This window comes from Phyllobates terribilis, unplaced genomic scaffold (assembly GCF_046119375.1).
Source record: "Phyllobates terribilis strain yellow unplaced genomic scaffold, ASM4611937v1 Scaffold_280__1_contigs__length_2496652, whole genome shotgun sequence".
NCBI lineage: Eukaryota > Metazoa > Chordata > Amphibia > Anura > Dendrobatidae > Phyllobates > Phyllobates terribilis.
The window spans coordinates 1,612,723-1,675,000 of NW_027363040.1; the positions used below are offsets into that span (position 1 = coordinate 1,612,723).

At 46.1% G+C, this 62,278-nt stretch overlaps 1 protein-coding gene across 1 annotated transcript; it reads right to left on the minus strand.

Annotated features, from left to right (window-relative positions):
• Positions 1-3,958: 3,958 nt before the first annotated feature.
• Positions 3,959-25,724, minus strand: LOC141220321 (uncharacterized). The gene is made up of 7 exons (XM_073666270.1): positions 25,649-25,724; positions 16,838-16,988; positions 16,529-16,708; positions 16,322-16,445; positions 16,141-16,238; positions 15,865-15,955; positions 3,959-9,320 (listed from the first exon to the last, which is right to left on the minus strand). Exons 1-7 carry the CDS (start codon positions 25,672-25,674, stop codon positions 8,290-8,292), a joined length of 1,701 nt encoding a protein of 566 aa, XP_073522371.1. The 5' UTR covers positions 25,675-25,724; the 3' UTR covers positions 3,959-8,289.
• Between the last annotated feature and the right edge of the window lie 36,554 nt (positions 25,725-62,278).

Consider the following 62,278-nt stretch of genomic DNA (forward strand, 5'->3'; position numbering starts at 1 on the left):
CAGTATTATAAAATTCCTCTGAGCGCGCAGAGAAGCGGTTAGATTCCTCAGTAATTTGTATATGTGCCTCATTGCCGGTCTAGGCTTCCGAGCCTGGAACTCGAGCAAAGCCAGCCTAAGTGCTGTGCCTGCAGCCACCGACTTTTCCACTCTTGTACCTGCTGAAGAAGCGCCAGCACCATCTTGGATGACTCCATCCGTTACTTATCCCCGGAGTTCTTCTGCCGCACATCCGCTCACATGTCCGGCCAGGCCATGCCCCTGAGCCACAGGGAAATTAAACCCCTTTTGGATGCAAATCATAGACTTTTAAGGGAAAATTGAAGGGTAAATAGAGAATCTTGTGATTAAAAAAAAATACAACTTCTATTTTATATGTATGGGAAGCCATGAAGGCCGACCTTAGAGGAATATTTCCAAAATAAATCTCAGCAGCTAAATCCCATACTAAGCAGCAGGAGCAATTGGTGTTTCAGGAGTTGGGAGATGCAGAGAATGCGATAATTAGAGATCCAATGCCGGCTGTACAAAACAGGCTGAAAGCAGCTCCGGACATGCTGAATCAGGTAACATTGCAGATGCAGGAAGGAAGAAGCAGTTTCTAAAGCTTCCGGTCCTTTCCTTAGACTCTCAGAATTTATTAGATGAATCACTTGATATACAAGATCTAGAATGGGCACTGAGCTCAATGTCCAACGATAAAGCACTGGGAACAGATGGTCTTCCAGTGGAAGTATATAAGAGATATAAGGAAGTATTACTACCACTGCTATTCGAGATATACAATTCATGTTTTGAGGGGATCATTGTCCATGTCCATGCAGAAAGCCATAATTATGGTATGACCTAAACAAGGCTGTTCTTTTTTACAGTAGCGACCAAAATGATTAAGGCCAACTAATAGGCCGAAACGTCTTGTATTGTCGCCATCCACGATTGATTTGATACTTTTATTTCTTAATTTCTTATGTTAATAATGAATTTTTGCATCTTCACCTCCCGAGTGTGGGATGAATCATATTTGAACTATTGCAGCCCATGCCCATTACATCTGCACCTCAGCTGTGACAGAGTGCTCGCCAATCATATCCTCTCTATTATTCCATCCATAGACCATACTAAGGACTAAGGGGCACTTACTGCAGGTGGAAGAATGGCCATTTCGGCAAACAGGAAAGGGTTCTTTACAGTTAGAACAGTCATACTGTGGAACACTCTACCATAAGAGGTAGTAATGGTAAACACTACCAAATTTAAAAAAAAGGGCTGGATGACTTCCTCAGTACATATAACATTGTGGGTTATAGATAATTTAGAGACAAAAATTTATAATTGGTGGAAAAAGGGTGAACTTGATGGACCTAGGTTTTTTTTCAACCCAAGTAACATCCCCATGTTTCTATATGGCGACCTCCACCCCAGGAGATTCAGAACTTATCTTAGAAAACTCACCAAAATGGGGATGAAAACCATAACAACATAAAAACCTTCCCTGGATCCATCTTAAACCCATCAGCCGATAAAATGAAACCCATGAATGAAATTTCCTGAACAGAAAAAACACATTTCTCAAGTTTAGCAAAAATTTTAGGAAAAATATATATCACTGTATCGTGTTAGCCAGTAGATAGAAAAATATTAAGATTTGAGAGTCCTCAGTGGTTGATACCTTTTAATGGCTAACTGAAAAGATGGTAACAAATTGCAAGCTTTCAAGACTACTCAGGTATCTTCATCAGGCATACTATAACACAATTTGAATAGCCACATAGTCATACACAGCAGGGCACAGGAATAATGCAATAGATAAGACGCGTGACATGAAGCAGAACTATCAGTATTGGAGAGGGAGAAGCAGTTGTGGCCGTAAATATTGGCACAGTTCATAGATAAGGAGTGTGAAAGTTTAATTGTCCTGTGATTGTGGTCTGGTCCATGATTGTGATGGTCCCAAAATGTTCTGAGGAGCACATTCCTTAGTTGATGTAGAAAGACATAAATCCATGCGATATACATACATTTATTGCTGCTCTGAGTATGTGTCACGCCAGATGTGGGAAAGACTAAGTGAACACAGAGGGAAGAGGGAAACGGAGCCCAGACACTAGGGAAAGTGGAGACCTCCTAGTCTGGTCTAGGGTCACCCTGTCTCAACTACCGTCACAATATTGGCTCCTCGCCAATCGCCGCATGCGTGCCTCACCCTGGCTTTCCCTGCCGTATGGCAAAGGCTAGGGAAGGGAGGAGATGAGCACTAGTCGATCTCACTAAACTCTATAGAAAACAAGGATAGACAAACATGGGGGAGATTGCTTAGCTTTAGACGAACTCCAGACAAATGGGCACTCGGCCTCAAGCTCCAGAGATGACGCAGTACTGCTCTTGCTAAGCCTTCACAAGTAGAAATGAATATAGCCGGCACCTCCCGCTCAGACACACCAGATATTTATACACCCAGGCCAGAAAGCTAATTAGCCAGAGGGAGGTAGCCGCTAGGTCCTAGAGACAGCCTCTCCTCTAAGAAGATGTCTGCAAGGCCAAACAGAGATCTCCTGCAACCAACTGCAGGGCGACTGTCTGTCACTTCTGATACACCCGTGACAGTACCCCCCTTGTACTAGTAGCCTATGAACACTCCGGACCGGGTATCTCAGGAAAAGAGGTGTGGAATGAGCGAACCAATCTCATCTATGACCACCGAAGTAAATGTTTTGGCATTTACAAGTGCAGGCAATGCAACAAAGTGAATCATTATGCTAAACCTATCTACCACCACCAAAAACACCATTTTGCCTGCAGAAACTGGTAGGTCAGTAATAAAATCCATGGACAAATGTGTCCATGGCCTACTAGGATAGGTAGCGGAGGAAGAGTACTAGACGGACGGGTATGCGAAACCTTGGAACACGCACAAATACTACAAGTATCTACGTGTTCAAACACATCCCGATTCAACCCCGGCCACCAAAAACGAAGAGTGAGGAGGTCCACGGTTGCCTTACCACCTGGATGCCCAGCAAGCAAAGAGTTATGATGTTCCTTAATTACTTTGCGGCGCAGATCAGATGGTACAAATAACTTCTCTGAAGGGCAGGAGGCAGCGGCGTCCCCCTTTGCCTCCAACACCTCACCCTCCAGTTCAGGATAAAGTGCCGAAATGACTACCCCTTTTGGTAATATCAGGGCAGGGTTCTCATGGTCACCACCACCAGGGAAGCTCAGACACACCAGATATTTATACACCCAGGCCAGAAAGCTAATTAGCCAGAGGGAGGTAGCCGCTAGGTCCTAGAGACAGCCTCTCCTCTAAGAAGATGTCTGCAAGGCCAAACAGAGATCTCCTGCAACCAACTGCAGGGCGACTGTCTGTCACTTCTGATACACCCGTGACAGTACCCCCCTTGTACTAGTAGCCTATGAACACTCCGGACCGGGTATCTCAGGAAAAGAGGTGTGGAATGAGCGAACCAATCTCATCTATGACCACCGAAGTAAATGTTTTGGCATTTACAAGTGCAGGCAATGCAACAAAGTGAATCATTATGCTAAACCTATCTACCACCACCAAAAACACCATTTTGCCTGCAGAAACTGGTAGGTCAGTAATAAAATCCATGGACAAATGTGTCCATGGCCTACTAGGATAGGTAGCGGAGGAAGAGTACTAGACGGACGGGTATGCGAAACCTTGGAACACGCACAAATACTACAAGTATCTACGTGTTCAAACACATCCCGATTCAACCCCGGCCACCAAAAACGAAGAGTGAGGAGGTCCACGGTTGCCTTACCACCTGGATGCCCAGCAAGCAAAGAGTTATGATGTTCCTTAATTACTTTGCGGCGCAGATCAGATGGTACAAATAACTTCTCTGAAGGGCAGGAGGCAGCGGCGTCCCCCTTTGCCTCCAACACCTCACCCTCCAGTTCAGGATAAAGTGCCGAAAGGACTACCCCTTTTGGTAATATCAGGGCAGGGTTCTCATGGTCACCACCACCAGGGAAGCTCCTAGACAAAGCATCAGCCTTGACATTTTTGACAAAAAGTGACAACAAAATTGAACCTAGTAAAAAACAGGGACCAACCAATGTCGCCATTCCTCGAATGCTAATTTTATTGTCTAAAGTTCCCTATTACCCACGTCGTAACTTTTCTCAGCCAAAGACAATTTTTTAGAAAAGAAGGCGCATGGACACCAGTTACCAGGGGACAAACCCTGAGACAACACAGCTCCAACCCCGACATCCGACGCATAAACCTCCACACAGCTCCCACAACCTGGCTGAACAAATCAGGAATCAGAGGAAGATGGTATGGATCACGGATGGTAATTTGATTTAATTCCTGAAAATTAAAAAACAGGGACGTAGACCGCCATCTTTTTTCTTCACAAAGAACCCTGCCACCACAGGCGAAGATGAGGGTCTGATAAGTCCCTTCTCCAGACTTTCCGTAATGAATTCCTTCATGGCTTGTCTCTCAGAGCCAGAAAGATTATAGAGACTGGACTTCGGTAGTTTAGCTTCCGGGGTCAGGTTAATAGGACAGTCATAAGCAAGATGAGGAGGCAAATCCTGAAACTCAGAAAAAACGTCCTCAAAACCAGACAGAAAAGCAGGTTATATTTCCGTAGAGACAGTAGCAAGGGAAATATCTAAACAGTTCTCATGGCAGTAATCTCCCCATTCAATAATCTCTCTGGTTTGCCAATCCACCAACGGGTTTAACAAGCCAAGGGATACCCAAGAGAAATCGGTGTGGGAAGATTGTCCAGGACATAGCACAGGATTATTTCACAATGAACTGACCCCACCCTCAGTTTTACATTATGTACAATCTGAGTAAATGCTTTCTGTGCAAGTGGCGCCGAGTCAATTGCGGAAATGGAATAGATTTATCTAAAGTACAGCAAGCAAGACCATGAGTTTTCACAAACTCAGCATCCAACATGCTGACTCCGGCTCCACTGTCAACAAACACAGAAATTTTCTCGGCTTTGCTCTCTAGCACCACCTCTGCTGTCAGGACAAAGCGGGAACTGCAGTTTGACCATAAATGCACCCTTTGTTTATCCAACTCCAGACTACCAAGAGTTAATCGAGTCTCCTTTTGTTTAGGAATTGAAGGACAGGTCCCGACAAAATGTCTTTGTCCCACACAAAAAAAACCATATGCCTTTTTGCTTGCGAATCTGCAGGGAGATGTATGATGCAGAGACACCCCCTAACTGCATGGGTTCCTCAACTTCCCCCAGTACTGGATCACCCCCAGACCGATCCCCAAGGAGGTACACAACCCCAACAAGACCCCAGAGAAGGTGGTCTCACCCGTCTATCCCGAAGGCGTCTTTCAAGAAGTATAGACAAAGACATGGCAGCCTCCAAGGACTGAGGGGTTTCATATACTGCCAAGGCATCTTTCAACCTTTCAGTAAGCCCCTCACAAAATTGACTTTTAAGGGCTAAGTCATTCCATTTGGAATCCATCGCTCATCTACGGAATTCTGAACTGTACGTCTCCACTGACTGATTCCCCTGCTGAATGCGACATTCCCTAGACTCAGGGTCATCATAGATAAGGGCCAGAGCCCCGAAAAAACCCTCCACAGACAGGAGACAAAAAGTCCTGCGAAAAAGAAAACGCTCAGGAATGAGGATCGCCCAGCAGTAGAGAGATCACAATTCCAACCTGTTGTTCCTCATTTCCGGAGGAATAGGGACGAAGTTTAAAATACAGTTTGCAGGCCCCCTTGAATACAAAAAACTTGTCCCTACCTCCAGAAAACCTGTTAGGGAGGGCAACCTTGGGTTCAGGCTGGACAAGCCTACCATTGGCAACTTGTAACCGCTGATGCTGCTGCTGTACCTCACCGCGGAGGTCATTCACTTCCAGAAACAGCCTGAGTAGCCGCTCTGCAACTGACCCCATACCAAGGGAGAAAAGAAAAAAAAAAGTGCACATTCAAAAACACAGAAAAAAACAAAAAAGCAAAATATCAGTTTTCTGTCTTTTTTTTTTCTTTGCAAAACGTGCTCGGCCATCTATAATGTCACACCAGGTGTGGGAAAGACTAAGTGAATACAGAGGGAAGAGGGAAAGGGAGCCCAGAAACTAGGGAAAGGGGGAAGTGGAGACCTCCTAGTCTGGTCTAGTGTCAACTTGTCTCAACTACCGTCCCTATATTGGCTCCTCGCCAATCGCCGCACGCGTGCCTCACTCTGGCTTTCGCTGGCATATGGCTAAGGATAGGGAAGGGAGGAGATGAGCACTAGTCGATCTCACTAAACTCTATAGACAACAAGGGTAGACAAACAGGGGGAGATTTCTTAGCTTTAGACCAGTGTTTCCCAAACTCCACCTCATGGTCCCCACAGGTCACGTTTTCAGGATTTCCTTAGTGTTACACAGGTGATGGAAGTATCATCAAGGCATCAGGAATTCTCTCATCTGTGCAACACTATGGAAATCCTGAAAACTTGTGGGGGCCGTGAAGACTGGAGTTTGGGAAACACTGCTTTAGACGAACTCCAGATAAATGCGCACTAGGCCTCAAGCTCCAGAGAGGACGCAGTACTGCTCTTGCTGAGCCTTTACAAGTAGAAATGGATATAGCCGGCACCTCCCTCTTAGACACACCAGTTATTTATACACCCAGGCCAGAGAGCTAATTAGCCAGAGGGAGGTAGGCGCTGGGTCTTAGAGACAGCCTCTCCTCTAAGAAGGAGTCTGTAATGCCAAACATAGAGATCTCCTGCAACCAACTGCAGGGCGACTATCTGTCACCTCTGATACACCCGTAACAGTAGGTCAAAGATTGTCATAAGATTGCACTCCCAAATTTTTTTTCTCTCTCTAAGATTTGAAGCTACATTTTAGTACAAATAATTTCATGTCCACGATGCTGTGATCAGGGATAAAAAATGTTTGGCCACAGGTAGATCTATTCTTTTTTCTTTTATTGGGTGGCGATGAGAATTCATCCTTGTTCTAAGTTTTTGCCCTGTCTTCCCTACACACAAAAACCCAGCTGAACATTTGGTACATATAATTAAGTACACTATATTAGATGTAATGCAGCTGAAAGTACCTGGGATCTTTTGGTCCTGATGCGGGTTGGGAATCTTTATCTCGTCAGTGGTCATTATAAATAGACATGTTTTACATTTTTTCTGGCTGCAGGGAAAAGTTCCTGTAGCTGTTGGAGAGGACTGCCTAAATCACAGAAGAGGGGGGTCTGGAAATATAGATTGTAATCGGGCATCTTTTTGTAATAATGGTTGTAATTTCCATGAAGCTCCCATTAGCACCTCCAGATTTGGATTTTAGGTGACTACGAGAGGCACCCGGTTGCTTTCTTGTTTAGTTTTGAAATGTAGATGATTCCTTGATATTCTGGTGGCTCTTGCAATCTGGTTTTCAATTGTTGTTTGGTGGTAGCCCTGGTTCAAAAAGGTGTTTCTGAGGCCACCAAGGTGTTTGCCTCTGTCCATAGGGTTGGAACATATCCAACATTATCGGATGGCCTGGCTGTAGCCAATAGAGGTTATGCGTTTTATATGGAAACTGACCCATTTAGGGGATGTTGGACGGTCAATTGGCTTCTGGTACATGGACGTCTCTATTTCATTGTTCTGTAACTTAATGATGGTGTCCAAAAAGTTAATTTCAGTACAGAAGTAGTTGAGTGTTAAGTTGATGGTGGGATGAAATTGATTAAAGTGTTCAAGCAACTTCTTTAGATGTTGCTCAGAATATGTCCAGATGATTAAACTATTGTCAATGTAACGGTAGTAGGCCAGAGGCCTGATGTAACCTGAGGACAAAAAGTCACATTCAAGCTTGGTCATGAGAATTTGCATACTGTTAAGCCATTATACTTCCTATTTCTGTACCAGTCTCCTGTAGATATATGTGGTTATCAAATTCAAAGTAATTGTGGGTGAGGATGAATTTTGTAAGTTTCACCAAAAAGGTGAAACTATCCTCTCCGTCTGTTTGCTTTCCCTTCCAGCAGCTTTTCCTTCTTCCACAGTTAGATTTCTGGGAGGTTATACTTGTTCCTTTTATTTTTGATTCTCCTTAGCTTGACTTCTTTGCCCTATATGAATGTGTTTTAGTTTCTCACCCACAGTTTTTGTATCTTACTTCACACTTTCCTTTCCACTTGTTGACAGTGTGTTGCGGCCTCCCCTCTGGTTCCTCAGGAGGTACAAGAAAACCCTCAATGGCTTACTACGAAGTTAGATCTGAGGTGGTGTTTTAAGTTGTGCAGCTAGGGTCTTTTTAGTCTATACAGAGACCAGTTGGGTGTAGTTGCGGCATTTTCCCGTGTGGGTTCTCCGGTGGCTATAAAGATTGGCTTTCTGGTTAAAACATTTTCCACATTCTGAACATGAAAATGGCTTCTCCCCTGTGTGAGTTCTCTGATGTTTGACAAGATTTGATTTCTTTGCAAAACGTTTCCCACATTCTGAACATGAAAAAGGCTTCTCCCCTGTGTGAGTTCTCTGATGTTTGATAAGATTTGATTTCTCTGTAAAACATTTCCCACATTCTGAACATGAAAATGGCTTCTCCCCTGTGTGAGCTCTCTGATGTGAATTATGATGTGATTTACTTGCAAAACATTTCCCACATTCTGAACATGAAAATGGTTTCTCCCCTGTGTGAGTTCTCTGATGTTTGTTCAGATCTGATTTCCCTGTAAAACATTTTCCACATTCTGAACAGGAAAAAGGCTTCTCCCCTGTGTGGGTTCTCTGATGTACGATAATATTTGATTTCCTTGTAAAACATTTTCCACATTCTGAACAGGAATAAGGCTTCTCCCCTGTGTGAGTTCTCCGATGTCTGATAAAACTTGATTTCTCTGTAAAGCATTTTCCACATTCTAAACATGAAAATGGTTTCTCCCCCGTGAGACTTCTCTGGTGACCATCAAGATCTGATTTCTGGTTAAAACATTTCCCCTGCTTGAAACAAAAAAATCTATTCTCTGCTGTGTACGTTTTTTGATGTTTAAGAAAAGACGTTTTGAGAAGACTATTTCCATATTCTGAACGTGAAAATGGTTTTGTTGCTTTAGGAGCAGTTTGTTTTTTAATGCCTCTTTTGTGACAATGAATTTCCTTAGTAGTCGGTAATGAATCAGAAGACAGGACCTGTTTTAAAGAATCACATGACAAATCTTTGCTGTGAAGGGATGATGGTATATCTGGAGTAATGGCATTCACTTCAATTGTATTTTGTGTTATCTCACGATCATCTGATTTAAAAATTGAAGATGTCAGCTGTCCCTCTGATATCCTGGTACAGTCATCTGCAAAGAATAAAACAAATTATTTTTGAATAAAATATCCTTGAATTTTATATTTTTGAACATTTCTACTTAAAGTGTCTGTAGAAATGGCAAGTTATGTAAAACATTGAATGATTTACCAAGACAATGACAGTTCACAGCCTAATATAAAACCTCATAGGATTAACCAGTAGAGCGTGGTGTTCAACTGTTTGTTCATTCCGGATCCCAAATATGGAATCCAAACTCCCCAAACAATGTTATGTAGGTGAAAATAATACCAATAAAAACTTCAACTCATCTTAAAATAAACAAGTCCCCACTCAGGTCCATCATCTGTCAGTGGAAAAACAGAAGTTTCCACATTATTAGTGGCTCAAAGGCTCTTGAGAATCAACATGGCTTCCATAAACCAATCCAGCAATATCCACTCTCCCAAAGTCAGATCGCCCCCCTCGCTTCTGAGCCTTGCAGTGTGCCCAAACCACATTTATCACCCATGTATTTGGCATTACTATAGTGAGAAGAACCCACTTAATTTATGGTGTGTGTCCCCTGGAGCACAATCTGGGCACTATGTGTTGGGCAATAAAATAGTATATTTGCAATTTTCACGCTCCAACATCGAATGTGTGCTAATTTCCGGAAAGTGGCTGTGCAGTCAAAATAGTCACTACTCCTATAGATTAATTCACTGAGGGTTATAATATTCAAAATGGAGTCACTTTATGAGAATTTCTACTGCTCTGGTTTTCTGCCATTTTGTCATATTAGGGCTTCTGCAAATGGTGTGTCCCATCTCCTCTGAGATCTGCTGCTGCGACGTCTGCTTCTTTCACCATACCGGTCTTCATTCATTCTGCAGAGAATCTGACTTTATGGTGTATGTAATCAAATGCCCATGTTGTCTACTATTCGTAGGGGAAACTACTCAACACATCAGGGACCATATTGCCAGCCATAAATCCACGATTCATTGCGGCAAAACCTTGTTACCACTATCCCATCATTTCTCCAGCGCCAGGCATGCAGTATCACAACTCAGGTTCCAGGTGATCGAACAAGTACCCAGACGAGGTGGTAACCATATTAAACTCCTTAAACAACAGGAGTGGTGCTGGATACACACCCAAAAGACACTGACAGAGGGTCTCAACCATGAAATAGATTGGCTAACTTGATTATCTTTTTTTCAGACACACTAGATCAGCTCTACAACCTCTCCTATTCCTCCTCTCCAGGTGAGTTCCAGAAACCCCCTTCCCCTCTCCCATGGCTTCCCCCTCGAATCTCCGTCTCCACCCCTTCCCCTCTCCCTTTCTCCTCACCCTCTTACACACAGCTCCCATATATCATTCTAGCAAACCTAATTACATACAAGGGGCATGGCCTCACACTATTTAGTTTCATACAGGACTCCATACATTCCTTACACCCCCCCCCTCCATTATTCCTTTCATCCACGGCACCAATTGACCCAACCAGCACAAATTTATTCCCCCACCCAGATCAACCTCACTTTTGCCCCTCATCGATACACCATGATGACAACATAACAGAACTGAGTATGTATAATAATTCACTAGCGCAGGAATAAGGCTGGAGATATACTAATGAGATACTAAAACATTTGTATATTTTATCAGTTTAAAATGGATTACACCACGAACGTGCCATAATAAGCACTTTTCTCTCCAAGTCATCCCTGGACTCTTTCCTGAGGTAATTGATTTAATTAAAAGTTACAATTCCTAATAAAATTATATGTTCTTTATTCTAACCTATTTTACCTTACCTATATGGTTTCTTTGATTCTCTAAGTCACCGGATCAAAAAGACCACTTGGACAATAGTAACTCGCTTCCTAAAAAGCTATCTACCAACATCCTCTTTTTCTTCCAGGTAGGTGTGGCACCACCAAACCCTTACCTGTAGACATAATTTTGGAATTAACTAATTTTCAATATTTTAGCTTTCTCTACCACCGAGAAAATACACCAACACCAGCAGGTAAGATCGGTTACTCCTGCTATCTTCACACCACATTCTAAACCATTTGTCTTCTAACTAGGAAAGAAACTACTACCAGGACCTTAACCTCAACCTCAACCGGACAAATTATCTGAAATACAGGAGGAAAATTACTATCCCACCACTCTACCCTCCACATTTGACCGTATCTCCAACAGGCTATATTTTATCCTCTTTACACCCCGGATTTTACTTTTGTAATGTATTTTAAACCAATACTAATAAATTTGTATATTTTATCTCATTAGTATATCTCCAGCCTTATTCCAGCGTAGTGAATCATTATGCATACTTTGTACATTCACTTTCCCTGACAGTGTGAGGATACTGTCCCACTTGCTGCAGGAATAATAAGCCTACCTGCCAGCGTTAATCCTCTCTAAAAAAATTACCATAACAGAACTATCGCATATAGCCTAACGCGCATGCGCAGTCTTCACCAGACGCCATGGATATGCTACACATGTGACACAGCCATACGGGAGGACAGGCCCGCCCCAACAGACCCACTCTCCCTGCCACATCACCTGCCTGTGACGCAAGGGGGGGAGAGTTTGAGCGCACGCACTTACGGTCTGGCGGTAATCACGGAAACATACATAAACCCTCCAACCGCAACAAGAGACAGATGCACAAGATGAAGGTGCGGGAGCGCCTATTCACAGCTCCATTAAAGGTACCCACCCAGCACATTTTGAGCCGTCAGGCAAGCCAACTGGCCACATGCCTCTATACTGATCTGTTTGGGGACCTGTACTCCCTATATGTCTCTGCCCTGTTACTAATAAAGCTTTATTACTTATCTGAGTGGGGACCTATATTCCTCATATGTCTCTACCCCATACCTAACATAACTTTATACGCATCTATTTGGTGACCCATTTTCCTTATGTCTCTGCCCTGATACCCAACTTCTTTACCACCTAAGCTCTATCATTCTTCTCCTTGGCCCTCCTCCGGCTCCTTTGCTCCTCCACTTAATCATTAATCTTTTTGCTTCCATTGTCCCATCTTTTTACCAATGACTTACCATGTGGCCAGAATATCAGCAATACTTACCTGCAGGACGGATGTCCTAGAAGCCGCTGAAGATTGTCGCACAATTACAAGTACATTCATGATGAGCATATGAAAGGCTCATGTATATAATTTCTGTATACATGTAAATATGTATATGTGTCTTCACATTTATGTATTGTTTCTCTTTTTTCACAGCGACATTACGAATAAGACTGACAGGGTCGAAACGTTAAAATTGATATGTGTCGCATATCCCTGCACCTTTTTAGGTCAGCGCTTATGTCTGAATCACCATATGTGAAATAAACTGTTTGCATACCAAAAGGATGGTGTGGTGAATCACTACCTACAGATATTCATTCTGCAGACGGCGCTGGTGATGAAGGAGACGTCAGAACCAGAAGCTCTGGGCGGCGCAGGCTCTGTCCAGCCACTAAGATTAGGGAGCCTGGGACCAGTAGTACCCTCCAGTCTGGCAGTATGGGTGTGTGTGCTGTCCAGCTGGAGTAATCTGCTCCCTGCTTCAGCCAACTGGAAAGCACCACACCCTACTAAAGCTGGAAGCATATTGCCGGAAGCTGCCAGATACAGCCTTGTTCTCCTCTGGGTCAGTCCTCTGATCAGCTCCCGGCTTGTGTATTTGTTTCCTGTTGTGACCCCGGTCCGTTTACTGACTACTCTTGTGTGATTTTGTATTTTCTCTGCTCTCCTGGTTCTGACCCGGCTACCTGACTATTCTTCTTCCCATCTCACTCCACAGAACAGCAGGTAACACCGTGGCCCAAGCCTGGGGGTCTCTGTGTAACTCCAGATCCATGTAGAGGGGTTAAAGAATGTTGAGCCAACCAATCCCTGGGCTCTATAAAACAGAGGAGATAGCGCCAAACCTGTTCGTGGTGGCCATCTTTTGATCTTCCAGGTGACCATGAACAGCTCCCCCAATACATTATGTCTGCAAACTATTCCAGCAAGATCTGCATTCAAATAGCTAAATGGCGCTCCTTTCCTTCTTAACCTGCCATGTGATCAGACAGTAGTGTACAACCGTATATAGGGGATTGTGGGATCAAGAGCCACCATGGGCAGCACGGTGGCTCTGTGGTTAGCACTGCAGCCTTAGAAAAATCCGGAACCCCCGGCGAAACGCGTGTCAGGGACGACTCCTGATAGTTTCATCAGACAGTATTATGCCATATTTGACCGCACTATAGAGTGCTGCATAAAACCAGATTTACCCCGTTTTAGCTGTCAGCTCTGTTAGATCTGACAGACTGTTGACATAGTTGAAATTGTCTCTCACGCTGATCATACCCACAGACGTGTTGACAGCGTGGGAGAGGCCGATAGTGGCATATGCTAGCCGCATCTGATATCTAAATCGGCAGAAAGCGTGTTGGATCTCCTGCACAACCAGGAGATCGTGACTTAGTGGGATCGCTTGCTTCTCCTGCTGACCGTCAATTCTTGTGCAGACAGCGTGTGAGAGACTGTCAGTGGCATAGCTGAGCCGCTTGTGCTCTTAAGCTGGCTAAGTCTGTTATATTGCTGGAGTTATTTCACTGCTGACAGCACTACTGGAGATGCGAGTGGAATTATTAAGGATCCATTACACAGATTGTGTGACAGGTGCAATAGTGTACCCTGATAACCTCTGTACAAGGGCTCATTACACTTATATCTATCAGACCGGCCACACTTTTGAAGTCACTTTATAATATGGGGAGTGTATCCAACGGGCTAGGAGAATTTTTTACTATTGAATTCACACAGGCAAATTGATCCTTTATTTAATAAAATCTCTCCTGGCTGAGGATAATATCATAATTCAGCACACCCTTGATATAATCTATGGCATTCATTTTATAAGCATAAACCCAGCCATCAATTCTAAGGGACATTGGCTAGGGGCTTATTTTATTAATAATTTGATTCACCGTCTGACTATCAGTAATTTAGTGGATCAGGACTCCATTTATATAATCATGATCCATGATACATCCCTAATGGGATGTATGATTTACTAGGTTTTAATATTATTATTTAATAAAGAATTTCACTTTTACTCACACCCTTTTCCCTTTCCTAATTGTTTACTTGTAATTTGGTGGTGTTCACCTTTGTGAGCACTGTCTGATGAGATCAGACAATACTTTGACTATAGAATTGCAGCCTTGCAGCGCTGGGGTCCTGGGTTCAAATCCCACCAATGACAACAAAGGAGTTTATATGTTCTCCCTGTGTTTGTGTGGGTTTCCTCCAGGTTGTCCGGTTTCCTCCCACACTCCAAAGACATCCTGATAGGGAATTTAGATTGTGAGCCCCAATGAGAACAGTGCCGATAATGTCTGTAAAGCGCTGTGGAATTAATGACAGTATATAAGCGAGTAAAATAAATAAATAAGCTGGAAAATAATTAGTAAGGTCCATTTGTTTCCCATTATCCTTTGTGAAGAATTCCAAAGTTATCACCATATAAAGTGACACACGTCAGATTTGAAAAATGGGCCCAGATAGGAACACAAAACTGGCTGCGGAGTGCGAAGGAACCTGTGAAAAAAAATGAATTTTTAATCTATGTTACATCCCCAACAACAACGTATGTATAAGGGGAGAACTCCAACACTAAAACGGAGTTGCACTCATTTATGGTGGAGCCATTGGAGCTACTATGAGTTCTGACGAGAAGAGTAGAGAAAGTATTAGCGCCCCCATTTCAGGAGAGATTGTGCAGTAATCTGAATTCCTTAGGAATGAAAACATAATGGAATTTATGACGTGGAGTGAATCCATGAAACCAGGGCTGGAGCCAACACATCTCCTGCAGGCGGGAATAAATGTATATTACAGCCATCAGCCACGCACAGCTTAGAGATATATCATGGCACAGGTGTAATGTTTTTTGTATAGTTTATCACAATCCTGTTTGAAGTTAGTTGGTTTGAAAAGAAATTGAAAACTCAGGATAAAGGGAAACTCTGCTGTTATTGTACAGATATTCACACTTGGCCCTCACTGCACATTTAATGTTGTCGATCATAAAAGTGAAGTTTGGCCACAAAGACTGGACCTGGTCTTGTAGGGACCATACGAGCACATTCAGCAGCACAGAAGGGAGAGAAGGTAGATTCATCCAATAAGATATCAGGGATCTAGGAAGCCAACACCATCATTACCCTCCGCTTTCTCTTACAGGCCAATCAAAATATTTTTCTTCAAGTGATTTTCTAACTTGTCAGCACATTCTACGTACGCTGTCATCTGGGCAGGTAACGGTCAGCATCTTCTAATCCCAGGGCTTAGGTGGATCGTTCAGATTGTAAGTTCCATAGAAAAGGGCTTTCACAATTTCCCCAAGTAATTAGAACATTTTTCATATGGAGGCAAAATGGCGATCTAGTGGCAAAATGGCGATCACACGATTGTGATACGGCCGGACTGCACCACTGATAAAGCAGCCACAGACAGGGACTGAGAAGAATCTGTGACTTCTCTGCATTTAGTGGTTACTACTCACCTGGGTAGTCATATGTAGGAATCTCCTCTTTACACCGCTCATCACCCCTCACATATGTCTCTGTGGTATTAATATGGGTCTGATCTTCACCCTGAAACAAATATTGTAAAAGTCACAAACAGATGAGAAGTCACATCTATGATCAGCTCTAATCCTGCCATCTCCACCGTTCTCATTACACAAGTATAAAACATATAATACTGGTGGATAAAACAAGACCATCACAGCCGTCTACACATCATAGGGGAGATCTCATGACACATTCTCTCCATCTACCTGATGATCCTGAGGAACCTTGGGATCTTCTTGTTTACAGTCCTGTAGAAGAAGAGGACAGGGACATCTCTCTGGTGTTGTCCTCTTACTGGATAGATCTGGAAGAAACACATACAGGGACGGAATTCATTCTTTACATACAGATAATTATAGGCCGTGTGTATTTAGTCCTGTCTATTACCTGGTGATGCGAGGGGCTGGGGAACCTCCATCATGACGTCCTTGTACAGATCTTTGTGTCCTTCTAAATACTCCCACTCCTCCATGGAGAAATAGACAGCGACATCCTGACACCTTATAGGAACCTGACACATACAATGATACAGTCACCCCCCCGATCCCTTCATAGTGTTACTGTATAATGTCCCAGCATTCCCAGCAGTGTCACCTCTCCAGTCAGCAGCTCAATCATCTTATAGGTGAGTTCTACGATCTTCTGGTCATTGATGTCCTCATGTATCAAGGCTTGAGATGGAGGGCCTGTGATTGGGCTCAGGGGTCTTCCCCATCCCTCAGACACAGGGGCCTGACAGCGCTCTCTAGAGGTCTTCTTCACTACTATGTAATCCTGGTTATGGAAAGACACATTAATAAATCTCACTACATACATTTCCAGAGTCCTCACCTCTCCAGTTCTGTCCATCTGTTATTCCCATAGATAAGAATGATGTAATGTGACGTCATCAGAATCTCTCACCTCTCCAGTAAGCCGGAAGAGGATCTCTAGGGTGAGGTGTAATATCCTCTCCACCATCTTGTCTCTGTCAATATCCATCCTTGATGGGTGATTCACAAAAATTCTGTCAATATAGAAGATGTCCACTGAGAGGATCTGATATTGTAGTGACCTAAATAGGAAGACAATGAGACGATGGAACATCATAAAGAATTCCGTGTAATAATACAATTACTGGACACAATAAGGGAAATATATCAGGAGATAGAAGGTGTAGATGTTGTATTCTCTAGTCTTGTATGGATTTGAACATAAGTTGAATTGCAGAAAAAGACATCTCCTCCATGCTCCCAATCACTGGTTAATTTGACCACTGCTTAGCCAACTGATTAGCTGTAGAAATCTGAAGTACACAGGAAATACAGAGACTGGTGGGGGACCCAAGCAGCAATGGTATTCTTATTAGTTTACAACATTCTGCTTTTACCCTGTCATGTACTAATGAAACCTATATATTTTAGGCCACAGACAACAAGCAGTTTCTTCCTCGGAGTCTGCAGCTGAACACGTTTCTCATAGACTTATCTTCCATAACGCTAATTCTTGTATCATTTACCGACATTGGAATCGGCATTAGCAATACTACAGGAGATATTCATTACACGTGACAGGAGAAATAACTACTTCATGATGAGGATGACATCTTCTACTATAACTCCAGAAACATATTTGGCCAGAGTCCTTCACTGACTACATCACCACTAGTCATCTATATGGAAGTTTTCCATCTTTCCCCGGCTGTAATCTTTTTATCAAATTAGATCTCATGTATAAAAGTTTGCTTGTAAGAACACCAACACAGGAGTGATTTGAAGCTAATGTCTCCATGTACAGTGTTTTTTTTTTTCTGGATATGTCATAGAAAATATAAAAAATCTCTGAAGTTAATCGCCTCCCTCCTTCCCTCTGTCATTTGCAATCTGATCAGACACTCTTAGGTGGAGGATAGTACAAATTACACTGGTCAACAAATTGTAGCTTTTTTTCTGTTTCCTGTTTTAAAACATGTTGTCCATGTATTTTGAGGCGCTGATTTCAGAAATGTAAATCAGAATTTCTGTAGCATATACCATTCCCGAGATCTTTTAATTTTACGATTATGACAGTACATAGTGCATAATAAATTGGCACTTATATTAAACTTTTTATTTCAGAAGTGTATTTTTTGTAGAAATAACCAATGGAATTCATAATATGGACTCTCTTTATTATAATATACAGCACTTAAGTCCTGTCCAATCATGCACTGCATTAGTTGTGCACTCTCAGGCACGTCCAGACACAACTGTCAGACTTTGGTCTATTTCCAAGTAGCATTATATAATAACAGCAGTAACGACGCTGTAATCTTCATGAGTTTCTTCTGTTTTGAGAAAATTTCATAAGGAGCAAAACTGTTTAATAAGTAATGAGTTGTAGAATGTCGCATCAATGTCGCAATAGTAGTGATCTCTTTTGTTATACATGTGGAGATTATACCCTTAAAGCCCAGAAAAGGAGTATAACTGCAGTTGTTAAGAAGGCATAGGAGTTATATTTTGGATGCAAAATTTGTGACCAAGACAGAGCAAGGGCTACTCATATATGCTGCTCATCTTGCGCTACGAGTTTGAGGTCTTGGCTGAAGGGTGTGCGACCATAGATGCCGTTTGTCATTCCAATGATCGGGAGGGAGCAGAAGGACCATATAACCGATTGTTACTTCTTCATGACGAATGTATCTGGTTTTTCCTTCTAAGAACAGGAGGTCTATTGAATATCCCAAGCTTGCTTCTGCAATTAGACCAGTGGCGCACGATGAAAGTCTGCCAGTTCCAAAACCACCGCCGGTGTGGAGAATAGAAGAGGGCGATGAAATGATGGTTGATTCATTAGAGATGGAACCTGCTGCTGATTCAGATTTCGAACCATCAATATCAACTGCTCCACGTTTAATATCTCAAGCAAGACTCAACGATCTGGTCAGAGATTTGGTTTTATCAAAGAGTCAGGCAGAACTTCTTGGATCAAGGTTGCAAGGGTGGAATCTGTTGCAGCCAGGTAAAGAAATTTCAGTATTTTGCAGTCGTCATGAAGATTTAACCAAATATTTCAGTCAACCTGACTGTCTCACTTTTTGCAGTGATATTACTGGATTGTTTTCTGTCCTTGGAGTTGACCATGACCCAAGGGAATGGCGACTGTTCATTGATTCATTGGCCTTAAGTTTTAAGGCTGTCTTGCTACACAATGGCAATGTCTACTCTTCGATACCTATCGGACATGTCGATCAGTATGAAGGAGACCTATGAGAATATGCAGATGCACATTCAATACTCAAGGTACAAATGGAATATATGTGGTGATCTCAAGGTAGTTGCAATTTTATTAGGTTTACAGATGGGATACACTAAGTACTGTTGTTTCCTTTGGGAATGGGACAGTCGCGCAAGAGACTCGCATTATATCAGGAAGGACTGGCCACTACGCAATAAATTTATTCCAGGGCAGAAGAATGTTAAACACGAACCATTGGTAGATGAAAAGATGATATTCCTTCCACCTTTGCACATCAAACTGGGATTAATGAAGAACTTTGTCAAAGCAATGAACAAGCAAACTGAAGTCTTTGCTTACTTGCGACAGAAGTTTCCATGCATCAGTGATGCCAAGATAAAAGAGGGTGTTTTCATTGGCCCACAAATCCAAGAGCTAGTAAATGATAGTAAGGCTAAGTGCCCACGATGCAGAAATGCTGCATATTTTTTCCACATCTCCCTGGCAGGAAAAAAGCATGCGTTTTTTACATGCGATGCTGGGTGACTATTGTTGGAATCTTGCCTGTGAATTATCGGACAGTGATTATAAAGAAAATCAATGGCAAAACATTTCTAAACTTGATTGCTGTTGCTGACTTTTGAATTCGGAATATCACATGCCACCACGAATTTGACAGTATTCAATGCATACATAATTGCATTTTTCTCAAAAATCTTACGTGATAGAGCAATTCTGAAGTTATTTCTCAGCATGACAATTCCGATAAGATTCACCCAATTTCATGCCGGAAACAAAACCCTTGTTGAACAGTGTTACCTATAGTGTGAAGTGAACCAGCCTAATCAACATGCAGGCAGTCCCTTGTGAAGTAAGAAGATTAAAGTAGACACCTCACAAGGTTTTCCAGTAAGACAAACAGCTGACAGTCTCCAAGACTTAGACAAGAAACTAATACCAGTAGGAAATTGAATGTGGCCGAACAGTGAATCAGCTTAATTAACATGCAAGAGCTTCTTGTAGGGAAAAGACTATGAGGATGTGTATTGTGCATAGACAAAGAGTGCAGATTAACCTATCTGTTCAGACAGGAAAAGGTCTATCAAGGATAAAAGGGATATCTTACACTCTTTAGAAATAGCCATGGTCACCCAGCATACACATTCCTTTCATCAGCACAGTTTCAGCAGTCAGGATGTCTCCGAATGAAAATATAGAATATTGGAATATACATAAATCCAATATTAATGAGAAATACATTTCCAGCACATGGGCTAGCCAGAGAAAAGGATACATATTTTCTCATAACTGTAGCCCCTCTGCCAATGAGCCATAAATGCACAGTGGCCACATAACTGACAACAGCTATGCCATTTTTGGTCTCTAAGTAAAAATAAAATCCTGATGGAAAATATGATGTCAATCTACAACTTCTGCGATCATCCAGAGAGGCGTAATCACATAAGTTGGGGATTCCATAAAATCATGAAGTGCTGAGACCAGCCCACAACCTGGCCCATGTATGAGAGATACACATCATGTATGCAGGAACCCCCATTCACAAAATGGCCATTTGAAGTGCTCTCCTTCAGCTAAACTGAATCGTCTCTGCGATCGGTGTAGTAAGTTCTCTTGTTAATCCCTTTTATTTTCTGTAACTGTATATGCTGTAGGTACTGTGGGAGTATTTTATCTAGAGGCTTAATAACCGTGGTCACCGCTACGACCGGGCCTAGCCAATTCTAGCCACTGTTTCAGCTAGATGTGTGTCCTTGGACACACATTCATACCAACATAGTAATGTAGGTTGAATAAAGACCTAGGTGCATCCAGTTCAACCTTCCTTATCTTTTTATACATCCTACAGTCTTGTTTGCTTTTGCGGCTGCTGCTTGACATTAAGTACTGCTGCTCAGCTTACTTGTACCCAGAATACCCAAGTCCTTCTCCTGTTCTGTAGTCCCAAGTATACTCCCATATAATGTATATGCAGCAATAGAATTACTCCGACTTAGTTGCATTACTCTACATTAAACCTCATCCGCCAAGTGTTAATCAATTCAGTCATCTTATCCAGATCGTTCTGCAATATCATAATGTCAAGATCAGATTTTAATATTCTACAGTTTGATGTCGTCAGCAAAAACTGACACTTTACTCTCAATCCCATCCCCAAGGTCATTAATAAAGAGGTTAAAAAGAATCGGTCCTAGTACAGATCACTGCAGCACCTCACTGCTGACTATATCCCAAAATGTAGTATATCCCTCCATGTTTGTCACACAGTCATGGCTTTCATCCAGCTAGGTTTCCGTAATACCCACCATATCGTATTTTGTGACCGATATAAGAGTCTCCAGTTCATTCATTTTGTTTGCGAGACTTCTTGCATTTGCCAGCAGAAATTTAATATTATTAGCACATTTATTACACCTACCCAGCTCCCTACTTTCCTTGAATATCCCAGCCCCTCCCAGATTCTCATTGACCCCTACTACCTCACTCCCATCTTATCCGTGTGCCACAATACACGCTGCCGACCAGAGGCCATCAGATGAAGTCAGCGTACACGTGACTAGAGGCGCATGGAAGTGACATCATATGCTCCCGTCGCTTGCACGCTGAAGCCAGCTCCATAAAAATATGCAGCGCGACAGAGTGAAGGTGAGTATAATGTGTTGGTTTTTTTTTAAATCAGTGAGTACATGGTACCCTAGGCCATAGTACTACATGCACGACTGTGGGCTGTGCATTACGCTACATGCACGACTGTGGGCTGTGCATTACGCTACATGCACGACTGTGGGCTGTGCATTACGCTACATGGAGGACTATGGGCTGTGCATTACACTACATGCACGACTATGGGCTGTGCATTACACTACATGCACAACTATGGGCTGTGCATTACACTACATGCACGACTATGGGCTGTGCATTACACTACATGCACGACTATGGGCTGTGCATTACACTACATGCACGACTATGGGCTGTGCATTACACTATATGGAGGACTATGGGCTGTGCATTATACTATATGGAGGACTATGGGCTGTGCATTATACTATATGGAGGACTATGGGCTGTGCATTATACTATATGGAGGACTATGGGCTGTGCATTATACTATATGGAGGACTATGGGCTGTGCATTATACTATATGGAGGACTATGGGCTGTGCATTATGCTATATGGAGGACTATGGGCTGTGCATTATACTATATGGAGGACTATGGGCTGTGCATTATACTATATGGAGGACTATGGGCTGTGCATTATACTATATGGAGGACTATGGGCTGTGCATTATACTATATGGAGGACTATAGTATAAGGCTATGTGCCCACGATGCAGAAATGCTGCATATTTTTTCCGCTTCTCCCTGGCAGGAAAAAGGCGTGCGGTTTTTACATGCGTTTTTCCCGCCAGGTAGAAGCGTTTCTCAAATGTTTTTGCATGAATTTCTGCATGCAGGTTATCAAGCGCTTTCCAAGCGATTTTAGCATCACTTGGAAAAGTGCTTGACAACTTGTTCACACTATATAAATCCATGCAACCGGCATGGATAGTAGTGTGACCAAGTTAGTTAAAAAAAAAAAAGAATAAGAATGGTAAAAAATAAAAAAGATTATACTTTCCTTCCGATGTCCTCCCGGTGTTTTGTCTGCTCCGTCCGGTGTCTTGGGCGGCTCGCGGTGGTGTGAAGGACCTGCGATGACGTCATTGAGTCATGTGACAGGTCACATGACTCAATAACGTCATGGCAGGTCCTTCACAACAACGCGACCCATACAGCAGACCAGAATGAGGGGAGAAAACACCGGGAGGACATCGGAAGGTAAGTAGAATCTTTTTTTTTTTTTTTATTTTAAATCCTTTTTTTAACAGGTTCTATGGTACCCGGGTCTGGAGGAGAGTCTCCTCTCCTCCAGACCCGGGTACCATCCGCACATTGAACCGTGTGATATCCGCATGTGCAGATGCAGTGATGCGGATGTCAAGCGGTCCAATGCAAGTCAATGGCGGCGATTACGCTGCGTGTTTGCAAAATTAATGGACATGCTGCATACTTTTCCGCAATGATAATCCGCAGCGGAAATTTCCGCAGCATGTGCACAGCAAATCAGGATTATCATGGGAGACCATGGGCACGTATTACCAAGCGTTTTTTAAGTGTTTTGGCTGCGGAAATTCTGCGGCAAAAACGCTTGAAAAATGCATAGTGAGCACGCAGCCTAGGGGTCCGTGCCCACGATGCGTTTTTCAAGCGTTTATGCTGCGGAATTTTTGCAGTGTAAACGCTCGGGAAACGCTTGCTAATCCTCCCATGGTCCCCAATGGAATTCTGCACTTTCAATGCCCATGCTGTGGATTTTTCCGCAGCGTTTTTGATGCGTTCAAAAATCAGCAGCTTGTCCATTATTTGTGCGCTTACGCATGTGGAATTGCCATCTACAATGCATTAGAAAACGCAAGGCAATTCCGCATGTGCAAAACGTGCGAAAAACGTGTCAAATTCCGCATGTGTTTTTCCAGGCAAGGAGATGCAGAAATGAAGCGGAAATTTTCTGCTTCATTTCTGCATCGTGGGCACATAGCCTTATAGGTAATTTTTTTTCTATACATTAAACGGGGGATATATATACCAAGATAGGGGACATATCAGGATGAAGGAGGAGGGGAGGGTCAGTCGAAATCTTTGCACCGGGGCCCATCAGACCCTAGTTACACCACTGATTATACTGTGTGTGGGGGGATTATGGCACTGTGGGAATATTATACTGTTTGAGGGTATCATACATACTCCATAAGGGGCATAATGGGGGCATTATACATCCTGCATAAGGGGCATAATGGGGGCATTACACTGTGTGGGGGTATCATACATCCTGCATAAGGGGCATAATGGGGGCATTACACTGTGGGGGGCATCATACATCCTGCATAAGGGGCATAATGGGGGCATTACACTGTGTGGGGGTATCATACATCCTGCATAAGGGGCATAATGGGGGCATTACACTGTGTGGGGGCATCATACATCCTGCATAAGGGGCATAATGGGGGCATTACACTGTGTGGGGGCATCATACATCCTGCATAAGGGGCATAATGGGGGCATTACACTGTGTGGGGTATCATACATCCTGCATAAGGGGCATAATGGGGGCATTACACTGTGTGGGGGCATCATACATCCTGCATAAGGGGCATAATGGGGGCTTTACACTGTGTGGGGGCATCATACATCCTGCATAAGGGGCATAATGGGGGCATTACACTGTGTGGGGGCATCATACATCCTGCATAAGGGGCATAATGGGGGCATTACACTGTGTGGGGGCATCATACATCCTGCATAAGGGGCATAATGGGGGCATTACACTGTGTGGGGGGATCATACATCCTGCATAAGGGGCATAATGGGGGCATTACACTGTGTGGGGGCATCATACATCCTGCATAAGGGGCATAATGGGGGCTTTACACAGTGTGGGGGCATCATACATCCTGCATAAGGGGCATAATGGGGGCTTTACACAGTGTGGGGGCATCATACATCCTGCATAAGGGGCATAATGGGGGCATTACACTGTGTGGGGGCATCATTCATAATGCATAAGGGGCATAATGGGGGCATTACACTGTGGGGGGGCATCATACATCCTGCATAAGGGGCATAATGGGGGCATTACACTATGGGGGGCATCATACGTCCTGCATAAGGGGCATAATGGGGGCATTACACTGTGTGGGGGTATCATACATCCTGCATAAGGGGCATAATGGGGGCATTACACTGTGGGGGGCATCATACATCCTGCATAAGGGGCATAATGGGGGCATTACACTGTGTGGGGGTATCATACATCCTGCATAAGGGGCATAATGGGGGCATTACACTGTGTGGGGGCATCATACATACTGTATAAGGGGCATAATGGGGGCATTACACTGTGTGGGGACATCACACATACTGCATAAGGGGCATAATGGGGGCATTACACTGTGGGGGGCATCATACATACTGTATAAGGGGCATAATGGGGGCATTACACTGTGTGGGGGCATCATACATCCTGCATAAGGGGCATAATGGGGACATTACACTGTGGGGGCATCATACATCCTGCATAAGGGGCATTACACTGTGTGGGGGCATCATACATACTGTATAAGGGGCATAATGGGGGCATTACACTGTGGGGGGCATCATACATCCTGCATAAGGGGCATAATGGGGGCATTACACTGTGTGGGGGCATCATACATCCTGCATAAGGGGCATAATGGGGGCATTACACTGTGGGGGCAGTAAAGGGGTCCTGTACTATGAGAACAATACGTTTCCTCCCTTCCTGTCTCCATAGTTGGGTCGTATGTATCTATTACAGGAAACAGAACAAAAACCTTATGATTCTTATAAAGGGGCAACACAAGACCCCAAAAGAGTCTCGGTGCTGAAGGGGTTAATGCCCCCTGCGCCCAGTAATGGGGGGTCTCCACATACCTCCACCTGCAGAGCCGCCACCACATATATGGCTGCTCTGTGCGCACAGGAGCTGTGATGAGGTCACAGGAGGGGAGGAGTCAGGGGTCACATGATCAGGGGCCTCAGTGGATGCAGGACTCTGCTGTGCTGGTTGTCATGGTGCTGGATGAGCTGAAGTTTATGTGTGGGGTCAGGAGGGGTTTACAGTGTGGATGTAGCAGAGCCGCGTGTGTACGTGGTGTACGGAGCGGAGCCGCGTGTGTACGAGGTGTACGGAGCGGAGCCGCGTGTGTACGAGGTGTACGGAGCGGAGCCGCGTGTGTACGAGGTGTACGGAGCGGAGCCGCGTGTGTACGAGGTGTACGGAGCGGAGCCGCGTGTACGAGGTGTACGGAGCAGAGCCGTGTGTGTACGAGGTGTACGGAGCAGAGCCGCGTGTGTACGAGGTGTACGGAGCGGAGCCGCGTGTGTACGAGGTGTACGGAGCGGAGCCGCGTGTGTACGAGGTGTACGGAGCGGAGCCGCGCGTGTACGAGGTGTACGGAGCAGAGCCGCGTGTGTACGAGGTGTACGGAGCGGAGCCGCGTGTACGAGGTGTACGGAGCGGAGCCGCGTGTACGAGGTGTACGGAGCAGAGCCGTGTGTGTACGAGGTGTACGGAGCAGAGCCGCGTGTGTACGAGGTGTACGAAGCAGAGCCGCGTGTGTACGAGGTGTACGGAGCGGAGCCGCGTGTGTACGAGGTGTACGGAGCGGAGCCGCGTGTACGAGGTGTACGGAGCAGAGCCGTGTGTGTACGAGGTGTACGGAGCAGAGCCGCGTGTGTACGGAGCAGAGCCGCGTGTGTACGAGGTGTACGGAGCAGAGCCGCGTGTGTACGGAGCGGAGCCGCGTGTGTACGAGGTGTACGGAGCGGAGCCACGTGTGTACGAGGTGTACGGAATGGAGCCGCGTGTGTACGAGGTGTGCGGAGCCGTGTGTGTACGAGGCGTGCGGAGCAAGCTGCGCGTGTACGAGGCGAGCGGAGCCGCGCGTGTACGAGGCGTGCGGAGCGGAGCTGGGCGTGTACGAGGCGTGCGGAGCCGGGCGTGTACGAGGCGTGCGGAGCCGCGCGTGTACGAGGCTTGCGGAGCCGGGCGCGTACGAGGCGTACGGAGCGGAGCCGGGCGTCTACGATGCGTACGGAGCAGAGCCGCGTGTGTACGAGGTGTACGGAGCAGAACCGTGTGTGTACGAGGTGTACGGAGCAGAGCCGCGCGTGTACGAGGTACGGAGCGGAGCCCTGTGTACGAGGTGTACGGAGCAGAGCTGTGTGTGTATGAGGTGTACGGAGCAGAGCCGCATGTGTACGAGGTGTACGGAGCGGAGCCGCATGTGTACGAGGTGTACGGAGCGGAGCCGCGTGTGTACGAGGTGTACGGAGCGGAGCCGCGTGTGTACGAGGTGTACGGAGCGGAGCCGCGTGTGTACGAGGTGTACGGAGCGGAGCCGCGTGTGTACGAGGTGTACGGAGCGGAGCCGCGTGTGTACGAGGTGTACGGAGCGGAGCCGCGTGTGTACGAGGTGTACGGAGCGGAGCCGCGTGTGTACGAGGTGTACGGAGCGGAGCCGCGTGTGTACGAGGTGTACGGAGCAGAGCCGCGTGTGTGCGAGGTGTACGGAGCAGAGCCGCGCGTGTACGATGCTTGCTTAGCAAGCTGCGCGTGTACGAGGCATGCGGAGCGGAGCCGCGCGTGTGCGAGGCGTGCGGAGCGGAGCCGGGCGTGTACGAGGCGTGTGGAGCCGGGCGTGTACGAGGCGTACGGAGCGGAGCCGCGCGTGTACGAGGCGTACGGAGCGGAGCTGGGTGTGTACGATGCGTACGGAGCGGAGCCACGCGTGTACAAGGCGTACGGAGCGGAGCCGGGCGTGTGCGAGGCGTGCGGAGCGGACCCGGGCGTGTGCGAGGCGTACGGAGCGGAGCCGGGCGTGTACGAGGCGTACTGAGCGGAGCCGGGCGTGTACGAGGCGTACTGAGCGGAGCCGGGCGTGTACGAGGCGTACGGAGCGGAGCCGGGCGTGTACGAGGCGCGCGGAGCTGCGTGTGTACGAGGCATACGGAGCGGAGCCGGGCGTGTACGAGGCGTGCGGAGCGGATGCTGCCCCTCTCCAGGAGCGATCACAGCAGCACGGCATGACACATTCTTGTACTACACGGACTGTCCTGACAGAACACAGCTCGACAGGACATAGCCCCAACCTCCAGCGACAGCCGGACAGTCCCATTGGATCGGGGACGGTTGGGGGGTTTCTGTATATCAGTTGTGTGTGATAATTGTAGAATTATTAATGTCACAGCATTAAAGGATGGACCTGGGTGTTTGTGCCGGGGTCCACATGCATGGAGGGGGTTGAGGCGGTGCTGGCTGTATTATGCAGACGGCATCTGCCTGTAACAGTAGTAACCAGAAACTACTAGAAACTCTGCACCAAAATGAAGCAAATCCTTATTCTGGGACCTTCGCCTTGTACGTAACACCCCCGGATCCGGTACAAGCCGGGCAGATGTTCTCATTCCTGTCATTTTCTGCTTAAGGTTCTGCGGTTTTCTGGCCAACTATAAAAAAGAAAAAGCGTAAAACAATATTTGTTTCTGCTGCATTGATATAAGTACAATCTTTCATTACATATAAATCTATTACACGTCGGGTCAATGTTGTAAAGGACAGTAAAGTGCCATGGTTGTGGTTGTGGTTTTTGGGTCTCTACTTCCCTCCCAGAAATGCAATCAGAAACTTGTAACTACTGATCTCTCCACAAGAAGAAGCCGACAACTCCATCAATGGGATCATATTATAAAATTAGGTCTTCGCAAGATGAAAATGGTCTCACAAACCACATATTTTTTTTAAATGTTCATGAAAAAAACCCAAACAAACAAAAATAATAACCTTTTTTCCCCATTTTTCAATACTTTATGTGCTAAATTGAATGTTGTCATTCCAAACAACAACTAGTCCCACAAAACACAAGCCCTCCGTCTATGTGAATGAAAAAACAAAGTTATATTTTTGGGGAAAAAGGGGAGGAAAAAAACAAAAAATTGCTCTTGTCAGAATAATGTAATTGCTATATATATATATTTTTTTAATTTAATAATTTTACCTAAAAATTGTGATCTGTGATAATATTATCATTCTTCATGCGAGATTAATCACTAGTCTGTAGATAAATCCAAACATCTGGAAGATGTAGAACAATATATCTGTGATTCTCTTCTGCCAGGATAAGCGCCTCCTTTCTGTCCTTTCTGTGATGGAGAAAACGCTTGAAAGATTCAGAAAGTCCGATAAGTTTTTGGAGCTTATTGTAAAGGGCCTTAATGACGACCTGGGAAAGAAACCACCAGAAACAAAGGATCCAACCAGGTAAGTTCTAATGATCCCGTCTGATAAAATGATCAGCTTTATTTCCATGGGATTGTTCTGTAGAAGAGATGGGACCTGCAGCATTTTGATCCTGAACTTCACTATGTATAGATGCAGCAAAGCTTAATGTGACAATTCACACAGCGCAGTGATAAATTGTCTCAGAAGGTTAGCTCTCATAACAGAATTAACATTACTTATAGTGGAACTAAACTTACAATTTATTTTCAGAATTGTGAAAATTATGGCACTTTGCAAAGCACTTCATTAGTTTCTTTGGCGTCATATCCATAAAATGATCATATTAAAGTGGCCTCCAGACCCTGCTTTTCCCCAGTGCAGGAGCGTTGCTGGGGTCCTAAGAGATCAGGGACCCCAGCCCCAAAGTACATGTTTCACCATATAACCTCCCCGCCACTTAAAAGAGGATTTATACATATATAATTACAGTATACCACTGTTACTAATCTAAAATACACTATACAAAGACCAATATTCCCAAAATTACTACTATACAAGGCCAAAATGATCCTGCTACACAATGTCCTCTACCATCACCACCACACAGTGACTCCATATATGAAAGAAAACCCCGCAGGGTAAAAGACCATCAAAGGAGTCCAGGGAGTATAAAATCTATCATATTTATTCAGCAATAGAAAAATAGGATGATGGGGGAAGGGACACAACACATATGTGATTGTTAGACATGTAAGCAAAAAAAAGCCAGGCACGCAAGGAAGGGGCCATTCCAGGTATAATGGCTGTCTATAGTATCATCATGGGTATACTAAAATATCCCAAAATAGACACCGCATATATTCCACTGGGGGCAACAGTCATCATATGCAGGTGCATCTCACTAAATTACAATATCATCAAAAAGTTAATTTATTTCAGTTCTTCAATACAAAAAGTGAAACTGATATATTATATAGAGTCATTACACACAGAGAGATCTATTTCAAGTGTTTATTTCTGTTAATGTTGACGATTATGGCTTACAGCCAATGAAAACACTAAAGTCATTATCTCAGTAAATTAGAATAATGAACAAAAAAACCCTGCAACGGCTTCCTAAGTGTTTAAAAATGTCCCATAGTCTGTTTCAGTAGGCTCCACAATCATGGGGAAAACTGCTGACTTGACAAATGCCAAGAAGGCAGTCATTGACACCATCCACAAGGTCCCAGAGTTCCAATTTTCCTTTGGAAATCAAGGTCCCAGAGTCTGGAGGAAGAGTGGAGAGGCCACAATCCAAGCTGCTTGAGGTCTAGTGTGAAGTTTCCACAATCAGTGATGGTTTGGGGAGCCATGTCATCTGCTGGTGTAGGTCCACTGTGTTTTATCAAGACCAAAGTCAGCGCAGCCGTCTACCAGGACATTTTAGAGCACTTCATGCTTCCCTCTGCCGACAAGCTATTTGGAGATGTAAATTTCATTCTCCAGCAGGACTTGGCACCTGTCCACACTGCCAAAAGTACCAATACCTGGTTTATATACAACAGTATCACTCTGCTTAATTGGTCAGCAAACTCACATGACCTTAACCCCATAGAGAATCTATTATAGAGAATCTATGGGGTATCGTCAAGAGGAAGATGAGAGACACCAAACCCAACAATGCAGACGAGCTGAAGGCTGCTATCAAAGCCACCTGGGCTTCCATAACACCTCAGCAGAGCCACAGGCTGATCGCCTCCATGTCATGCCGCATTGATGCTGTAATTGATGCAAAAGGAGCCCCGCTATAATATATGAATTTCACTTTTTGTATTGAAGAACTGCGAGGAGGATAGGTGAGTATTGGGGGGGTGGAAGGTTGCGGCGGCGGAGGAGCGGGCACACGCAGTAGCGGCTGCTGTAGCTATCACGTGTGCCCGCTGCTAAAGGGACATGAATATTCCCTCTTCTCCACTTCCATGGGCGTGGAGAAGAGGGAATATTCATTCTCTTTAGTAACAGGCACGGAGGAGCGCTGAGCCGTGGCTCCTGCTTACAGTGCCCGCTACTAAAGGGAATGCATATTCACACTTGTCAACGCTCATAGTCTCAGCGTGGAGAGGTGTGAATATGCCGGCAGCAGCAGCAGCTCACCTTGACAACTGAGAGCGCGCGCTGCTCAGATACCAACATGAGCTGCTGGCAGACAGAACACTGCAGCTCTGGAGCAGAGGTGAGGAAGGAAGGTGAGTATAAGTGTTTATTTTTTCTGTGTGCAGTGATGGGGCCACACATACCAGGATTGGGGGATGAGGGGGCCATGCATGCCAGGATTGGGGGATGAGGGGGCCACACATACCAGGATTGGGGGGTGAGGAGGCCATACATATCAGGATTGGGGGATGAGGGGGCCATGCATACCAGGATTGGGGGGTGAGGAGGCCATACATACCAGGATTGGGGGATGAGGGGGCCATGCATACCAGTATTGGTGATGAGGGAGCCATACATACCAGGATGGTGAAATTTTCCAGTAGCTGCTGCATTTCCCGCCCTAGGCTTATACTCAACTCAATACGTTTTCCCAGTTTTTTTGTGGTAAAATTAGGGGCCTCGGCTTATACTCGGGTCGTCTTATATAAAACATACGGTATTTTAAAATCAGTGAGTATGTGGTGCCCATAATACTGCAGGACTGTGTGGTGCATTATACTATATGGGGGCTGCATTTTACCCTTTGGGGTGTGAAATATACTGTATGGAGGACTATGGGGAGTGCATTATATTCTATCGAGGACCATGGGAAGTTCATTATAATATATGGAGGATTATGGGGGGTGCATTATACTATATGGAGGATTTTGGAGGGTGCATTATACTATATGGAGGATTATGGGTGGCATATTATACTATATGGAAGTCTATGTGGGGCCATTATGATATTTTGAGGGCTATGTGGGGGGCCGTTATACTGTATGAAAGCAATTATACGGTGTGAAGGTTTGTGTGGGGTCCATCATACTGTTTGGAGGGCTGTGTGGGGCCATTATACTGTTTGGAGGGCTAGTGTGGGCCATTATACTGTATGTAGGCCCATTATAGTGTATGGAGGGCTGTGTGGGAGTCACAGTTGGGGGAATCATACTGTGTTAGGGTCTCCATACTTTGCCTTGGGAGTTGAAGTGGGGTACAATAAAGTCATTATACTGTTCATGTAGAGGCTAATGTGGAGGAATGCACCATGGGGGTATCATACTGTGTTTGGGGGGCACATTTATTGGCATCATACTTCATGGGGGCAATGAAAGAGAGATCTAGGACTTCAGTAGGAGGAAAATTAGAAAATCGAAGTAAAGGCTGGAAAGTTGTGAGATCGGCTTTTCTGTGACACAGACAAATATTTATTTTTTTGGTGGGGGGGTCCAATCAGAGCTTCTGCTATGGGGCCTCATGATTTCTATGTGCGGGACCATTATGCAGTGCATAAGGAGATGTGGGGAGCATCATGCAGGGCATAGGGAGCTGCGGTGACCATTATGCAGTGCGTAGGGAGCTGTGGGGACCATTATGCAGTGCATAGGGAGCTGTGGGGACCATTATGCAGTGCATAGGGAGATGTGGGGACCATCATACTGGGCATAGGGAGCTGCGGGGACCATTATGCAGTGCATAGGGAGTTGTGGGGACCATCATACAGAGCGTAGGGAGCTGTGGGGACTATCATACAGTACATACGGAGCTGTGGGGACCATCATACAGTGTATAAGGAGCCATGGGGACCATCATACAGTGTATAAGGAGCCGTGGGGACCATCATACAGTGCATAAGGAGCTGCGTGGACCATCATACAGTGCGTAGAGAGCTGTGGGGACCATCAGACAATGCATAGGGAGCTGTGGAGACCATCATACAGTGCCTAAGGAGCTGTGGGGACCATCATACAGTGCATAGGGACATGTGGGGACAATCATACCGGGCATAGGGAGCTGTGGGGACCATTATGTAGTGCATAGGGAGCTGTAGGGACCATCATACCGAGCGTAGGGTGCTGCGGGGACCATCATACAGTACATAAGGAGCCGTGGGGACCATCATACAGTGTATAAGGAGCCGTGGGGACCATCATTCAGTGCATAAGGAGCTGCGGGGACCATCATACAGTGCGTAGAGAGCTATGAAGACCATCATACAGTGCATAGGGCACTGTGGAGACCATCATACAGAGCGTAGGGAGCTGTGGGGACCATCATACAGAGCATAGGGAGTTGTGGGTACCATCATACAGAGCATAGCGAGCTATGGGGACTATCATACAATGTCTAGGGAGCTGTGGGGACCCTCATACAGTGTGTAGGGAGCTGTGGGGACCATCATACAGTGTATAGGGAAGTATGAGGACCATCATACAGTATCTAAGGAGTTGTAGGGACCATCATACAGTGCTTAGTGAGCTGTGGCAACCATCATACAGAGCGTAGATGGCTGTGGGGACCATCATGCAGAGCGTAGATAGCTGTGGGGACCATCATACAGTGCATAGGGAGCTGTGGGTTCCATCATACAGAGTGTAGATAGCTGTGAGGACCATCATACAGTGCATAGGGAGCTGTGGGTTCCATCATACAGGGCATAGGGATCTGTGGAGACCATCATACAGAGCATAAAGAGCTGTGGGGACCATTATGCAATGCATAGGGAGCTGTGGGGACCATCATATCGTGCATAGGGGAGCTGTGGGGATCATCATACAGTGTCTAGGGAGCTGTGGGGACCCTCATACAGTATCTAAGGAGCTGTGGGGACCATTATGCAGTGCATTGGGAGCTGTGGGGACCATTATGCATTGCATAGGGAGTTGTGGGGACCATCTTACAGAGCGTAGGGAGCTGTGGGGACTATCATACAGTACATACGGAGCTGTGGGGACCATCATACAGTGTATAAGGAGCCATGGGGACATTCATACAGTGTATAAGGAGCCGTGGAGACCATCATACAGTGCATAAGGAGCTGCGGGGACCATCATACAGTGCGTAGAGAGCTGTGGGGACCATCAGACAATGCATAGGGAGCTGTGGAGACCATCATACAGTGCCTGAGGAGCTGTGGGGACCATCATACAGTGCATAGGGAGATGTGGGGACCATTATGCAGTGCATAGGGAGCTGTGGGGACCATAATACCGAGCGTAGGGAGCTGCGGGGACCATCATACAGTACATAAGGAGCCGTGGGGACCATCATACAGTGTATAAAGAGCCATGGGGACCATCATTCAGTGCATAAGGAGCTGCGGGGACCATCATACAGTGCGTAGAGAGCTATGAGGACCATCATACAATGCATAGGAAGCTGTGGAGACCATCATACAGTGCATAGGGCACTGTGGAGACCATCATACAGAGCGTAGAGAGCTGTGGGGACCATCATACAGAGCATAGGGAGTTGTGGGGACCATCATACAGAGCGTAGGGAGCTATGGGGACCATCATACAATGTCTAGGGAACTGTGGGGACCCTCATACAGTGTGTAGGGAGCTGTGGGGACCATCATACAGTGTATAGGGAAGTATGAGGACCATCATACAGTATCTATGGAGCTGTGGGGACCATCATACAGTGCACAGTGAGCTGTGGGAACCATCATACAGAGCGTAGATAGCTGTGGGGACCATCATACAGAGCGTAGATAGCTGTGGGGACCATCATACAGTGCATAGGGAGCTGTGGGTTCCATCATACAGAGCGTAGATAGCTGTCAGGACCATCATACAGTGGATAGGGAGCTGTGGGTACCATCATACAAAGCGTAGGGAGCTGTGGGGACCATGATACAGTGCATATGGAACTGTGGGTACCATCATGCAGGGCATAGGGAGCTGTGGGGACCATTATGCAGTGCATACGGAGCTGTGGGGACCATCATACAGTGTCTAGGGAGCTGTGGGGACCATCATGCAGTGTATAGGGATCTGTGGGGACCATGATACAGTGAATAGGGAGCTGTGGGGACCATCATACAGTGTGTAGTGAGCTGTGGGACTATCATACAATATACAGGGTGCGATGGGGGCACTCAGGACATTATTTCTTTTAAATGGGTGCATCATCAGAAATTTCTTCTTTCACCACCCCGAAATCATCGTCCATAGACTTGAAGCAGAACTTTGTAGTTGGGTGTAGTTTGATTGTGGCTTTAAGGGGGCATTATTACTTAAAGGGGATACTCAACAGTATTTGTTGCTTGGAGGGAACACTTCAGATATTGAAACTTTCATAAGAGCATATCTGGCATTATTACTTGCTAGGTAGCACAGTGGGGTCTTTACTACTTTCTATGGGACGCTATTATTTTTATAGGTCCCCTCTATCTGGCACACAGTCTTTGTAGCATTAATTGGTGGAGGGTAATCATAGTAATGACATAATTTTTGAAGTATTGAGGTTCCTATTCCACGTCGGAAGAGCAGGTAGCATGGGGAGGTTGTGCAGGGTGGGAATAGATGGGGACGGTGCTGGAAATGTGAGAAGTCAGATGGTCTTTGTACAGTGTGTTTTTTATGTAGAGGCAATGGTCATATCATAATACTATGTACTCACTGTGTAGTGTTGATGGTAGAGGGCTTATTATTGCCTTGTATAGAAGTAATTTTGGGAATATTGGTCTTTCAGTTGTGTATTTTAGGGTAACAACAATGGTGTACTGTAATTATATATGTATAGGTCCTCTTTTAAGTGGCGGGGAGGTTGTATGGGAGGTTGTATGGGAAAACACCTACTTTGGGGCTTTGGCCCCTGATCTTTTAGGACCCTAGAAACATCCCGGCATACAAGGGATATCGGGCACAAAGTGTTCTGGACGTTTCCTTTACAGTATGAAGCATTTTCCACACAGTATCCTTCCTCTGTAATATACTCCAGGACTGGTGGGGCGCACTGTCGCTCCCTATTTCACCATAACTCGGCCTCAGCACTGCAGTGCTGGTCAGCAGGTCTGCTTACTTGTTCTTTGGTTTCGCGCACTATGTCTTCCACTACTGGCGCCCTTGAACCCTTGCACTCGTGACTCCCACTAGTACATCGTATTCAGTGCTGCTTTGGGGTCCGTAACTCGGCGTCCAATCCAAGGACCCTTCTCTGTAAGGCCACTCTCTCTCATCGGTCCAAAAAAGTCGGGCGCACTTCATCGCCGCCTCATATAGAATGAATGGAGCAGCATTTTAGCATGCGGACCACCGTTCCAATCTAAAGGGGATGAAGGTTCCTGTAGATTGGAGCTTGTTTTCATTGGACAACCCCTTTAATTTTTCACACACTGTTTCTGCATTTAAGTCTATTTTTTGGTAAATATTCGATGACCTGGTGTAATTTGTGATGTGTCGTTGTTCACCTGAGGTTGTATTGACCTCATTTTATAACTTCTAAGGACCAGACTTTTTTTTAATATATCCTGAATAGAACACAATAGAATTGTATGGAAAACATTATTGTGTTCTTCACAATTAAAGGCAACGTGTCCTTATGAGATCTTTTTCTTGAAGGTATATGGCCCTCAGGTTCTTTATCACCATGCAATCTGAAGAGACAACTTAGACTAAGAGTGGCCACCACTGGGCATACACCATGGTGCAGCAAGGGCTAGCAATCTGTCCCTCCAATTGTGTGGGTACTTATTGCTTAGGGAATGTCAGTCCAATTCTTCTTTTTAAGAGGGTTCACTGTCTGTGCATCTCTGTGCCTGAAGAATATTAACCTGGTGTTACTGTATTACTGCTGTTCCAAGTGGCAAGCACATGGTTCTCTTAGAGACAGGACCCTTGTTTAAACCCAAGTAGACTTGAATTGGAAAGGCCACTGGTCTGGAGCAGGACTCTGGTTGTGGACGGTGATGGCGGCATGCACGGTTTCTATGTACGTGTCTGTGTGTAGTCAGAAAAGCATTTCAGTGGTGGCCTAATACCTGCAAGGAGCGACGGAGGTGTTGGACAAAGGTAAACCAGTGGCTGCAGAACGGTTGGTAAATGTGGCCACTTCATGGGAATATTGGCCACTGATGACTGAGGCCTCCCTCCTGGTTTGGTCCTGGAGCCCCCCGGCCACTTGTTGAACATCTTTCCTGTTTTTTACTGTTACACAAGACCCTGTGTCTCCTGTATTCTGCAGCTGCGTCCCGTTCTTCAGTCTTCTTTCTGTAGCATGGTGTGTACGACGTCCTGGATACAATGTTACTGCTCCATCACAGACTGAACCCCAGAACAATTGTCATGGAATTTGGTACCAGAGTTCTCTCTGTGTATGGAGCCCCCATATTTTGTGATTACTCTTATCATTCTCACTGTGTAAGGTGAAATCCAGGAGAAAAATACACACAAAACAATATATATATATATATATTTATAATTAATTTTTTTATTGAAATAGCAATAAGCAACATTGTAATGAAAATATTACTGGTCCTTTAAGAAATTAAACTATGGTCACAGTCACTCTCAGATTGGCCCCGGTGGAGACCATAAAACGAGCTGCGGTCATTGGGGACCACCTGAGAGTCATTGGGACCCAAAGATCCAGAAGAAGGCAAAGAAACCCCCCCAAAAGAATTCTGATTCAGGGGGGAAAAAAATTCCTTCCTGACCCCATTTCTGGCGATCGGATATTTCCCTGGATCTCGTGTATCCTGCTGCATATTGCTGTATATAACATAGGCTTACGTCATGTGAACAATGGCCAAATAGCTGGTGGCTGAGAACTCGTCCTGTATGATAAAATCTGCGATGGAAGTTCCTAATACGGCTTCCAACGAAGATGAGACATCATCCAAATGTGTATAAGAACTAGCGAGTGATAAAGGAGACAATGGCTGGTAGGTAATAAGTCATTACCTGTCTGCCAATATCTTCTTCTGGAAGACTTCAAGATATCATGTATTACATATTACATATTATTCTGAAAGAGCACCATGTAATACCACATGTGTCCTGGAGAGGCCACTTTTTCCAGCAAAACACAGCTGATTGCTGAGGGTGTTCACTGCCGGACCCCCGACTATCAACTGATCGCCTGCAAGTCCTCATTTGGGGACAGGAGTTGTTCACACTTGGCATATTTTGTGATTCATGAGGGGAGGACAGTAGCCGGATATAGACTTTTTCTATAAAGTCAGATTAAAGGGGTTTTCAGGAATGTTTTTATGTAATATATAGGAGGTTCCCAGTGGTGGAGAAAACACACAGAGCTTTACTTTCTCCTGCTGCTCCAGCTCTGGATCTTCAGCGCTTCCTGTGCTCTATTGTGACTGGCTGCAGGGGTGATGGCTCAACTTCAGCACACATCATTGCTGCAGCCAATCACTGAGCTTAGAAGCTCTGTCAGCATGGCCCACTGAGCCAAGTGATTGGCTGCAGAGCTGCAGTCATGATGTCACCCTTGAAGCCAGTGACTATAGATCAGCGGCAGCGGTGAAGTGCTGGACCTGGAGCAGGAGGTAGTAAAGCTTCATCTGTTCTACTTAAGTGACGATTTATAGGATTTATATTTAAGTGATGAAAAATAATTTGCTTGTGTCGCCACTTTCCGAGATCTGAAAGCCGCGGCGTTTTCATGTTTCGGGAATGGGGCTGCGTAAGGGCTGGTTTTTTGCACCACAAACTGATGGTTATATTGATATCATTTTGGGGTATATACAATGTTTTGATTGTCTGTTATAATATTTTTTCTTGTTGCAACAAATGTAGATGTGTAATTCTGGCATTTTATTTAATGTTCTAGTTACGCCGTTTACTAAATGGATTAATTTATTTTAGAGTTTGATGGATCTGACTTTTACAAACGCAGCGATACCAAATATGTGTATTTTTTAAATGTTTTATATTTCTTAATTTTTAATGGGGGGAAAACTGGGATGATTTGAACTTTTATACTTTTTTCATTTTTTTGTTACTTTTCACTGTATTTGTTCGTCTCTTTAGGGGGATTGAACCTGCGATCATCTGATTGCTTGTGCTATATACAGCATTGCTATATATAGCAAAAATCACGGTCTCCTATGAACACTAGCAACAGGCTGCTGTCACAGGAATCCAGTGATGACAGACACAGGGATCTTCAGTGATCAAGTCACGGGTGCGCCAATGAAGAGATGGAATGGTGCACCCCCTGCTGGCGCACATTAAATGCCGCTGTCACAGACTGATAGCAAGATTTAATAGGCTAACTGTCGTGGGCAGAGCTCCGCTCTACCTGCGACTGTTAGAGGCATATGATTGCTGAATAACACAGCCATCATCTGCCGAGAAAGATGCAGACTCGGCGTGTGAGCCTGCAAGAAATGCGGGGAGCAGAATTATGACGGATATAGTCCTTCATAAGTTAAGATGCATTTCTTGGTTAAAGAGTGACCGTCATTAACTGTATTTTCTAGACTATATGACGCACTTTTTAACAACAAAAAATCTTGCTCAGTATTGTGTGCGTCCTATAGACCAGAAGCAGCGTCCTATCAAGTATGCTTATCATGTGTCTGGCACCTGCCGGAGCAGATTTCAGCTGATCGTGGGGGTGCCAGGTGTCAGACCCTCCGATCTCATACTGATCAGCTATCTTACAGATAGGTCATCAATTCTTAAGTCCCAAATAACCCTTTAAGGGGACTAGAAATGAAATCACCACCAAGGCACCAACAGAATAATAAATATGTCCTTGTATAAACTGTTGGTTCATTATAAGCTCATTGTCTACACAATGCAGAAATGAATGATTTATACAGGGGCATCTTTATAAACTCATTACACAGTGGTATTTCACAATGGTGGTGGTTTAGGGGCCTGAAATGAAGTGATGGGTTACCTTTAATACATCCATGAACATTCACACACATACACACTCACCTCAACACACACATACATACACACACAGACACAAATACACACTCACCTCTATACACATACAATAAACACACGTGCACACACCCCTTCAATGCTGCAGTGCTCTGTAGACAAACACACAGACCAGGGACACACAAACCATCACACAGCCACCCCGTTATTGATGGGGTCACAGACACACACATCTTCAGTGCTGGGGTCACAGACACACATCCCTTTGGTGCTGAGGTCACACAAACAGACACAGACACACACCTTCAGTGCTGGGGCCACACACACAGCCCTTCAGTGCTGCATTTCAGGGGACATGTACACGTGTGCCAAACACACGTGCACACACCCCTTCAGTGTTGCAGTGATGAGGAAACAGGCACACACCCCATTAGTGCAGGGACACGCAAACCATCACACAGCCTCCCCGTTATTGATGGGGCCATAGAGACACACATCTTTATTGCTGGGGTCACAGACACACATCCCTTTGGTGCTGAGGTCACACAAACAGACACAGACACACACCTTCAGTGCTGGGGCCACACACACAGCCCTTCAGCGCTGCATTTCATGAGACATGTACACTTGTGCCAAACACACGTGCACACACCCCTTCAGTGCTGCAGTGTTGAGGACACAAACACCCACCCCATTAGTGCAGGGACACACAAACCATCACACAACCATCCCTTTTATTGATGGGGCCATAGAGACACACCCCTTCATTCCTGGGGTCACAGACACACATCCCTTTGGTGCTGAGGTCACACAAACAGACACAGACACACACCTTCAGTGCTGGGGCCACACACACAGCCCTTCAGTGCTGCATTTCATGGGACATGTACACGTGTGCCAAACACGCGTTCACACACCCCTTCTGTGCTGCAGTGTTGAGGAAACAAGCACACACCCCATTAGTGCAGGGACACGCAAACCATCACACATCCACCCCTTTATTGATGGGGTCACAGAGACACCCCTTCATTTCTGGGATCACAGACACACATCCCTTTGGTGCTGAGGTCACACAAACAGACACAGACACACACCTTCAGTGCTGGGGCCACACACACAGCCCTTCAGCGCTGCATTTCATGAGACATGTACACTTGTGCCAAACACACGTGCACACACCCCTTCAGTGCTGCAGTGTTGAGGACACAAACACCCACCCCATTAGTGCAGGGACACACAAACCATCACACAACCATCCCTTTTATTGATGGGGCCATAGAGACACACCCCTTCATTGCTGGGGTCACAGACACACATCCCTTTGGTGCTGAGGTCACGCAAACAGACACAGACACACACCTTCAGTGCTGGGGCCACACACACAGCCCTTCAGTGCTGCATTTCAGGGGATATGTACACGTGTGCCAAACACACTTGCACACACCCCTTCAGTGTTGCAGTGATGAGGAAACAAGCACACACCCCATTAGTGCAGGGACACGCAAACCATCACACAGCCTCCCCGTAATTGATGGGGCCATGGAGACACACATCTTTATTGCTGGGGTCACAGACACACATCCCTTTGGTGCTGAGGTCACACAAACAGACACAGACACACACCTTCAGTGCTGGGGCCACACACACAGCCCTTCAGCGCTGCATTTCATGAGACATGTACACTTGTGACAAACACACGTGCACACACCCCTTCAGTGCTGCAGTGTTGAGGACACAAACACCCACCCCATTAGTGCAGGGACACACAAACCATCACACAACCATCCCTTTTATTGATGGGGCCATAGAGACACACCCCTTCATTGCTGGGGTCACAGACACACATCCCTTTGGTGCTGAGGTCACACAAACAGACACAGACACACACCTTCAGTGCTGGGGCCACACACACAGCCCTTCAGTGCTGCATTTCATGGGACATGTACACGTGTGCCAAACACACGTTCACACACCCCTTCGGTGGTGCAGTGTTGAGGAAACAAGCACACACCCCATTAGTGCAGGGACACGCAAACCATCACACATCCACCCCTTGATTGATGGGGTCACAGAGACACCCCTTCATTTCTGGGATCACAGACACACATCCCTTTGGTGCTGAGGTCACACAAACAGAGACAGACACACACCTTCAGTGCTGGGGCCACACACACAGCCCGTCAGCGCTGCATTTCATGAGACATGTACACTTGTGCCAAACACACGTGCACACACCCCTTCAGTGCTGCAGTGTTGAGGACACAAACACCCACCCCATTAGTGCAGGGACACACAAACCATCACACAACCATCCCTTTTATTGATGGGGCCATAGAGACACACCCCTTCATTGCTGGGGTCACAGACACACATCCCTTTGGTGCTGAGGTCACACAAACAGACACAGACACACACCTTCAGTGCTGGGGCCACACACACAGCCCTTCAGTGCTGCATTTCAGGGGATATGTACACGTGTGCCAAACACACTTGCACACACCCCTTCAGTGTTGCAGTGATGAGGAAACAAGCACACACCCCATTAGTGCAGGGACACGCAAACCATCACACAGCCTCCCCGTAATTGATGGGGTTATAGAGACACACATCTTTATTGCTGGGGTCACAGACACACATCCCTTTGGTGCTGAGGTCACACAAACAGACACAGACACACACCTTCAGTGCTGGGGCCACACACACAGCCCTTCAGCGCTGCATTTCATGAGACATGTACACTTGTGCCAAACACACGTGCACACACCCCTTCAGTGCTGCAGTGTTGAGGACACAAACACCCACCCCATTAGTGCAGGGACACACAAACCATCACACAACCATCCCTTTTATTGATGGGGCCATAGAGACACACCCCTTCATTGCTGGGGTCACAGACACACATCCCTTTGGTGCTGAGGTCACACAAACAGACACAGACACACACCTTCAGTGCTGGGGCCACACACACAGCCCTTCAGTGCTGCATTTCATGGGACATGTACACTTGTGCCAAACACACGTGCACACACCCCTTCAGTGCTGCAGTGTTGAGGACACAAACACCCACCCCATTAGTGCAGGGACACACAAACCATCACACAACCATCCCTTTTATTGATGGGGCCATAGAGACACACCCCTTCATTGCTGGGGTCACAGACACACATCCCTTTGGTGCTGAGGTCACACAAACAGACACACACACCTTCAGTGCTGGAGCCACACACACAGCCCTTCAGTGATGCATTTCAGGGGACATGTAGACGTGTGCCAAACACACGTGCACACACCCCTTCAGTGTTGCAGTGATGAGGACACAAACACACACCCCATAGTGCAGGGACACACAAACCATCACACAACCACCCCTTTTATTGATGGGGCCATAGAGACACACCCCTTCATTGCTGGGGTCACAGACACACATCCCTTTGGTGCTGAGGTCACACAAACAGACACAGACACACACCTTCAGTGCTGAACCCACACACACAGCCCTTCAGTGCTGCATTTCAGGGGACATGTACACGTGTGCCAAACACACGTGCACACACCCCTTCAGTGTTGCAGTGATGAGGAAACAAGCACACACCCCATTAGTGCAGGGACACGCAAACCATCACACAGCTTCCCCGTTATTGATGGGGCCATATAGACACACATCTTTATTGCTGGGGTCACAGACACACATCCCTTTTGTGCTGAGGTCACACAAACAGACACAGACACACACCTTCAGTGCTGGAGCCACACACACAGCCCTTCAGTGCTGCATTTCAGAGGATATGTACACGTGTGCCAAACACGCGTGCACACACCCCTTCAGTGCTGCAGTGTTTAGGAAACAAGCACACACCCCATTAGTGCAGGGACACGCAAACCATTACACAGCCACCCCGTTATTGATGGGGTCACAGAGACACCCCTTCATTTCTGGGATCACAGACAGACATCCCTTTGGTGCTGAGGTCACACAAACAGACACAGACACACACCTTCAGTGCTGGGGCCACACACACAGCCCTTCAGTGCTGCATTTCATGGGACATGTACACGTGTGCCAAACACACGTTCACACACCCCTTCTGTGCTGCAGTGTTGAGGAAACAAGCACACACCCCATTAGTGCAGGGACACGCAAACCATCACACATCCACCCCTTTATTGATGGGGTCACAGAGACACCCCTTCATTTCTGGGATCACAGACACACATCCCTTTGGTGCTGAGGTCACACAAACAGACACAGACACACACCTTCAGTGCTGGGGCCACACACACAGCCCTTCAGCGCTGCATTTCATGAGACATGTACACTTGTGCCAAACACACGTGCACACACCCCTTCAGTGCTGCAGTGTTGAGGACACAAACACCCACCCCATTAGTGCAGGGACACACAAACCATCACACAACCATCCCTTTTATTGATGGGGCCATAGAGACACACCCCTTCATTGCTGGGGTCACAGACACACATCCCTTTGGTGCTGAGGTCACACAAACAGACACAGACACACACCTTCAGTGCTGGAGCCACACAAACAACCCTTCAGTGCTGCATTTCAGGGGACATGTAGACGTGTGCCAAACACACGTGCACACACCCCTTCAGTGTTGCAGTGATGAGGAAACAAGCACACACCCCATTAGTGCAGGGACACGCAAACCATCACACAGCCTCCCCGTAATTGATGGGGCCATAGAGACACACATCTTTATTGCTGGGGTCACAGACACACATCCCTTTGGTGCTGAGGTCACACAAACAGACACAGACACACACCTTCAGTGCTGGGGCCACACACACAGCCCTTCAGCGCTGCATTTCATGAGACATGTACACTTGTGCCAAACACACGTGCACACACCCCTTCAGTGCTGCAGTGTTGAGGACACAAACACCCACCCCATTAGTGCAGGGACACACAAACCATCACACAACCATCCCTTTTATTGATGGGGCCATAGAGACACACCCCTTCATTGCTGGGGTCACAGACACACATCCCTTTGGTGCTGAGGTCACACAAACAGACACAGACACACACCTTCAGTGCTGGGGCCACACACACAGCCCTTCAGTGCTGCATTTCATGGGACATGTACACGTGTGCCAAACACACGTTCACACACCCCTTCTGTGGTGCAGTGTTGAGGAAACAAGCACACACCCCATTAGTGCAGGGACACGCAAACCATCACACATCCACCCCTTGATTGATGGGGTCACAGAGACACCCCTTCATTTCTGGGATCACAGACACACATCCCTTTGGTGCTGAGGTCACACAAACAGAGACAGACACACACCTTCAGTGCTGGGGCCACACACACAGCCCGTCAGCGCTGCATTTCATGAGACATGTACACTTGTGCCAAACACACGTGCACACACCCCTTCAGTGCTGCAGTGTTGAGGACACAAACACCCACCCCATTAGTGCAGGGACACACAAACCATCACACAACCATCCCTTTTATTGATGGGGCCATAGAGACACACCCCTTCATTGCTGGGGTCACAGACACACATCCCTTTGGTGCTGAGGTCACACAAACAGACACAGACACACACCTTCAGTGCTGGGGCCACACACACAGCCCTTCAGTGCTGCATTTCAGGGGATATGTACACGTGTGCCAAACACACTTGCACACACCCCTTCAGTGTTGCAGTGATGAGGAAACAAGCACACACCCCATTAGTGCAGGGACACGCAAACCATCACACAGCCTCCCCGTAATTGATGGGGCTATAGAGACACACATCTTTATTGCTGGGGTCACAGACACACATCCCTTTGGTGCTGAGGTCACACAAACAGACACAGACACACACCTTCAGTGCTGGGGCCACACACACAGCCCTTCAGCGCTGCATTTCATGAGACATGTACACTTGTGCCAAACACACGTGCACACACCCCTTCAGTGCTGCAGTGTTGAGGACACAAACACCCACCCCATTAGTGCAGGGACACACAAACCATCACACAACCATCCCTTTTATTGATGGGGCCATAGAGACACACCCCTTCATTGCTGGGGTCACAGACACACATCCCTTTGGTGCTGAGGTCACACAAACAGACACAGACAAACACCTTCAGTGCTGGGGCCACACACACAGCCCTTCAGTGCTGCATTTCATGGGACATGTACACTTGTGCCAAACACACGTGCACACACCCCTTCAGTGCTGCAGTGTTGAGGACACAAACACCCACCCCATTAGTGCAGGGACACATAAACCATCACACAACCATCCCTTTTATTGATGGGGCCATAGAGACACACCCCTTCATTGCTGGGGTCACAGACACACATCCCTTTGGTGCTGAGGTCACACAAACAGACACAGACACACACCTTCAGTGCTGGAGCCACACACACAGCCCTTCAGTGATGCATTTCAGGGGACATGTAGACGTGTGCCAAACACACGTGCACACACCCCTTCAGTGTTGCAGTGATGAGGACACAAACACACACCCCATTAGTGCAGGGACACACAAACCATCACACAACCACCCCTTTTATTGATGGGGCCATAGAGACACACCCCTTCATTGCTGGGGTCACAGACACACATCCCTTTGGTGCTGAGGTCACACAAACAGACACAGACACACACCTTCAGTGCTGGAGCCACACACACAGCCCTTCAGTGCTGCATTTCAGAGGATATGTACACGTGTGCCAAACACGCGTGCACACACCCCTTCAGTGCTGCAGTGTTTAGGAAACAAGCACACACCCCATTAGTGCAGGGACACGCAAACCATTACACAGCCACCCCGTTATTGATGGGGTCACATAGACACCCCTTCATTTCTGGGATCACAGACAGACATCCCTTTGGTGCTGAGGTCACACAAATAGACACAGACACACACTTTCAGTGCTGGGGCCACACACACAGCCCTTCAGTGCTACATTTCTGGAGACATGTACATGTGTGCCAAACACACGTGCACACACCCCTTCAGTGCTGCAGTGTTGAGGACAGAAACACACACCCCATTAGTGCAGGGACACACAAACCATCACACAGCCACCCCTTTATTGGTGGGGTCACAGGCACACATCCCTTTATTGGTGGGGTCACAGACACACATCCCTTTATTGGTGGGGTCACAGACACACATCCCTTTATTGGTGGGGTCACAGACACACATCCCTGTAGTGCTGGGGTCACAGACACACTTCCCTTTAGATCTGGGGTCACACAAACCTTCAATGCTGTGCCTACACACACACTCACATGCACGCACACCTACCTTCTTGCTGAATCCCAAAAAGTCTTCTCAGTTGATAATTGCCGGACGTATGATAGTTACTCCACAGATCTCAAAACAGCCTTGAGGAAGGTCAGGAAGAAAGAAAACAATGCAGCTAATAATCATCTGGAAATATCATGGGGATGAGGACACAGTCCATACAGCACACACTGCAGATCTCTTCCTGATCTTGCTCTGCTGTTTGTGCTGTGACACAATGCTGTGCAGCCAGTCCTCCTCCCTTTCCGAAGTGACCCGATCCCCAGCGTTCAGTGATGAGCTACTTACCTGGACTGGTCCTCTTCAAGCTGTGACACAAGATGGCTCAGGAATAGAACTTTGTACATTCTGTAGCAGTTATGATGTCATGTGAGGTCTATGATGTCATGTTCTCGGTGCTGTCATGTGCTTTGTGATGTCATCATAACGGACACTGCTGTTTTATGTATCAAGTTTACACTTCAGGAAATAAATTACTAAACAAAAAAGTCACAGACTGCAAATATCCCACAGCCCCATGTTATAATTCATGACAGCTATTTAAATGAACCTTTATTTTAATCCATATAACCTACTGCTATATGAAAAAAACCTCGAGACATGAACTGGAATTTAAATTGTCGTGCATGCAGCATGTAAGAGCATGTTCACACATGGCCACTAACCAGAAAAAAACTAAGACAGAAATACAATACTCAAACACCCTGCAGTAAATAAATAAATCGCAATAGTGCATGAAAATAATAAAGCGTACTTAGTTAACATAATTTTGATCGAAATAATGCGAAAGCCATCCCGCCTCGTAACGGTGACCCTTATGGGACAGTCCTAACTCTAATATTTAAAACTTTACCGTTATTTGTGTATTGTGTTTCTGTCTTTGTCTTCTACTGCTATGTGAGTTACAGGAAAACACTGGACTAAAATCACTGACTGCGGTGGAATCCCCAATAAAATGTACATTTTATTTCCTTAAATAACATTTTCCTATGCACACCTTACCTAATAATCGTGACATTTTGTGGAGCGTGCCATATATTACCCCCCATTTAAAGTCTGCCAGCTGTGTTTTGTTGAACCTATTCACACTTGGTCGCAGACCAATACCACACTACAAGACCAGTGCCTAAAACCGTGATTTATACAGCTGACATGTGCCCCCAACAGCCGCGGGTGGAATCGCGATCCACTTGCGGCTGTTAACATGTTAAATGCTGCTGTCTGTAGCGTCGGCGTCCCTTTCTCCTGCTAGGCAGGGCCGCCGTTCCCCTCACCTCTCCGCTCCGTGCCCGGCAGCTTCCTCCCGCTCTGCTGGCAGCGCGCGCTGCTTCCCGGCCTCTGCGCTTAGGGCACGCGCGCGCTCGCCCTCTCTTAAAGGGGCCGCGTGCACCGTCCTAAGGAGTCCCCGGCCAATGGCCGGAGGACCTCACCATATATAAGGCACCGCCTCCAAAATGGAGGTGCCCGAGCAATGTTGTTGCAAAGCCTTTCAACTCTGCTTCAGCCCTCAGGTCCCGTTACCAGATACCTGCCAGTTACCTGCCAGATCTCTGCTTGATACCTACCTGATTCCTGTCTATCTGCTTGCATTCCTGCGGTCCGACAGTCTGCCTTCCAACACCTGTCAGTCTGTCTATGGATCTGCCCGCCCGCTCACCTGGGAGCGCTCACCTGCTACCTGCCTGCTAGCCTACCTGGAGGCTCTGCCGTCACTTGCCGTGACCACCTGCCTGTCCAGAGACTCCTGCCCGCTCACCTGGGAGCGCTCACCTGCTACCTGCCTGCTAGCCTACCTGGAGGCTCTACCGTCACTTGCCGTGACCACCTGCCTTTCCAGAGACTCCTGCCCGCTCACCTGGGAGCGCTCACCTGCTACCTGCCTGCTAGCCTACCTGGAGGCTCTGCCGTTACTTGCCGTGACCACCTGCCTGTCCAGAGACTCCTGCCCGCTCACCTGGGAACGCTCACCTGCTACCTGCCTGCTAGCCTACATGGAGGCTCTGCCGTCACTTGCCGTGACCACCTGCCTGTCCAGAGACTCCTGCCCGCTCACCTGGGAGCGCTCACCTGCTACCTGCCTGCTAGCCTACCTGGAGGCTCTGCCGTCACTTGCCGTGACCACCTCCCTGTCCAGAGACTCCTGCCCGCTCACCTGGGAGCGCTCACCTGCTACCTGCCTGCTAGCCTACCTGGAGGCTCTGCCGTCACTTGCCGTGACCACCTGCCTGTCCAGAGACTCTTGCCCGCTCACCTGGAAGCACTCACCTGCTACCTGCCTGCTAGCCTATCTGGAGACTCTGCCGTCACTTGCCGTGACCACCTGCCTGTCCAGAGACTCTTGCCCGCTCACCTGGGAGCGCTCACCTGCTACCTGCCTGCTAGCCTATCTAGAGACTCTTATCCTGCTGTCACTTGCCGTGACCACCTGCCTGTCTAGAGACTCTTACCCTGCTGTCACTTGCCGTGACCATCCGCCTGTCAAGAGACTGTCCCCGTCACTTGCCGTGACCTCCTGCCCTTCTACCCAGAGACTGTCCCTGTCACTTGCCATGACTACCTGCCCGCCTTCCCTGGGAGCCACCCGCTTCCTTACAAGGACTGCCCCTTTGTATAGTTGCTCTGAGGTTCCACCTCCCAGACCCGTTACACTGTCAATCTCTGACAGCGGCATTTAACAGCGCCGCGCCGGAAGCGCGTCACTTACCCCGCCCATCTGTGACCCCGTCACGTAATCGCGGGTCACTGATGGGTGGGCATGACAACCCTGGGTCTGCAGCAGACCTCAGTGATTGTCATGTACTGACTCTATGAGCGCCACCTAGTGGTCGGCGCTCATAGCACAGGAGCATTTCTGCTACATAGAGCTGATCTGCTCATCCCCTGTATATAGCAGAGGTGATTGGACAGTTGCTGCTTCTAGCCTCCTAATGAGACTATAGAAGCAAGCAAAAAGTGTAAAAAAAAAAAAATGTTTTTAAAAATATAAAAAAAAATTAAAAATATATAAAAGTTTAAATCACCCCCCTTTCGCCCCATTCCAAATAAAATTCTAAAAATACCACCCACATACACATATTTGCTATTGCCGTGCTCAGAATCGCCCGATCTATCAATATAAAAAAATTATTAATCCAATCGGTAAACGGCGTAACGAGAAAAAAAATTCTAAACGCCAGAATTACGTTTTTTGGTCACCGCAATATTGCAATAAAATGCAATAACGGGCGATCAAAACATCGGATCTCCCCAAAATGGTATCAATAAAAACTTCAGCTCGGCGTGCAAAAAATAAACCCGGCCCCAGATCCCGAAAAATGGAGACGCTACGGGTCTTGTAAAATGGTTCCATTTTATTTTTTAATTATGGCACTTTGCAAAGCACTTCATTAGTTTCTTTGGCGTCATATCCAAAAAACTAATCTAAAATACACTATACAAAGACCAATATTCCCAAAATTACTACTATACAAGGCCAAAATGATCCTGCTACACAATGTCCTCTACCATCACCACCACACAGTGAGTCCATATATGAAAGAAAACCCCGCAGGGTAAAAGACCATCAAAGGAGTCCAGGGAGTATAAAATCTATCATATTTATTCAGCAATAGAAAAATAGGATGATGGGGGAAGGGACACAACACATATGTGATTGTTAGACATGTAAGCGAAAAAAAGCAAGGCACGCAAGGAAGAGGCCATTCCAGGTATAATGGCTGTCTATAGTATCATCATGGGTATACTAAAATATCCCAAAATAGACACCGCATATATTCCACTGGGGGCAACAGTCATCATATGCAGGTGCATCTCACTAAATTACAATATCATCAAAAAGTTAATTTATTTGAGTTCTTCAATACAAAAAGTGAAACTCATATATTATATAGAGTCATTACAGACAGAGAGATCTATTATATAGAGTCATTACAGAGAGAGAGATCTATTTCAAGTGTTTATTTCTGTTAATGTTGACGATTATGGCTTACAGCCAATGAAAACACTAAAGTCAATATCTCAGTAAATTAGAATAATTAACAAAAAGCACCTGCAACGGCTTCCTAAGTTTTTAAAAATGTCCCATAGTCTGTTTCAGTAGGCTCCACAATCATGGGGAAGACTGCTGACTTTACAAATGCCAAGAAGGCAGTCATTGACACCATCCACAAGGTCCCAGAGTTCCAATTTTCCTTTGGAAATCAAGGTCCCAGAGTCTGGAGGAAGCCACAGTCCAAGCTGCTTGAGGTCTAGTGTGAAGTTTCCACTATCAGTGATGGTTTGGGGAGCCATGTCATCTGCTGGTGTAGGTCCACTGTGTTTTATCAAGACCAAAGTCAGCGCAGCCGTCTACCAGGAAATTTTACAGCACTTCATGCTTCCCTCTGCTGGCAAGCTTTTTGGAGATGGAAATTTCATTCTCCAGCAGGACTTGGCACCTGTCCACACTGCTAAAAGTACCAATACCTGGTTTAAAAACAACAGTATGACTCTGCTTAATTGGCCAGCAAATTTACCTGAACTTAACCCCATAGAGAAACTATTATAGAGAATCTATGGGGTATTGTCAAGAGGAAGATGAGACACCAGACCCAACAATGCAGACGAGCTGAAGGCTGCTATCAAAGCCACCTGGGCTTCCATAACACCTCAGCAGTGCCACAGTCTGATCGCCTCCATGCCACGCCGCACTATGCAGTAATTGATGCAAAAGGAGCCTGACCAAGTATTGAGTGCATTTACTGAACATACATTTCAGTAGGCCAACATTTCGGATTTTAAAAACATTTTTCAAGCTGATGTTATAAAGTATTTTAATTTACTGAGATAATGACTTTTGTGATTTCATTGGCTGTAAGCCATAATCAGTGGCGTACCGCCAATGGTGGCAGGCCACACCACTGCTATGGGGCCCGTGAGCCTCGGGGGAGCGAGGAGGATAGGTGAGTATTGGGGGGGTGGGAGGTTGCGGCGGAGGAGGAGCGGGCACATGCAGTAGCGGCTGCTGTAGCTACCGCGTGTGCCTGCTGCTAAAGGGACATGAATATTCCCTCTTCTCCACTTCCATGGGCGTGGAGAAGAGGGAATATTCATTCTCTTTAGTAGCGGGCACGGAGGAGCGCTGAGCCGTGGCTCCTGCTTACAGTGCCCGCTACTAAAGAGAATGCATATTCACGCTTGTCAACGCTCATAGTCCCGGCGTGGAGAGGAGTGAATATGCTGGCAGCAGCAGCAGCTCACCTAGGCAACTGAGAGCGCGCGCTGCTCAGATACCAACATGAGCTGCTGGCAGACAGAACACAGCAGCTCTGGAGCAGAGGTGAGGAAGGAAGGTGAGTATAAGTGTTTATTTTTTGTGTGTGCAGTGATGGGGCCACACATACCAGGATTGGGGGGAGAGGAGGACATACATACCAAGATTGGGGGATGAGGGGGCTATGCATACCAGGATTGGGGGATGAGGGGGCCATGCATACCAGGATTGGGGGGATGAGGAGGCCACACATACCATTCCTGACCCCATTTCTGGCGATCGGATATTTCCCTGGATCTCTTGTATCCTGCTGCATATTGCTGTATATAACATAGGTTTACTTTATGTGAACAATGGCCAAATAGCTGTTGGCTGAGAACTCATCCTATATGATAAAATCTGCGATGGAGGTTCCTAATACGGCTTCCAACGAAGATGTGACATCATCCAAATGTGTATAAGAACTAGCGAGTGATAAAGGAGACAATGGCTGGTAGGTAATAAGTCATTACCTGTCTGCCAATATCTTCTTCTGGAAGACTTCAAGATATCATGTATTACATATTACATATTATTCTGAAAGCGAACCATGTAATACCACATGTGTCCTGGAGAGGCCACTACGTCCAGCAAAACACAGCTGATTGCTGAGGGTGTTCACTGCCAGACCCCCGACTATCAACTGATCTCCTGCAAGTCCTCATTTGGGGACAGGAGCTGTTCACACTTGGCATATTTTGTGATTCATGAGGGGAGGACAGTAGCCGGATATAGACTTTTTCTATAAAGTCAGATTAAAGGGGTTTTCAGGAATGTTTTTATGTAATATATAGGAGGGTCCCAGTGGTAGAGAAAACACACAGAGCGTACTCAACTCAATACTTTTTCCCAGTTTTTTTGTGGTAAAATTAGGGGCCTCGGCTTATACTCGGGTCGTCTTATTTAAAACATACAGTATTTTAAAATCAGTGAGTACGTGGTGCCCATAATACTGCAGGACTGTGTGGTGCATTATACTATATGGGGGCTGCATTTTGCCCTTTGGGATGTGAAATATACTGTATGGAGGACTATGGGGAGTGCATTATATTCTATCGAGGACCATGGGAAGTTCATTATACTATATGGAGGATTATGGGGGGTGCATTATACTATATGGAGGATTTTGGAGGGTGCATTATACTATATGGAGGATTATGGGTGGCATATTATACTATATGGAAGTCTATGTGGGGCCATTATGATATTTTGAGGGCTATGTGGGGGGCCGTTATACTGTATGAAAGCAATTATACGGTGTGAAGGTTTGTGTGGGGTCCATCATACTGTTTGGAGGGCTGTGTGGGGCCATTATACTGTTTGGAGGGCTAGTGTGGGCCATTATACTGTATGTAGGCCCATTATACTGTATGGAGGGCTGTGTGGGAGTCACAGTTGGGGGAATCATACTGTGTTAGGGTCACCATACTTTGCCTTGGGAGTTGAAGTGGGGTACAATAAGGTCATTATACTGTTCATGTAGAGGCTAATGTGGAGGAATGCACCATGGGGGTATCATACTGTGTTTGGGGGGCACTTTTATTGGCATCATACTTCATGGGGGCAATGAAAGAGGGATCTAGGACTTCAGTAGGAGGAACATTAGAAAAACGAAGTAAAGGCTGGAAAGTTGTGAGATCGGCTCTTCTGTGACACAGACAAATATTTCTTTATTTTTTTGGTGTGGGGGGGTCCAATTAGAGCTTCTGCTATGGGGCCTCATGATTTCTATGTGCGCCCCTGGCCATAATCATCAACATTAACAGAAATAAACACTTGAAATAGATCACTTTGATTGTAATGACTTTATATAATATAGGAGTTTCATTTTCAGCATTGAAGAACTAAAATAAATAAACTTTTTGATGATATTCTAATTTAGTGAGATGCACCTGTATATATATAATGGGTGTGGGTGCCATCATGCTATAAGGGGCTATGGGAGTCATCATGCTATATATAAGGGGCAGTGGGGCCATCATATTATATAAAATGGGGAGTGGGTGCCAGAATACAGTTTATAAGGGGCTGTGGGGCCATCATACAGTATAAAGGGAGCTGTAGGGGCCATAATATAGTGTACAAGTGGGTATGGGGGCCATCATACAGTATATATTGGGCTGCGGGGGCCATCATACAGTGCTGTATATATGAGGCTGTGAGGGCCATTATACAGGATATAGGGAGTTGTAGGGACCATCATGCCAGTTATAAGGAGTTGTAGAGACCATCATACAGTGCATAGGGAGCTGTGGGGACCATCAGACAATGCATAGGGAGCTGTGGAGACCATCATACAGTGCATAGGGAGCTGTGGGGACCATCATACAGTGTATAGGGAGCTGTGGGGACCATCATACAGTGCATAGGGATATGTGGGGACCATCAGACAATGCATAGGGAGCTGTGGGGACCATTATGCAGTGCGTAGGGAGCTGTGGGGACCATTATGCAGTGCGTAGGGAGCTGTGGGGACCATTATGCAGTGCATAGGGAGTTGTGGGGACCATCATACAGTGCATAGGGAGTTGTGGGGACTATCATACAGTACATAAGGAGCTGTGGGGACCATCATACCGTGTATAAGGAGCTGAGGGGACCATCATACAGTGTATAAGGAGCCGTGGGGACTATCATACAGAGCGTAGAGAGCTGTGGGGACCATCATACAGTGCATAGGGAGATGTGGGGACCATCATACAGGGCATAGGGAGCTGTGGGGACCATTATGCAGTGTATAGGGAGCTGTGGGGACCATCATACCGAGCGTAGGGAGCTGCGGGGACCATCATACAGTACATAAGGAGCCGTGGGGACCGTCATACAGTGTATAAGGAGCCGTGGGGACCATCATTCAGTGCATAAGGAGCTGCGGGGACCTTCATACAGTGCGTAGAGAGCTATGAGGACCATCATACAATGCATAGGGAGCTGTGGAGACCATCATACAATGCATTGGGAGCTGTGAAGACCATCATACAGTGCATAGGGCACTGTGGGGACCATCATACAGAGCGTAGGGAGCTGTGGGGACCATCATACAGACCATAGGGAGCTGTGGGGACCATCATACAGAGCATAGGGAGCTGTGGGGACCATCATACAGTGTCTAGGGAGCTGTGGGGACCCTCATACAGTATCTAAGGAGCTGTGGGGACCATCATACAGTGTGTAGGGAGCTGTGGGGACCATCATACAGTGCATAGTGAGCTGTGGGTTCCATCATACGGAGCGTAGAGAGCTGTGGGTTCCATCATACAGAGCGTAGATAGCTGTGGGGACCATCATACAGTGCATAGGGAGCTGTGGGTTCCATCATACATGGCATAGGGAGCTATGGGGACCATCATACAGAGCATAGAGAGCTGTGGGGACCATTATGCAATGCATAGTGAGCTGTGGGGACCATCATACAGTGCATGGGGGAGCTGTGGGGATCATCATACAGTGTCTAGGGAGCTGTGGGGACCCTCATCCAGTATCTAAGGAGCTGTGGGGACAATCATACAGTGTGTATGAAGCTGTGGGGACCATCATATAGTGTCTAGGGAGCTGAGGGGACCATCGTACAGTATCTAAGGAGCTGTGGGGACCATCATACAGTGTGTAGGGAGCTGTGGGGACCATCATACAGTGTATAGGGAGCTGTGGGGACCATCATACAGAGCGTAGGGAGCTGTGGGGACCATGTTACCAGTGCATATGGAGCTGTGGGTACCATCATACAGTGCATAGGGAGCTGTGGGGACCATCATACAGTGCATAGGGAGCTGTGGGGACCATCACACAGAGCGTAGGGAGATGTGGGGACCATGATACAGTGCATATGGAACTGTCAGTACCATCATACAGGGCATAGGGAGTTGTGGGGACCATTATGCAGTGCATACGGAGCTGTGGGGACCATCATACAGGGTATAGGGAGCTATGGGGATCATCATACAGTGCGTAGGGAGCTGTGGGGACCATCATACAGTGTCTAGGGAGCTGTGGGGACCATCATGCAGTGTATAGGGAGCTGTGGGGACCATCATACAGTGTGTAGTGAGCTGTGGGACTATCATACAATATACAGGGTGCTATGGGGGCACTCAGGACATTATTTCTTTTAAATGGGTGCATCATCAGAAATTTCTTCTTTCACCACCCCGAAATCATCTTCCATAGACTTGAAGAAGAACTTTGTAGTTGGGTGTAGTTTGATTGTGGCTTTAAGGGGACATTATTACTTAAAGGGGATTCTCAACGGTATTTGTTGCTTGGAGGGAACACTTCAGATATTGAAACTTTCATAAGAGCATATCTGGCATTATTACTTGCTAGGTAGCACAGTGGGGTCTTTACTACTTTCTATGGGACGCTATTATTTTTATAGGTCCCCTCTATCTGGCACACAGTCTTTGTAGCATTAATTGGTGGAGGGTAATCATAGTAATGACATAATTTTTGAAGTATTGAGGTTCCTATTCCACGTCGGAGGAGCAGGCAGCATGGGGAGGTTGTGCAGGGTGGGAATAGATGGGGACAGTGCTGGAAATGTGAGAAGTCAGATGGTCTTTGTACAGTGTGTTTTTTATGTAGAGGCAATGGTCATATCATAATACTATGTACTCACTGTGTAGTGTTGATGGTAGAGGGCATTATTATTGCCTTGTATAGAAGTAATTTGGGGAATATTGGTCTTTCAGTTGTGTATTTTAGGTTAGCAACAATGGTGTACTGTAATTATATATGTATAGGTCCTCTTTTAAGTGGCGGGGAGGTTGTATGGGGAAACACCTACTTTGGGGCTTTGGCCCCTGATCTTTTAGGACCCTAGCATCGTCCCGGCATACAAGGGATATCGGGGGGCACAAAGTGTTCTGGACGTTTCCTTTACAGTATGAAGCATTTTCCACACAGTATCCTTCCTCTGTAATATACTCCAGGACTGGTGAGGCGCACTGTCGCTCCCTATTTCACCATAACTCGGCCTCCGCACTGCAGTGCTGATCAGCAGGTCTGCTTACTTGTTCTTCGGTTTCGCGCACTATGTCTTCCACTACTGGCGCCCTTGAACCCTTGCACTGGTGACTCCCACTAGTACATCATATTCAGTGCTGCTTTGGGGTCCGTAACTCAGCGTCCAATCCAAGGACCCTTCTCTGTAAGGCCACTCTGTCTCATCGGTCCAAAAAAGTCGGGCGCACTTCATGGCCGCCTCATATAGAATGAATGGAGCAGCATTTTAGCATGCGTACCACCGTTCCAATCTAAAGGGGATGAAGGTTCCTGTAGATTGGAGCTTGTTTTCATTGGACAACCCCTTTAATCTTTCACACACTGTTTCTGCATTTAAGTCTATTTTTTGGTAAATATTCGATGACCTGGTGTAATTTGTGATGTGTTGTTCTTCACCTGAGGTTGTATTGACCTCATTTTATAACTTCTAAGGACCAGACTTTTTTTTAATATATCCTGAATAGAACACAATAGAATTGTATGGAAAACATTATTGTGTTCTTCACAATTCAAGGCAACGTGTCCTTATGAGATCTTTTTCTTGAAGGTATATGGCCCTCAGGTTCTTTATCACCATGCAATCTGACGAGCCAACTTAGACTAAGAGTGGCCACCACTGGGCATACACCATGGTGCAGCAAGGGCTAGCAATCTGTCCCTCCAATTGTGTGGGTACTTATTGCTTAGGGAATGTCAGTCCAATTCTTCTTTTTAAGAGGGTTCACTGTCTGTACATCTCTGTGCTCGAAGAATATTAACCTGGTGTTACTGTATTACTGCTGTTCCAAGTGGCAAGCACATGGTTCTCTTAGAGACAGGACCCTTGTTTAAACCCAAGTAGACTTGAATTGGAAAGGCCACTGGTCTGGACCAGGACTCTGGTTGTGTCCGGTGATGGCGGCATGCACGGTTTCTATGTAGGTGTCTGTGTGTAGTCAGAAGAGAATTTCAGTGGTGGCCTAATAACTGCAAGGAGCGACGGAGGTGTTGGAGAAAGGTAAACGAGTGGCTGCAGAACGGTTGGTAAATGTGGACCACTTCATGGGAATATTGGCCACTGATGACTGAGGCCTCCCTCCTGGTTTGGTCCTGGAGCCCCCCGGCCACTTGTTGAGCATCTTTCCTGTTTTTTACTGTTACACAAGACCCTGTGTCTCCTGTATTCTGCAGCTGCGTCCCGTTCTTCAGTCTTCTTTCTGTAGCATGGTGTGTACGACGTCCTGGATACAATGTTACTGCTCCATCACAGACTGAACCCCAGAACAATTGTCATGGAATTTGGTACCAGAGTTCTCTCTGTGTATGGAGCCCCCATATTTTGTGATTACTCTTATCATTCTCACTGTGTAAGGTGAAATCCAGGAGAAAAATACACACAAAACAATATATATATATAATTAATTTTTTTATTGAAATAGCAATAATCAACATTGTAATGAAAATATTACTGGTCCTTTAAGAAATTAAACTATGGTCACAGTCACTCTCAGATTGGCCCCGGTGGAGACCACAAAACGAGCTGCGGTCATTGGGGACCACCTGAGAGTCATTGGGACCCAAAGATCCAGAAGAAGGCAAAGAAACCCCCCCAAAAGAATTCTGATTCAGGGGGGAAAAATATTCCTTCCTGACCCCATTTCTGGCGATCGGATATTTCCCTGGATCTCGTGTATCCTGCTGCATATTGCTGTATATAACATAGGCTTACGTCATGTGAACAATGGCCAAATAGCTGTTGGCTGAGAACTCGTCCTGTATGATAAAATCTGCGATGGAGGTTCCTAATACGGCTTCCAACGAAGATGTGAAATCATCCAAATGTGTATAAGAACTAGCGAGTGATAAAGGAGACAATGGCTGGTAGTTAACAAGTCATTACCTGTCTGCCAATATCTTCTTCTGGAAGACTTCAAGATATCATGTATTACATATTATTCTGAAAGAGCACCATGTAATACCACATGTGTCCTGGAGAGGCCGCTACGTCCAGAAAAACACAGCTGATTGCTGAGGGTGTTCACTGCCGGACCCCCGACTATCAACTGATCGCCTGCAAGTCCTCATTTGGGGACAGGAGTTGTTCACACTTGGCATATTTTGTGATTCATGAGGGGAGGACAGTAGCTGGATATAGACTTTTTCTATAAAGTCAGGTTAAAGGGGTTTTCAGGAATGTTTTTATGTAATATATAGGAGGTTCCCAGTGGTAGAGAAAACACACAGAGCTTTACTTTCTCCTGCTGCTCCAGCTCTGGATCTTCAGCGCTTCCTGTGGTCTATTGTGACAGGCTGCAGGGGTGATGGCTCAACTTCAGCACCCATCAATGCTGCAGCCAATCACTGAGCTTAGAAGCTCTGTCAGCATGGGCCACTGAGCCAAGTGATTGGCTGCAGAGCTGCAGTCATGATGTCACCCTTGAAGCCAGTGACTAAAGATCAGCGGCAGCGGTGAAGTGCTGGAGCTGGAGCAGGAGGTAGTAAAGCTTCATCTCTTCTACTTAAGTGACGATTTATATCATTTATATTTAAGTGATGAAAAAAAAATTAGAAATTTGTAAAAATAATAAAAATAATTTGCTTGTGTCGCCACTTTCCGAGATCTGAAAGCCGCGGCGTTTTCATGTTTCGGGAATGGGGCTGCGTGAGGGCTGTTTTTTTGCACCACAAACTGATGGTTATATTGATATCATTTTGGGGTATATACAATGTTTTGATTGTCTGTTATTATATATTTTTTTCTTGTTGCAACGACTGAAAATCTGTAATTCTGGCATTTTATTTAATGTTCTAGTTACGCCGTTTACTAAATGGATTAATTTATTTTATATTTTGATGGATCTGACTTTTACAAACGCAGCGATACCAAATCTGTGTATTTTTTAAATGTTTTATATTTCTTAATTTTTAATTGGGGGAAAACTGGGATGATTTGAACTTTTATACTTTTTTCATTTTTTTTTACTTTTCACTGTATTTGTTCGTCTTTTTAGGGGGCTTGAACCTGCGATCATCTGATTGCTTGTGCTATATACAGCATTGCTATACAGTCATGGCCAAAAGTATTGAGAATGAGACAAATAGTAATTTTTCCAAAGTTTACTGCTTCATTTTTTGTAATGGCAATTTGCATATACTCCTGAATGTCAAAGAGTGATCAGCTTAACAGCAATTACTGTACTTGCAAAGTCAATATTTGCCCAGAAAATGAACTTTAACCCCCAAAACACATTTCAACATCATTGCAGTCCTGCCTTAAAAGGAGCAGCTAACATCGCTTTAGTGATTGATCCATTAACACAGGTGTGGGTGTTGATGAGGACAGGGCTGGCGATCAATCAGTCATGATTAAGTAAGAATGACATCACTGGACACTTTAAAAGGAGGCTGGTTCTTGGTATCATTGTTTCTCTTCAGTTAACCATGGTTATCTCTAAAGAAACACGTGCAGCCATCATTGCACTGCACAAAAATGGCCTAACAGGGAAGAGTATCGCAGCTACAAAGATTGCACCTCAGTCAACAATCTATCGCATCATCAAGAACTTCAAGGAGAGAGCTTCCATTGTTGTCAAAAAGGCTCCAGGGCGCCCAAGAAAGACCAGCAAGCGCCAGGACCGTATCTTAAAACTGTTTCAGCTGCGGGATCGGACTACCAGCAGTGCCGAGCTTGCTCAAGAATGGCAGCAGGCTGGTGTGAGTGCTTCTGCACGCACTGTGAGGCGGAGACTCTTTGAGCAAGGGCTGGTTTCAAGGAGGGCAGCAAAGAAGCCACTTCTCTCCAGAAAAAAAATCAGGGACCGACTGATATTCTGCAAAAGGTACAGGGAGTGGACTGCTGAGGACTGGGGCAAAGTCATTTTCTCTGATGAATCCCCTTTTCGATTGTTTGGGACATCTGGAAAACAGCTTATTCGGAGAAGAAGAGGTGAGCGCTACCACCAGTCTTGTCTCATGCCAACTGTAAAGCATCCTGAAACCATTCATGTGTGGGGTTGCTTCTCAGCCAAGGGAATCGGCTCACTCACAGTCTTGCCTAAAAACACAGCCATGAATAAAGAATGGTACCAGAATGTCCTCCAAGAACAACTTCTCCCAACCGTCCAAGAGCAGTTTGGCGCCCAAAAATGCCTTTTCCAGCATGATGGAGCACCTTGCCATAAAGGACAGGTGATAACTAAATGGCTCATGGAACAAAACATAGAGATTTTGGGTCCATGGCCTGGAAACTCCCCAGATCTTAATCCCATTGAGAACTTGTGGTCAATCATCAAGAGACGGGTGGACAAACAAAAACCAACAAATTCTGGCAAAATGCAAACATTGATTATGCAAGAATGGACTGCTATCAGTCAGGATTTGGTCCAAAAGTTGATTGAGAACATGCCAGGGAGAATTACAGAGGTCTTGAAGAAGAAGGGGCAACACTGCAAATATTGACTTGCTGCATTAACTCATTCTAACTGTCAATATAACCTATTGGTACTCATAATATGATTGCAATTATATTTCTGTATGTGATATAAACATCAGACAAACACTAATAAAAACCAGAGACCAGCAGATCATGTGAAAATATAATTTTGGTGTCATTCTCAAAACTTTTGGCCATGACTGTATATAGCAGAAATCACGGTCTCCTATGAACACTAGCAACAGGCTGGCTGTCACAGGAATCCAGTGATGACAGACACAGGGATCTTCAGTGATCAAGTCACGGGTGCGCCAATGAAGAGATGGAATGGTGCACCCCCTGCTGGCGCACATTAAATGCCGCTGTCACACACTGATAGCAAGATTTAATAGGCTAACTGTCGTGGGCAGAGCTCCGCTCAACCTGCAACTGTTAGAGGCATATGATTGCTGAATAACACAGCCATCATCTGCCGAGAA

Coding starts and splice junctions, on each gene's coding strand:
- LOC141220321 (XM_073666270.1), bottom strand. CDS start 25,674: ATGTGGTGGCGGCTCTGCAGGTGGAG. Junction 16,989..25,648: donor TGGCGGCTCTGCAGGTGGAG/GTATGTGGAGAC, acceptor CTTCCTATTTAG/GTCACTACAATATCAGATCC. Junction 16,239..16,321: donor CCAGCCCCTCGCATCACCAG/GTAATAGACAGG, acceptor TGTTTCTTCCAG/ATCTATCCAGTAAGAGGACA.